Here is a 72089-nt window from a genome sequence, read left to right as displayed (position 1 = left end):
CTTTTTTAAAACAACAACAACAACAACACCCTGAATGCGTGTGTTAAGCTAAGAATGATTTTTTATTATTTAGTTTCACTAGTTTTTACTTATTTTTCATCACATTACTTGACTCATGGCTGCTTTATATGACAATTGTGCAATCCAATTTTAATAATAATAATAATAATAATAATAATAATAATAATAATAATACTGCTCACTGGAAGGACAGATCGTGAAGCTGAGGCTCCAATACTTTGACCACCTCATGAGAAGAGAAGATTCCCTGGAAAAGACCCTGATGTTGGGAAAGATTGAGGGCACTAGGAGAAGGGGACGGCAGAGGATGAGATGGTTGGACAGTGTTCTTGAAGCTACGAACATGAGTTTGACCAAACTGCGGGAGGCAGTGCAAGACAGGAGTGCCTGGCGTGCTATGGTCCATGGGGTCACGAAGAGTCAGACATGACTAAACGACTAAACAACAACAACAACAACAATAATAATTTGGAAGCTTTTAAAGGACATTGTTGTTGTTGTTTTTGAAATAAAAAAACACCTAAATATCTTGTTTATTTTGGTCACTGCAATCTAAATGTCACTGGTGTGCTCCTGCCATGCAGCTGGAAATAATAACTGTCTTCAATTACCTCATCTTCGATGCTTGCCAAAAAGTGCATGCAATAGCATGTTTAATTCATCGTGTTTTTGTTTGCACATTAATAAACTGAAATTGCAAAGGCAGGAATGGCAATGTGCTGCAGTAATGACTGTGCAGCGATGCTCTGGTTTGGAGGTTTTGCACTAATTTCCAGTGTGTACAGTTAGGGTTAGCTATCAGACCGAATATTAGCTGTGTGGTCAGATAGCAAAGGTAAAGGGACCCCTGACCATTAGGTCCAGTCATGACTGACTCTGGGGTTGAAGCGCTCATCTCGCGTTATTGGCCAAGGGATCCGGCGTACAGCTTCCAGGTCATGTGGCCAGCATGACAAAGCCACTTCTGGCGAACCAGAGCAGCACACGGAAATGCCGTTTACCTTCCCGCTGTAGCGGTACCTATTTATCTTATTGCACTTTGACGTACTTTTGAACTAGGTTGGCAGGAGCTGGGACCGAGCAATGGGAGCTCACCCCGTCATGGGGATTCGAACCGCCGACCTTCTGATCGGCAAGCCCTAGGCTCTGTGCCTAGGCCCACAGCGCCACCCGCGTCCCTGACCGTGTGGTCAGATAGTACTATGTGGTATATCTTGTTGATTGACTCTGAATTATATAGACTTGATCATAAGCATAAAGATTACTCAAGGCAGAACATATGATCAAGTCGTTGCATATATTGAGTCCTTAGCAATTATCCCTCACAAAATAAGCACTTTATATTTTCTAAGCTGCTTAGGGAAAAGCAGTAATAATTGCCTCCTCCTTCTTCAACCAGCGGAAGCACCACATCAGTGGAACTCCTCTCATGGGAAATCTGGATCCAACCCATAGTACTGTTATGCGTTTGGGAGGGGAGGAAGTAGGCTGTATGCAGGAACCCTCCTAACCCATGGATCCAACAAGTGTTAAAATGTAAGCCAGGCTAGCTTCCTGTTGAAGTGATAGCCTGGGAGATGGGCCATTAAAGAAACAAAGGAAGTGGATCTGTGTGAGATTGAAAATGGGTGTGATCCCCTTCCCCCAACTTGTAGGTAGTTAGAAAGACAATGACAGAGTTGAGAGCAGAGAGTTTGGAGTGGTGTTAGCTAGAAGTAAATCAGCAAGCTGGGAAGCAAGAGATACGGTGTAGGGGATGATGATGATGGCCATGTGAATTGAACTTCTTACTGGGCGCAACACAGAACCCGGTTGCAGCAATAAGGCTGCAACGGAGCAATGTTTGATTTATCTTTGAACCAAAGGCTGTGGCTATGGGGAAGCAAGGCTCTTTTGGGGTGTTAAGACTGTGAACTCCTCCATCGTAGGTGCAGGTTGTACATATGTGATAGACCATATATCAGTGTTTCCCAACCAGTGTGCCTCCAGATGTTTTTAGACTACAACTCCCATCATTCCTGACCACTGGTCTTGCTAGCTAGGGATGATGGGAGTTGTAGTGCCAAAACATCTGGAGGCACACTGGTTGGGAAACAGTGCCATATATCATAAAGACACCACAGTTTCTGTTGTGCTTCAGGAAACATGAACCCTGAGTAAACGGCTGGAACCCCTTTAATCTCTCACTGCTCAGAGATTGTGGTGGCATGTAGCAGTATTTTGCCAAAGGAGGCCATCGTCTGTCAAAATGTTTCAGACTGGTTCTCCCTCAGTTCCCTATCAGTGAATAGGAACAGGAAAGTTCTGGGGTTTGCATTTTTCTAGATTTTTTTGAAGGGCAGCAAAAAATCTTGGATAACAGATTCAGAGAAGTAGGAATGTACAGGATTTACCTTCTTCGTAAGATACATTCAGGTTACCTTTCCCCTCCCGAAGTAGAAGCTGAATACTGATGTTTGTGCCTTGAATTTCATGTGACGAATGTGAAGGTCATACTACTTAACCGTTGCAAATTTTGGCCTACGGAACCTTTGACATAATAAAATGAAATATAAACCCAGAACACTCTAAAATTCCTCGAGTCAATGGATTGTGTTTCATGCTATGTGCTGTTTCACATCTTGCAAGCATGTCATTCCCAAACCAATTGGGGCAGGGGGGTGGCGTTGGCAAGAGGGAAGGTAGCAGAAAATTGAATAATTGATAATGCACATGTAAACATGCTGCATGGCATGTAGATATGCATTATCTATTATTAAAGATGGCGACGGGCGTGCTCTTTTTAAAAGAAACAAAGTACATTCAAAACGAAAGGAGCCAAAATTTGTATTCGATTAAGAATATCTGGAGTTTGCTTTTTGACATGAGCAAAGTGCATTCTCTAAAAGGGAAATGGCCATTCAGATGTGGGACTGCAACTGCATGGCCAATTGTCAGGGGTGATAGTCCAGCTACATCTGAAGGGCCACGGTTCGCAATCTCTGACCTAAAATGTTACTGCAAACTACACCAAGTGCCATTTGTCATAATAATCAGAAGTACAGTATAGTGTTTGATTAGAACGGTTTGATTCTTATATATCTTGTTGAAAGAAGCAGTCTTAACCATCACTACTGAAGTCAGGTATTGGAAGTAGACAATGAGACAATGTGTTCGAATTATATATATTTATTGAAATGTAGTCAAATCATTGGGTGGCATTCAACTCAGTTTCACTCTGAGTAGACTTCTTGAAATTAACTAAGTCATTTTAATTAATTTAAATGGGTTTACTCTGAGTAAAACGTAGTTGAATATCATCCATTGTCTGCATGTCACTAGGACAGATTTTAAAATCTCTGCCCCATTCAGGGAATGAAGATGGTGCTCTTTTACAGTCGTTTACCAAAGTAAGTTTAACAATAAAAACCACACTTTTTTAAATGAAAAGTCTAAATTCCAGTTTGGGACTTGTGAGGCAGCTTTTAGGACTTTATTCAGAAGAAATGTTTGCTTCTTTTATGCTATTGTAACAGACTTCATGAATATTTTGTTAAAACTAGGGGGAAACTACATACTTCAATGCCTCAAATAATCTTGAAATACCTTTTTCATTTTTAATTCAAATTCAGCAGCAGCATTTTAATAAAGTGAAGTGGTTCCCTCCCTCCTCCTCCTCCTCCTTCTTCAAGACAAGGAACATTTGCACTATGTAGCAGAGCCAATGATAATAATGCCTGCTAAATGTTATGTGGAATAAGATCACTATAAAAGGGCAAGTGGATTAAATCACATTGATTCAGTAAAGACCTAACTAGGCATTACATGATACTTTAGGGGTGTTGTGGGAGCTCATCTGAGCCTGGCTGAGATACGAACCCTGGGGCTCAGGGTAAAGGTAAAGGTACCCCTGACCGTTAGGTCCAATCGCAGACGACTCTGGGGTGCAGCGCTCATCTCTCTCTATAGACCGAGGGAGCCAGCATTTGTCCTCAGACAGCTTCCGGGTCATGTGGCCAGCATGACTAAGCTGTGGGATGGAATACTGGGGCAGACAAGTCACAACAGTTCCTAGAGTGTCCACTAAGAGGAACTCACCTGGAGGAACACCTGACTAAGTTCAGTTTCCTGTTCCTCCAGACATGCAGATGAGATGGATTAGCTGGCAGATAGAAGCTCCCAGCCAGCAGCCATTCTCTCTCTTAGCCATCTCTTCTTCAATGGGAACACATCTCCAGAGAATCTCCAGTTAGGATGGTTCTCCCTCTCGGCCTGCTGCCAAGAGAGAGACCAGATGGAGCCTTACTTTACTAAGTAGTCTCCACGGTATATATTTGTAACTTTTCTACGTAAACCTGCCTTTCTGAGATCATGCTGTTAACTCAGGATGTCATGTGAGTAAACTCTTATCTTATTTTCATACTATTGTGTTGTGTATTTCTTTTAAGAGGGACAAAGGGGATTTGCCAGGAAGTATAATATTGTTGTAGAGGTTCTAACAAACCTAAAACACACTTTTGCTGCGCACAAAAGGGGAATGTCACTCTGCTGATATTGGAAGCTTGATAACACAAGCTTGGATAGGATCTATCTAATAATATATCCTAATCCACATCCCTAACATTCCCACATAAGCCGCTTCTGACAAACCAGAGCAGCACACGGAAATGCCATTTACCTTCCCGCCAGAGCGGTACCTATTTATCTACGTGCTTTTGAACTGCTAGGTGGGCAGGAGCTGGGACCAAACAACAGGAGCTCACCCCGTCACGGGGATTCGAACTGCCGACTTTCTGATTGGCAGGCCCTAGGCTCAGTGGTTTAGACTACAGCGCCACCCGCATCAGAATGCCTACTGCAAAATGAGAACATGAAGACCTAGGAAACTGCCTTATACTGAGTCATAGAATCATAGAGTTGGAAGACACCCCAAGGATCATCTAGTCCAACCCCCTTCAGTGCAGGAATCTCAACAAAAGCATCCACGATACACGGCCATCCAACATCTGCTTAAAAAATTCCAACGAAGAGCTCAGGATTGTTTACACTGATTAGGCTTGCCATAGGTCAGGAAAATTCCTGAAATGTCCTGGTTTTGGGGTGTAAAAATTGTATTGGGTGGGAATTTTGCCGAATACATTTTGGGGTCTTCCTAAAACAATGTTGCAGGTGTCAGGAATTTTACTTTTTGAAATATGGCACCCCTAACCCTGATTGGCAGCAGCCCTCCAGCATTTTAGACAGAGGACGTTTCCAGCCCTGCTTAAAGATGTTGGAGATTGAACCTAGGTAAAGCTCTACCACTGTCCTACAATCTTTCCCATTATTTTCCAGCTCCCAAACTCTAAGCATCCTAGAAAGCAAGGCACAGGCCCTTCTGCCTGTCTCCACTACCAGCACCAAGTTGACAAGCCATAGCTACTCTCTTCAGCATCTCCCTGTAATCCTAAACATTTTACCCACTGAATTCAATAGGATTTACACTCTGGTATGTTCCTGATTATTCTCTGATGATGATGATGATGATGATGATGATGATTCCCACCTCTTTCCTGGCAGGGACTCAAGGCAGCAACACAGCTAACATTTTATTTCATTCCATTTGTCTGTGGAAGGTGTTGCATGTGATCCCTTCCCTTGCACATTTTTTTTCTTTACAACAATCCTGCGAGGTAGATTTGGCAGAGAGTTGTAATTGGCTCAAGGTGACCCAGGGTAGAGGTGCAAATGATGTCTACATCAGGAGAAGCTTCCTGGCGTAGACTAGGATGCCCCTGTTTTCACTGGAGAAACGTTGGAGGGTATGGGATCTGCCTGTCACTGGCTGTAGATCCACTTACTGCTGGCCTTCTGCTCTAACATTCCCAGTGGGCACCAGCCACCACTGAAACCATTAAAAACATCCATCTAAAATAAACACAAAGCATCTGTCATGGGTGCTTTAGCTGAGATTCCTGCATTGCAAGGGCTTCGACTAGAATTAGATGAAGCTTGGGGTCTCTTCCAACTCTATGATTCTACAAGCATCATCTGTGTTCCAAACACAACCGTTATGCCAGCAGGCTCCTTTGCTCCCAGATTCTCTCTGCCATACCTGTACACAGTCCAGAATCCATCCATCACTTTCCTTCTCGTGTGACTCCAGTGGTGCACCTGTCTCCACCTGCCCCTAAGCCCCATTGACTTTGGTGAGACTTAAACATGTGTATCTGGGTGCCAGATTGCTACCTAAATGAATTATTTACTGTTTAATTATTGTCTTGACCAGATTCATTGCAAGGTGGATTGGCCGCCTGAAACAGGATGCGTAGGGGGCGCTCAATTATTAATATGCACTTTGGGACAAGAGAAACAAAACCAAAGAACAACAACAACAAAAGCCCTGCGGATTTGAATAAGTTAGAAACAGCCTAACAGCAGAAGGGAACATCTGAATAATGTTCTTAACAAACCGAGCACATTCTATGGCTCTTCACAGGAGCCTGTGACCCAAGCTTGCTCATTATCACCTCATCTCTGCTATGCGGCTCCCAACCCATTCATTTGAAGTGACCATTATCTGCAATGTGCTAACTACTCATTGTGTGAACTCCAGTCCCTGGCACCTCTAGGCCTTGTCTCTAACAATCCTATTCATGTCAAGTAGCTACTCCCATCGGCTCTTATCAGCTTGCCCCTGCCTTTATCGAGCCTATCAGCTTGGCCTAGCATCCTAAGCTGACTGGCCAGGATGAACAGGGTGATCCTGCTCCACACAGCAGGCAGCTCAGCAGATGAAGCATCCCAACATTACAACTCTTTGCAGTCTGATGTCAGAAGAGAAGACCTCCTTGGATGTCTGGGCTTGTAAACTATTTTCATCCATGTTAGGGGAAATTCACCTGAGATATAGGCTGCAATCCTCCTGTTCACTTACCTGACAGTAAGTGCTGTGGAAAACTTCCACATTTGTTTGTTTTAAAGCAAGTATTTCTGTAATTATGAGGGAAGGTAGAGCAACCTTGCTGGATGACACCAAAGACCCATCTAGTCGAGGGTTCTGTTTTCACCGTGGCCAACCACATGACTATAGGGAGCCTGAAAACAAGATCTGGAGGCAATGTCACTCTTCTCGCTTGTGCCTCCCAGCACCTGGCATTCGGAAGAAATAGTTCAAAACTGAAATTTCTCACATTTGGCGCAATGGCTAAGGGATTAAGCTACAAGTGAGAAAATCTCTGGTTCAAATCTTGTCTCTGTCATGGGCTTAGCAAGTGGCCTTAATCAAGGCTCTTTCGGCACACAATATAACCTACCTGGCATTGTTCCATAAACTTAAAAATACCCCTCTCTCTCTCTCTCTCTCTCCACCGTCTCTCTCCCCCTCAGCCCCCTCCCCATGCACTATGGGGAGGATAACAGTGACCTACCTTACAAGGTTGTTGTATGGATCACAACCAGGTTTATGTGTGAGGAGTGCTCCAAACATTCACCAGTGTGACATTAATGTCAAGGATTATTATTGTTTGAAATATTGTCCTTGTGTTGCTTTTGTTCTATATAAAACTGAGCAGGTTAGAATGCATGCAAGTGAATAGCGGCTCCTGAATGAGACAGGAGGGGCAGAAGAGTGAGAAAGGAGATATTGTCATCAGCTTGTTGTTGCCTTGCCAACAATGAATCTCCACAATTTTCCACCACCTTAAAGTTACTGTAGTCTACCTTTTGTCTGTGAACATAATGATGGGGGTTTTTTCTTCTTCTTTTTGAAAAAGAAGTCTCTTTGTAAAAGCCTGTAATTAATCAGTTAAGGAACTGATTAACTACACTGATGTAATTTGCTAACAGTTACATACAGTACTTTGAAACTGAAGCATTAATTACACTGTACAATGAAGCAGGGAGTGATATGCATATCAGCTGGATTGTATATTAAAATGAATCCGTCTTATTCTTTTACTCATCGTTCATTACAGTCAGTCAGATTTATTTTCAGCCCTACAGGTGCAGGGTAATTCTAACCATGCTCCTTCAGAATTAAGAGTCCCTGAAGGCAATGGGGTTTACTTTCAGGTAAATGTTCATTGGGCTACCTGACCATCATCCAAGCTGGCTGAGGCTGATGGAAGTCCACACCCACAAACATGGTCACCACTTTCCCTAAATTACAGCCCTAAAAACCAATAATAATAATAATAATAATAATAATGTATTATTTATACCCCGCCCATCTGGCTGGGTTTCTCCAGCCACTCTGGGCGGCTCCCAACAGAATATTAAACAGATTAAAACTTCAAACATTAAAAACTTCCCTAAACAGGGCTGCCTTCAGATGTCTTCTAAAAGTCAGATAGTTGTTTATTTCCTTGACATCTGGAGGGAGTGCATTCCTCAGGGCGGGCGCCACCACCAAGAAGGCCCTCTGCCTTCATAATCCAGCTGAGCTGAAATACTGAAATACTTGGATTTTGAAATATTCCTGCAACTAAAAATTACTTCAATAAGTCGCCTATTTTTTCCCCAAGTGGCAAAACCAGCTGATAAGTTGAAGCTCCTGTATTTCACCCAATTAGACAAATCTTCTCATTGTTGGTTTGAGCCTTACTCAATCATTTTAGCTGGCAACTTTAGGGCATTCCTGGACTGAAACTCCATATGAAAGTCTAGTTATTGAGGATGGTCTCTTTTCACTCTGGGTGCTTCTGGAAGAGGGATTAATTTACAAACGGGTTTTTGAGATACCACAAACAGCTCACTGGCAAAAGGTTTGTGTTGTTGTTTAGTCATCAGTTTTCTCCCCAAAGGGTAACTCTGCATTTTTGTTGTTTAGTGATCTATAGACCATTTCTATTCTGATATATATATATATATATATATATATATATAGAGAGAGAGAGAGAGAGAGAGAGAGAGAGAGAGAGAGAGAGAGAGAGAGAGAGAGAGAGCAAAGATATACATTAAAACCATCAACTCAAACCACTAAGAACAGCAATAAAATGTACTGAAATGCAATAAAACAGAAGACAGAGTCCCGCTTCAACAATCAGAGAAAGCCTGGAGAACAAGGTGTGTTTTCAAAAGATAACTGAAGCAGGTAACTGGTAGCAACAATAGAGACAGCATCATGCTATGCATTGTTTTGGGTTTTTTAAAGAACAGTTTATTAGTATTTTCCATATCAAAGAAAAACAAAGACACAATAAAAAATCAGAGCACAGGCAGCTATAAATTTAATTACAGCACACTTACCGGTAAGAGTAGTCAACAGAAAATCTCCCACAAATATGCAATCCATAGTGTTGATTCATTTGTGTGCTAAGTGTTAACCAGCAGCAGCTGCTTAGTTGATCAGATACAGAGGACAATGATCTCAACCTTTAGCAATGAAGAAAAGGAAAATGGTTCCTGAAGCTGTGGACCATCCTGTTTCTTCCCAAAAATTGAAACATGAGGATTGACTATGGCTGGTTAAGTAGAGTGGCAAGGTGAAAAAATGGAAACAAATGGAAAAGTAATATATTTTGTTTGGTATTTTGTTTTGCAGAAAGGCTAGATGATTAAGGGATTAAGACCACAGAGCTATGTTCCTAGACCACGCCCCCTCCTGTCCATGAGGGAGAAGTGAAGCTGATTCTCTTCACTCCTTTTCTGTCATTTTCTTTGCGCCATGTAATCGACCAAGACAGATGTGTCTGAATTTGCTTCAAGTTTAGATTGCATGTTTGAAGCTATATGCTGTATTTTGCACCCAAGCGTAATCTGTCTGTGTTCTCCTTGCTGCTGCATGGAATAACACATGAACCAGACCTTTGGATTTGGTAAGTAAATCACTTTAAACTTACTTAACAGTGTGTGGTCTGTACTTATCAATGTGTGGTCTGCTCATTGCTAGAGGTGTAGGTGGGCAAGTATTTTTAGGTAGACTAAACAGGATATGCAAAAGGATTTAACAACCCATATTTCATTTTATGCTGTTGGTTAACTCAGAGTGTTTTAAACTGTGCTGAGTGCCCTTTTCCACTAGAGAGAGTGCAAAGTCCTGTGATTTGAATCTACATGCCCAGCCAATTCTTTGGTTAATACCCCACACATTCATCAGGTCTATTTTCCAACTCCCACACCTATGTTCCTGTGACATCACAGCAACTCAGCCAGTAGGTACAGATGACTTCCAGCATAAAAGGCAGCATAGGAGTCTAGAACACTTACATGTCTCTAATTAGCCACATGCCAGTCCTTCTTAATCAAAGCAAATCTCTCCCATACACAGCTTCATTGTCTTAATATAAAAATTATTTCCATTCTGTATCTTCTAATTGTTGCTGCTCTTTTATCTCATTTTTAGCTGTAACAGAATGAATGGAGCTGTCATTACAAAGAACTGTAATTAACATTTATGAAATATTTTCAAGTTTGTAGATTTTCATTTTATTAAAGAATATTGACCTGGATTTCCTGACCCTCTCTTAAATGGAATTTATGTCCTTAACTTGATCAGTTTTGGCTGATCAAGTTGAAAGTATGTACCAGTGATGGCATAATGCTCTGCAATGTGGAAAATTCATTTTAAAATGTGTGGTGCTTTACCTTTCCTAAGGTAAATTCACACATGCATGTACATTACTAGATGTGACTTCACTACATTAAGTCATGGCTTGTGAAACACACATTGCAGATCAAGTGCTTCTCAAAGTTTAACAGCCAATGCGTTGTCAGACAGGATAAACCGAGGTTCAAATACCTACTCAGCGATGAAGGACGCTGGTTGACCTTGAGCAAATTACTCTCTATCAACATACCTTTTTTATATTCATTGTTAACAAAGGTGCATTTTGCATAATGCCAAGGTTGACTCGAGCCAAAGAGTAAACAACTAAAAGCCTGCAATCCCTGTTTATATTTTTATGTGTATTAGATCCCATATCAGTTCAGGAATGGCTAGTGATATGCTGAAACCAGTCCTCCAATTTCTCAAAAGATTCCCTGCCTTGGAAAGAAAATGAGGCTTATATTTTTGTCCCTTAAGCTTAGGAGTGAAGACTTGCTTCAGAATTTTGGTTAGAGCACCTGCTGTGGCTGTAGAGGAGAGAGATGTTTTGTTGCAGCTGGGGGAGATGAAGGTGTCTAGTTGTGAGCTGTGGCTGGTGCACCAAGGCATTTCTTCTCTCTGTGCTCCTCCCAGAGGTCATTTCTCCTCTTGTCTCCTCTGGGAGAGCTCTGAAACACTCAGCTCCTGCTTGTGGGCTACCCATGTGCTTCTGGTTGGCCTTTGTGAGAACAAGATGCGAGCCTTTGGTTTGATCCAATGAGGCTTTTTTATGTAGGATAACAATCAATCAATGCTGTTGCCTTTGACACTTTTTTCTATCTCTAAAACCAACAATGCAATCCTGTGCAAGTTTAATCAGAACTAAATCCCATTGTGTTCAATGGCTTTTGCTCTCCTGAAAGTGTGCTTAGGGCTGCAGGCTACAACTGTGTACAGCTATGTTAGAATGGCACCCTCTTGTATTTGACTGAATTTACATCGATTTCTGTTTAAATTTAATAAATGCATAACCTGTTGGTTTTTTATTTTAAAAATCTACATGAAACAGCATGCAGATCAAATCAATAAAATACAAGGCAAATGCAATTTAAAATATCTTTAAAAAAACATGCAGGTTCATAATACTTAGAAGAAAGAAAGCCCCCAGAAAAAAAACCAGAATAAACTAATTGTATTGTATGCAAGTTGGAGCCGAGGCAGCCCTGTTTTTTCTCTTGGTCGTCTTAGAACGTGACGAAATGCTGGGAACAGAAATAAAGTTTATTTCTATCACCCTTTGGGGGAGGGGATGCAAAGTATTTCATATAATTATATGATGGAATGTATGCCCCATTTTCCCCCATAACATTATTGTATTCCATGTTCAAGAACAAACTTGATTTCACCCCACCCATCCCCAGACGTCCAGCTGAATTCTCAGGGTAGACCAATTGAAGTTAATGGACCTAAATCAGGTATATCCATTAATTTTAATGACTTTGCTCTGATGAGAATTTAGTTGGATACAGCCATATGTCTTTACTTGCCTTCTCCATCCTGGTGCCTTCTGACCGTTTTGGACTACAACTCCCATCACCCCCTGGGACTTGTAGCCACAACCATACCCTCCAACTCCCGGATTGAAAAATCTGGGATCAGCGGCGGCACGACACTGGAAGTCGCTTCTACACATGTCCAGACATGCGTAGAAGCGACTTCCGGTCCTGGCACCACCCGATTTCCAGTGCCCAGACATGGGCAGAGCGGCACCAGCAGTCACTTCTACGCAGGTCCAAACATGCACAGGCAGCCGGGAGCTTTACAGGATATTTACGGGATATAGTCAATTCGGGATAACAGCGGGAAATGGTAACAAAATACGGGGGTTTCCTGCGAAAAACAGGAGACTTGGCAGCTATGGTCACAACAACTGCAGGGCACCTGGTTGGGGAATACTGATCTAGACAGTCATTTGTCTCCATGCAGCCTGTACCATCATCTTCATTAGTGGTCAATAGCAGGTGCCAAGCTAGATGGTACTGGCAGTCGTGTCTCTTTTCATGGATCTACCACAGTCACATATAAACAAAGGGCAAGCGTACTTTAAGAGTACCAGAAGCAGATCAGCAAGGCTCATCAGCACTGACTCTCTGTCTCCCTTCCCATATTCTACTTTCTCACAGTGTATTCCTCCAAATATTTAGCTCTGTTCCTGAGAATTGTAATGGAGAAGAAGGAGATGAAGCAGAGAACTTGAGGGAGGTGCTACAAGTTCAGGGGTTGGGAAGCATTTGGTGCTCTTATGGCAGCAAACACACTTTACATTTAAAGCACATGGTCTGTTCTAAAAGAACCCAGATAACTGCAGTTTGCCCCTTGCAGAACTACAATTCCCAGTGCCATTAGCAAACTACAGTTCCCAGGGTTCCATTGGGGGTGCTATAAATGTATAGTGTGTACACAGTCTATAAAAATAAGCCCAACGCTCAACCCACCCCCTACACATACACACTTTACTTGTTCTTTGATGAAGCATAACAGTTAATAGCTACTTTGTGGGACCCGCTTCTTTTGTTAAATGTGTCCTGTTGTATTTGAAATGGTTTTACTTGTTTTATTGCTGTAACAGTTTTATCTCTTTTTATAAGTGCATATTATAGCATTGCAACTATGGTGAAGGGCAAGTAAGAAATCTTATAAATAAATAAAATTTGTCCTTTATGAATTTGTCTAATTGTTCTTTAAAATCATCAAGGCTGATAGCAATCAGTACATCATGTATCAGCAACTTCTATAAACCAAAAGCAACTTATTTTTGTCCGCCCATCTCAGTGGGTTTCACTGAATGGTCCATTATGATAAAGGGGGTGGAGGAAGTCTCTCTTTTCTTTCTCTGCTCCACCTGTCTCCAACTGGTGGGTTGGGATCTGCTAGTGATCTGCCTGATCAAAAGTAGGTCACAACGGTGGCACTACATCCATGCAAACATATGGCAAAAGATTAAGAAATGAGTCCCCAAATGCAGGTTTGGATTAAATGTAGGTTCTGGGTCTGAAAAAGCTGGACACTACTGGTCCAGACCATGCCATTCACACCTAAGGTATTAGGCACAATCAAATCCTGTTTGGCCCTCTGCTACCTGCCTTGCCGAAGGAAGAAGTTCATTGTTTTGATATTAGTTTGACTGTTGTTTACCTACCCAGATATGGATAAAGTGGTGGCAGTCAGCACACAGCAAGCAGCAATGTGAATTCATGGAGTGTGTCTAAACATACACAATTTTAGTAGTGACCAAGCTCCAAAAGTGCTTTCATCAAATTTTTAGCTGATGCACAAGCTTCTCCTCCAAATTCACTTCCAATTCTTCTGATTTACAGCGAAAGGGACTGCAAATCCCTTTACACCTGGCATCTTACATCAGCTAATTCTCACATTAACACTCTCCTATCAAGTGCAAGCTTCCTGCCATTTAAATTAAACACAAGACCCACAAGTTAGTGCTGCTCCAAGCATTGTGGGAAATTTAAATGGCTCCCAGAGCAGCCTTCCAGTGCGGATCACAAGTGCTGCAGTGCAGCCGCCACCAGGGATGTACCTAGGGGTTGCTGAGGTTTGGTCCCTGCCAAGGGTGCAAGCTCAGAGGAGCACTAAAATTGCACCTCTCCACTCTAACTCAGAGTGGCTAGGAGCCCATCTGCCCACTCTTTCACTGCTCCAGGTGACTGGGCAAGATGCACAGGCTTTTCTGTGCATGAGTGGATCATCCAGTGGGGCTCCAAGAGTACAAAGACAGGGCATGCCAATACAGCTCCTTGCCAAGGGCGCCTATGGTAAGTACACCTCTGGCCACCACTGCCAGCAAGTCAAGGGGAGTGCAGCAATTTAGAAGGCTGTTTGCTAGGGACCCACATCAACCCTTAGAGCCATCACTACTTGGAGCTGTTCAGTGTAAGCAGAGTGGGGCCAGACCTAGCCATAAGAAATGCGTGCACAGGAGATCTTAACGGAGCGTGAGAGTGGGCTGGATAGTGGTCTCGTAGATTAGGTGCATTACTAAGCAATGGAGGCTGGTCCTTTGGGCAAATGGAACAACTGGCCCTGCTGCCTGCCTTATTATTCATTCATTCATTCATTACAAGGAGCTCAAGGTGGCATACATGGTTTTCCCCTCCCCATTTTTATCACCACAACAACCCTGTGAGGCAGGCTAGGTTGAAAGACAGTGACTGTGCCCAAGGTCACCCAGTGTGCTTCATGCCTGAACAGGGATTTGAACACTGGTCTCCCAGGCCCTCGTCCAGCACTCTAACCACTACACTACCCTGGTTCTTACTTCTGGCCAGTCCAGAGCAGGTGCACTGCCTATCGACTTCGGCCTGCTTAAGTCTCAGAGTTGCCTTTGTAGAGCTCCTCAGCAGAGAAAAAGAGGGGGCGGGGGAGGGATTGGACTCTGCTTGCCATCGGTTCTGACTTCCCCCACTGTTGGTTTCCCTGCTTTACGCCCTGCCAGTCCCGAGGGGCACCGGCTAGTGTTGGCGATCAGGGAAGCACACCAGGAGATGAGTGTGGAAAAGCTGGTCTGCCGCCCTTTCTCCCCCAGGGTTCTCCCTCAACCCAAAGAAATCAAGGTTCCTCCTAGCAAGGGCACGTGCCGGCTGAGTTTGCGCTTTGCAGAAGTTTCTGCCGCCCTGAAGCAGCAAAACGATTCACGCCAAGGGGGGGTGGTATTGTCGCATGCCGCAAGCGTAGGGCACTTCGGCAGCGGTCCAGAGATCTGGCGCCGATCCTGCTCGCTTCTGAACATTCAAACATCCCCCAGAGTGCGAAGATTAGAGGGAACGCGCATCTCCGGAGCATCAGAGCGCGACCTAAGGTATTTCCTGATTGATTTCTACCTTGAAATTATAGAAAATTTCAAGCAGGCAAAGTCAGCAGCTTTCCTCCTTCCTTTCCATTTCTGCACTTTTGTTCTCGTGGTCGGAGCATCATCAGCATGCAGACAGATCCGCGACGCGACGCTGCAAAAGAGAACTGAGGAGGATCTTTTCGAACCTTGGAGCGAGAAGTTCGGATGCGCCCGCCAGCCAGAACGGTTCTGCGGCAGCTCGTCAGTCCAAAGGCATTTAAAATGTCAGACTCGATCCGATATTGTATAATGTATACTGACCGTTGTCTAAATCAGTCTGAAGAGGGTAGGGTGGATCTCTGCGTCCAGTTGGGAATTTGTTCTATAAAGAATGACAAGTAAAGAAAGCACTTGTTGTGCCCAAAAGTTGTATATAGATAAATCCAACAAAAATAAAAGCATAATAATTTCTCTCCCCCCCCATCTCTCTCTATATATTCACACACACACACACACACACCTTTCCCTACCATTTTTTTCACCCCGAGCCGAAACACAGTTACCAGAAAGGAAGTCCAAGTGAGGCTGCAATCCTCCCTTACCTGGGAGTAAGTCCTACCGAATTCAATGGGACCTACCGGTACTTCTACGTAGTCGTGCATAGGATTGCAGTGTAAATTGCTTAGGATGCCAGCTTCGATTTAAAGGCAATCCTGCTTCAGATTCAACACCGTTTGGTCCGCGACGAATATAAATCTAATAATCTGAAATAAATATATTTTAAGGAGGAGGAGGAGGAGGAGGAGGAGGAGGAGGAGGAGGAGGAGGAGGAGGAGGAGGAGGAGGAATGACCCAGGAGGCAAAACAAATCTCTGGACAATTGTTGCCTGCAAAGCCCCTTTGAGAATTGTTTCCCTTTCTTTGTTTGGTTCCTGTCCCAGACGCGCTGTTTACTCTTCCTTGAGTTCAGAATGAAATAGTTCGCTTTTAAAAAAAAATTAAAAAACTGTTTTCAAGCACAAGGTTCCTTCCCTCGTCATCAGAGACTCGCCTACAAGTTGCAGACCTCTCGACGTGGAGAGAAAGAGAGGCTCTGGGGAAGGGAGAGGGTTAACCTGGCTTCTCCCCCCCTCCCAAAAAAATGCGGAGACTCACACCAGGCGTGCGCACCGCGCACACACACATACTCCAACCGCACACATACAGAGCACGCACGATTTAAAGAGAAAGCCGGAGAATCTATATTGGCCGGTTGCCCCCCGCCGCTATAGGTATAAATGTTGCACTCTTCCCTTTACTCCGTAGTAGCCTATCGGGCTTCGGTGGGACTACTTCTAAGTAAAGGACTTCTGGCTGTTCCCTCCCTCCGAGTCTCCCCTCCGCCATCCAGGAAGAAAGGCAGATGGGTTTTTCCAGCCGAGTCTCCGCGTTGCGCGTCGCTCAATTTTCTCCTGAATCTCCTCTGTCATAAACAAGAAATCTTTTCATTTGCTCTAAATGTAATTCACTCCCCCCCTCTTTTACCTTAACACTGACAGCGGCTGTGTTTTCCATTCTGTTCCTTTTTTAAAATAAATAAATAAATAGAAACCTCCTTTCCACTGCGCCTTTTGGCAAACAGACAGATCGGTAGCAGAGGAAAAGGGCAGGTTTGAGGAAAATCCCTGCCTAGATGCCAAAAAAAGAAAGACCTCCTTTTTCCTTCCTCGCCCCAGTTTGGTGGGGCGGAGACAGGTCCTTGCACATCACTGAAGAAGAAGCCACCCACCCTCTCCAGTATTTAAACATACAGAAATAAAAAAAGGAGGGAGGGGGGGCAGAGAGGGAAAATAAAGCAGACAGGGTAATTTTCTAACAACGGGGATAGGCTGGAAAAGTCAGCAATAGTCTCCTGGCTGTATAATTCCCATCGAGGTTGGTTAAGCCAGAAAGAATGCAGACATTTCGGGTCAAAGAAGGGGGGGTCACAAGGGATTTGCAGAGAAATAGCCCATCTATTCAAATCTTTTAACCCCCGTCGATTTTTATATTATGATCGGGCGTCTTATAAAAGTTATACGAGTTTCCCCCTTTCTTTGCTGCACATAAAAGCCTTCCATTCATGTGGCCCACGAGGGAACCTCATTAGTCTAGAGCGCTTAATTATGTTTGGAGAAACGGGAAATAAAAGGCCACCAGGATTAGGCTGGGGAGCTCTGACATGACACCGGGCGGAGCGTTCCGCGTTCGGGCACGAGGGGTCGCTGTTGCGATCGCGTCGAGCGACCAAACGACGAGCAACCCCGCCGTCTCTCCGCTCGCTTCATCAGCATCGAATGCGCTCCGAGTGGATACATATTGCTGATGTGCCTACACACACTGCAAATGTCTAGAATGGTGATGGGAAAGGAGCAATCCAGAGCCATTTAAACCAGGGGGTGTTCTGCAACTGATTAAAGGACATGCGGACTGGAACCTTGAAAAACATCCATGTAGAACCAATATGTGAGGTGTATGTAGATATAGATACTATTTATTTATTTATTTTTATCATCATCATCATTTACTACAAAGAATGGAATGAAAGAAAGAGTCGGTCACATGTCTAGAAACCAGTATTTAATGCACGGACAGTTTTATTAAAGGAGGAAAATTTGTTAGTCACAACATGGAAATTCGTGTCCAGATTAAGATTCCTTTTAGGAAACCATGCAAAATTTAAATCCTACGCCTTGCCCCAATTATATATTGTAAATGGGGTGACAGGGCGGGGGTGGGAGCATTTATTCCATTTTCCTGCATGTCTGGGAATCTCTAGCCAGCTTCCACCGACCCGGATCTGTGCTTACAGAATTTCGCCTTCTGCATTCTGCCGGTCAGGGGCGACGAGAAATCGAGGCTCTCTTCCTCTCCGCGTGCTCTGACCGAGACAGGTCTTTGGGTGGGATCTCTTCTTCTAGTCAAATTATCTACTGGGAGAGAGAAGCCCTCCTTTCCCGGTGGCATGCCAGCCTGCTCGATTTGGCACCTCTCTCCAGAGCAATTATACCTGGTAATTGTTTATTGGTGTACAAAGCTAAACACTGTAGATGGAGAGAGGAGGGTTGTCTCTCTCTCTCTCTCTCTCTCTCTCTCTCTCTCTCTCTCTCTCTCTCTCTCTCTCTCTCTCTCTCGGATTCCACCAAATTTCAAATGATTCCATCCATCCATCTGCTCCAGTGAAACGTGAAGTATATCAGTCCTGTCTGTTTACAAACCCAAGTCTGCCTTCTGACCTTATCAGGAGATATTTTTCGAGACATCCAACTGAGTTATCTCCTCTGGAACGTTAATTTTAAAAAAAGCGATGTACAGTATTTATTTACTTACTGTAAACTGAAACGTGTATACGTATTTGCCCCTGCTCCTTGCACATCCCAAATACTACTTCTTCATAACAACAATAACTTTCTGTTTCGTCCCTCGACGCTCCCGGTTTGTTTTTGTTTGCTTTCTAGTGTGTTTAGAAATCTGTGTGCATTTTCCTCTTAATTCAGGGGCGTCGGTAGCCAACCGTTGAATTTCAAAGTCATTAAGGCTTATTATTTACCGTGCTCATGGTGACTCCGCTGAAGGGCTTTGAATGGGCAGGGGGGGGGGTCTTCTAAATACACTTCGGATCTTTTTATTTCCAAATGTTAGGCGTGAAAGAGAAGCGTCCTGCCTCCCGTCAATCAGGCTGAGATCCTGGCACATCGTTTGGGGAAGGAAATACCGCTTCCTATCTAAAGGCACAGCCCTCCTCTCCCCCCCCCCCACAGCAACAATCTCCAATCTCTGCTGAAGTGAATGGGCGAGGGGAGGGGTGGCAGAGTGAGCTGGTGTAGCAGACCACAACCCTTGTGCCTGGGCGCTACAGGAAGCTTGAAACTGCAAACACGGACTAGGTGATTCTTCCGTGCCATAATAGGCTACGGACACCAGTGAACTGCTATACAAGAGGATGTTGCCCCGTTGAGGTCAATAGATGCGTGGTCCCTTTATATTTTTGGAAGAGATGCCGTATTATATGGGGGTTTCTTTGACTCTGAGGAAGCAAAGCTAACTTTGGCGCAATCAAGAATCAGACGAATGCTCTATTAGCTTCCTTACTAGAGCTGCCTATCGCCTGATCCGCAACTCAAGTTATCTTCGCTTTACTGCTGCTTGAGGCTCTGTGCGAACTCCGAAGAAATCACGACAGGCGTCTTTTCCATCAATGGAGTTTACTCCCGAGTGAATGTCCCGAGGAGGTGACAGCCATGTAAAATCTGAGGGCAAAGTCAAGGATTCCGGGCTCCCACTAGTTTTGTAGGCACCCAGAGGCCTTGCAATGCCTTTCCGTCTGTCCGGAATGAAAAAAAGTAGCAGAAACTTTCACGGGAACTGGCAGCTTGAAAGTGCTGTTCAGTTTCTAGTGGTAGCAGTTAGAGGAAATGTTATTACTACTACGAGTGGTGCGGTGGTAGTAATTAAATTTTCGTTACTCTTTCTCTAGCGATTTCACAGCAGAGTGATAGTGGTGATTAGATCCCCCCCCCCCGCAACTCTTTCTCCAATAAAGTAATGGCAGCATCATAAAAAAGCAGCTATCAGTTTTATTTTCCATATACCACAGACAGAGGAACACTTTCTCCGGTTACTAGCAATTTCAAAACTCCTTAGCTACTACGGCTTACATAGAAACTCCACTGAGCCGTAACTTTGGAGTAAAGCGCTTGCAGCGTCCTCCTACCCCGCCTGGTGAGAACTACATCCCCTTGAATTCAGTGTGGCTTACTCCCAGGTAACTGAGCGTAGTACTGAAGCCCTAAGATCGCAATGGCCCTCTATTGCTAAACTCCTGTATCCCGAATTTGTCGGGGGGTGGCGCGGGAGAAGAGGGGACCATAGCTGCCAAGTTATCCCTTTTTTAAAGGGATTTTCCATTATGCTGAATAGGCTTCCTCGCGAGAAAAGGGAAAACTTGGCAGCTATGGAGGGGACACAAACAATTCTTTTCGAAGAGCGGGGTGGGTGGGAGAGTGCAGAAGCCTTTATAGACAGCTCCTACCCGAGGTCAACGCCTCCATCAACAGAAGCCTCGCTGGCGCTTCGATTCCCCGTCTGAGAGAATAATTAAAAAAAAAAGTACAGCTTGCGAAATCTATCAGCAGCTAAGCCTTTATTGCCCCCCTTTTGGCGGCATAACACAGATTTGCATGGTTTTTAATCCATCCCTCCTCTCCCCACTCCCCCAATATTTGACCGCACGCCTGGTCAATTTCCTTTTTCCGTGGGGGCGGGGGGGATAGTTAAGAGAAATAAACGTTTCAGCTCTTCCTCTTTCTTTCTTTTAAAAAAGGGAGGTTAAAAATCACTAAAACCAGAGAGCGCTGAAAGACAGCTGCCTGCCTTAGGGTACCAAAAGAAGGGGCGGAGTGTGGAACCAAAAATGCAAAGGGAGAGTTATAAGGTAGGGGGGAATCAAATGAGGAGTGTAAAAGTTGCCTCTGATTCTCTCTCCCAAGTCCAGCTTTTTTTTTCTTTTTTCTTTTTAAAAAAAGATTCTGGCTCTGCCCAGGTTTTCTCCAAGCACCCCCCTCCCTCTCCTCCCAGCAAAGGCTACAGCAGCCACTGAAATATGATAATCAGAACAGCTGCTTCTGTGTTCCCTGCGTCCAATCAGAGGCGAGCTGGTTTGACGTCCCCGAGGCCTACGTCGACCAATGGCGATGGAGCTGAGTTGGAGCAGAGAAGTTTGAGTAAGAGATAAGGAAGAGGCTGGCGGCCGCTGCGCGCTGAGTCCCGCACACTGCAGCGCCTCTGCCACTCGCTTCCCGATCCGGAGTTGGCCTGCGCGGGTGCACGGAGCGTTTTCTGCTCTCTCTTTTTTTCCCTTCTCTCTCTCTCTCTTACTCCCCGACCCGACTTCTTTCTTTTAAAAGGCTCCTCATCAACATCACCCTAGTAATAAAGGAACCAATTTGATCCCAGCTCCTTGGACTGATCCTCAGAGCGACAGATCAAGCAGCCTCTCTCTTCCTTTCCATTTGACAGCATCTCCCGCTTTCCAAGAAGGGACAGCTTGTCTGCTTTTTGTTTTGTTTTTGTGTGTGTGTGTTTGTGGTTTTTTTTTACCTCTTGGAAGCTCCATCGCAACCGTGCACCATTTCACTGTGGACATTATACCCTCTTACAGATATGGGAGATATGGGAGACCCACCGAAAAGTAAGGAAGACGTTATTCGTTATTCTTGAGCACTGGTCATATGGCAAGCGGGAGGACAAGTTCTTTCTTCCCACGGTGGCAGGCGGGAGCGGTGGAGGACGCAGCCTCTGGCGGGCTGCCGCTTCGCCTGATAGGGTGTCGGAGCCTCCGGAGCGATCTCGGTGGCTTGGGAGAAGAGCCTCTGGCTTAAAAGTCGTGAAGGAAGAGGCGAGAGTGTGGAAAAGGAGGATTGGGGGGGGGGGTCGGGCGTCAGAGGCAGCGGTAGATGGATCCCGTTCAGGGCGACCGCTCCGGTGCTAAAATCCTGGAGACAGTTGCTGGAAGTCTGTTTTCCTTAAAATAAAAAACAAGCACCCAAACAATAGGATTGGATTTCCTTTAAATGTATTGAGGAATCGCAGTGTTGGGATGTGGGGGGGCTGCGGCGGCGGGGCTGGGGGCCAGGAGTGCAACTGGATCCATTCATACTCCCGTAGCAGATGATTTAAAGCGTGGGAAGTGTGGGTTGCTACCCTTAAAAGAAGCGCGCTACTTTGGAAAGGAATGGGTTTCTGAGCTCGGCGGGGTTCCCTCCCAAGCAAATAATGCTTCCGATGGAGCTAAGCATCCAGCGCTCCAGGTCGGTCTTTAGGACCTCCGCCCTACAGAAGTGAACCAACATTTTAGCGAAAAAGGGATTGAAATTGACAAAAGGAATGGAATTGACAAACCAAAGCCTGCCGGTTGCATCAAACTCTTAAGAGCAGAGAGAGAGAGAAAGCGTCACCGGCGCGTTCTGTTTCCCAGCCCACCAACTTCCCTCTTTTTCTCCTATTCAGAATCTAGAGGTACAAAATTAATAACACCACACACACGCCTTCATTCCACCACCACCAGCACCACCACCCTCCAAAAGAACAAATTGTCAAAAGGGGATGTTTTGATTGCGTTGGAAGGTGCGTAAAATGTGCGCGTTCTAGAATTCTGCCAGCCTTCATTTGAATGTGCGTTCCGCCTCCTCTCTAAATGAGGGAAGCCTTTGATGGCACACACTCCAATTACCATCCTAAAATGCTACTCACTCTCTCTCTTTCGCACACTCTCTGCGATCATTCTCTTCCTCCCTGCCCCCCTCCCCATATAACGCCACAACAGCAGCAGCAGCAGCAGCAACGCGCTCCCAAAGAGTAGCAGCCCTACGCGGGTGATCGACACTAATAAAGTGTGTTTATCGCCGTAGGAGAGCAAACGGTCAGTCAATCATGTCTTTTATTATTTGCCTTTCAGAAAAACGGCTGATTTCCCTATGCGTCGGTTGCGGCAATCAAATCCACGATCAGTATATTCTGCGAGTTTCCCCGGATTTGGAATGGCACGCGGCCTGCTTGAAGTGCGCAGAATGCAACCAATATTTGGACGAGACTTGTACGTGCTTTGTTAGGGATGGGAAAACCTACTGTAAGAGAGACTATATCAGGTACGAAGCTTGCCTTTTCCTATCACCCGCCTCTTTGGTCGCGTTGCAGTTAGAGACGGTTCCAGTTGAGCCTTGTTTATTTTCTATCTGTAATAAGGTTTGGGAGAGTAAAAACAAAAACAAAACAAAAAACCCAATTCTTTAAATTCCTCTTCCCCGTTTAAAAGAAATGAAACCGCGATCTCCTACGTAAACACGCTTACTTGGATGTAAATGGTTTTTTCCCCCTTATAAGTGCCAAGGAAATGCGTTCAGGGGTCAGATTATTTAGGCGTGTGTACAAGCGCCTCGTTCCGTTCCTATCGAGTGTCAAACCATACTGAGTTCAGTGGGAAATTAACTAGGATTGCAGTGCAAACTCACTGGGGGGGGGTGGAAAATGAGAATTGCGTCTTATCACTGAGTATATACAGTTGAGAGGTAATTTTTTCTCCCCCTCCAGGAAAAAACCCCACACAATTTCAACTCTTTTTTTCCCCCTAAGTAAGTTTGGGTTGACACTTGTGAGCAAATGTGTAAAATAAATAGGCTGCGAGGGTGCAAATCTAAAGTAATTTGAAAAACGGATTTCCTCGTCAGGTAGACTCGCTTTAAAGGAAATGTATACAGGATCGTGGGACTTTTCAGATCCATGCTGGCAAATTACTTGCAAGATTTCGCAGTAATCCGCTGATTATGGTAAAGATCCACCAGGTAAAGATCTGGTGCTCCTCGGCGGTAAGGGCTATTGAAATTAGTGGTCGTTATTTCTGAGGAGATGCGTGTGAGATCTAGGTTGTTCTTCGATTGTTGGAAACGTGGTAATGTGTGTAATTATTTTGGGGGAGGGGAGCGGCAGCGACAATACGTTGCCATTTAAGATGGCTCAAACTGCCTTTCTCTAAACTAAGCGCCCCCAAAGCTTCCTCCATTCAACTCTAACTAATATCAGTATAATTGAAATTAAGTGGTGGCGTTGAGGCCTGCTTGCTTCCCAGCTGCATGACTGCGTGTATGATTTACATATAGATTTACATTTACATAAAAATATATATTTTTAAATATATATATTTTAAAAAAACTGTTACAACAGGGAAATAGCAACACGGGCTCAGTTAAAAAACACCATTCCTACTCCCCGTCTCCTGCCAGCCCATGGCTCCTTAAAGCATGGTAAACAAATGTGATGATGATTATTAGTGGTAATAATAATTAATAGTCCCCTTCTGTTTCCTGAATGCAGCGCGGTTTCTTCGACTGGGGGGCTTTGCAAAAAAAAAAAACCCCTAAACATGACATTTAATCTTTTAAAATATTAACCCTTTGGGCGCGCTCGAACTGACTCTCTTTTCTTATCTTATCTGCCTTGATGAATTGGACAGAGGAGATCAAATTGCCCCTCATCTGTGGGCGAACAATCGGTACATTTAGATAATGGAACGGCTTCCTACCTGGCATGAAAATCTGAGAGCTGATTACATACACACACACACACACGTGTGGGGGGGGGCACAATTGGCCACTGCTGACATTATAAGGAAACCTTTATTTCTTTTTAAAGAGGGGGGAGCAAAGGGGAGGGGCTCCTTTTTTGAACAGCCTTTTTTTTTTAGGGAGTCTGACTTAGACGGCGCTATGCTACTGTGTCCTTTTGCTGCATTTGATCTTTGCAGAGGGGGCAAAGGTTGGGCAACCCTAAGCTTGGGTGAAGGGCTAAGGGGAGAGATGATCCACCTGGAAATTCTCCTGCGTAAGGTCCCTTGGCAAGGAAATGGCAAGAGAAGTTCCTACGCGGCTTTAGGCGAACAGCAGCATTTTCTCGGGCAGTCTCTTTTCACTGAGCCAGAAGGATCCTTGTGAAGTCCTTCGAGGTTCTCAAAGTGCAGCTTCCTAATCGGAGGCTCGTCCTCCTGAAATCCGTGGGGCTTCCTTGCTGAGGAGACAGAGTTGCCCGGCTGCAATCCTGAGAGCCCTCCCCCGCCCCACTTCCCCACTCCCGGGAAAGACTGGCAACGAGGCGAGACCGAGTTCCTTGCTGCTTTGAGTTCGCCTTTGTCCAGAAGACCCGGCTGTTCAGCTGGCTTCGGTCTAGAGGAGGGATTCCTTGGCAAAGCTGATTCCCAGCTCCCCGAGAATCAGGTGCTCGGAAGTGAAAGCATGGTGAAAGATCACTCTGATCCCATGCTTAATATATATATAGAATTTCTTCAATATATATATATTGAAGAAAACGCTAGGACCGACACAATACTAATACTAATAAAAAGAATTTATATTATATATTATTTGTTCACGCGGCGATCCCTGCACCCCGACTGTAAACCACTGCGTTACTCAGAAGTAACCGCCATTGTCTCCTCACCAGGGCTTTAGTTTCCCAGAACATATGTTTAGGATGGCAACTTTAGATAGTCTTGCCCGTGACAGAGTGACTTGGAAAGCAAATCCCATTGATGGGCAACAGGGCTTCCTTTCATGCAAGTCCGTGTGCTAAGTTAGGATCTCAGCCTTTTGCTGCTCGCCTTCTTTCAAACAGGATTTACTTGCCTTGGCTCAGAAGGAACGCTTTCCCGACTGGCGCCTGAGCTGGCTCTTTTGCCCTTCGTGTCCTTGTCTAGCTGGGGCAGAAGCGAGTTGGGGGGGGCTTTGATTCTTTAGCCTGAAATTGAGATACTAATAGAGAAGCGTGTAGAATTATGGAATCATAGAATCAGGGTAGCTGAGCTTTTAAAATTAAGCATTTTCCTCCTGCTATTTCCGCGCCACCACCTCTATATTCTTCTTTTAAGAGGAGGGACTTACACATCAACAACATATGCAGATTATCTGTATGTGTACATATGGGTCCAATGTGAAGCCATATCAAAGCCTAGCCGAAGACTCTGTCTTCATAAATTCTGAATTCTACAGAAAAGCGACCTCCTATGTCTTCATTCGTGGTCTACGGGAGCTTTTCAGCGCCACTGAGAGTTCTCTGTTGATTTGTTGTTGGAGATTCTGGAACAGAAGGCGAACGTCGCCCTTAGGCTGCAATCCTGCACACATTTCCCGGAAGTAAGTCCCACTGAACTCGATAGGACTTGCTTCTGGGTAGACGTGCATACATAGGCTCGCTCTGCCCCAGTCTTACTTTGGGAAACTTACTATTCTGAAGAAATTTCTCACTGATTTCAAGAGGGCTCTTTCAAAGACCACCAGGAGTTGCTGGCAGCTAAGATTTTTTTTGGGGGGGGTTATATGGGGGAAAATGGGGAAGGGGCGGATAAAACAGCTGCTCAAGCGGTCCAAAGAAAACCATTTTAGAGCTGCGGGTTTATTCGCGGCCACGCGCCTGTTTCTCCCCGGAGAAATTTCCTCTCTGGGAAAAGCCTTTGCAGTGCCTGGTAGCGATCTGGGAGAGCGTCCCCTTGAACTTGACTTACACCCAAGTAAACAGGCAGAGCCGGGAGCGTAAAGGTGCGGAAGCAAAGGCAGGCCGAAGGTTTTGCCTCTCAGTATTGCCAGGATATTGGTGGCCGCGATTCACTGACTCCAGATCCACTCTTTTACTCCTGAGTTTTGTATTTGATTGTTTATATTTTAAGAGTCGAGTTTAGCCTTTTCCTTCCTTTTTGATGAGCGGTTTTTGGAGGGCAGGGTTGGTTCTAGGATTGCATTTTAGCCTCCCAATAAAATAGGACGCCCCCGTAATAAGTTTCCCCAAGTGTCACGATTCCTCCTCTTTTCATTGTATAAAAGGGTAAGCTGCCATTTTCTCTTTGGCAATATTTGTTTCTAATTTTGGTGTGACGAGACACAGAAGCGGCTTTAAAAAAACTGCAATCTTTTAAAAGGAAGGGAGTCCCATTGGACTCAGTCGGATTTGCTCCAAAGTCACCCTGTCCAGGACCGGGATGGGTTGCATTATTATTTACCTCAGAAGTATACAGTATATAAAAAAGTGACTCCAATCTTGGAGGCGTTTCCTCGGAAGTAAGCACCGTTGCACTCCACAGGGCGAACTCGCGGGATTGCAGCCCCCGTTGTTCATTGGCCCCCCAACATCTTGCTATTCTAGTTAGACTTTCCCCTTTTCTAACCTGGTTTTTAAAGGTTGCTGGGAAGTTTCTAACAACCTCGTTTCTTCCATTCTGTGCATAAGGGCAGATTTTTCTCCCATTCCCCTCCAAGAGAGACCGCGAAAGAGAACAAACAGAAAAAACCACACCCCTCCAATAATAATAATAATAATAATAATAATAATAATAATAATAATAATAATAATAAGTATAATAAACCAATCAACACCCAAATGCATGTACGGTTATTTATTTTTAAAAAACACCCCCCCCCTTCGCTGCAGCAAGGGCCGAGCGCATACACGGTACAATTTCAGAAGCCACTCGCATTGGAAAGTCGGTAGGAACCGAATTCGCTGTGATTTCCATTTTCGCGAGCTTCTGGTTTGCCAGTGGTAGACGGGGCGACCTGGAAGGCGTGCTGGGCTTGCTGTCTAACGTGGGAGGCTGGAACGTGAATGAAAGAATGACTGGCTTGATTCGACGGGGCGGCCGGAGTGAAATATTTCTCTCTCTCTTTTTCTCTCTCTTTCTCTTCCTTCCCCACCCCACCCCACCTCCGTATTCTTTTCTTTTCCTTTCTTTTCCACTTTATCCCCAATCCCACCCCGCACCACTCCTTTTCTCGACGGGGCCTGGGCTCAGGCTATACGGCATCAAGTGCGCCAAGTGCAACATCGGCTTCAGCAAGAACGACTTCGTGATGCGCGCCCGCTCCAAAGTGTACCACATCGAGTGCTTCCGCTGCGTGGCCTGCAGCCGGCAGCTCATCCCCGGGGACGAGTTCGCGCTGCGGGAGGACGGCCTCTTCTGCCGGGCGGACCACGACGTGGTGGAAAGGGCCAGCCTCGGAGCTGGGGACCCCCTCAGCCCCCTGCACCCCGCCAGGCCGCTGCAGATGGCAGGTACTTCCCGGTCCCCCCTCCTAGAGACTTCGGGGAGGGCAGGGGAGGGAGGAGGGCAAGGGAGGGAGGGTCCCTCCGGGCCTTTGTTCCATATATGTGTTTTCTCTCCCACTCCAAGCTCTTCTGCCGTTGCCTCCCCACCCGCGGTTCCCGGCCATCAGTGGCTAATAATACCTCCTAGATGTGCCCAGCCCCGTATTCATTTTGATACCAGCTTCGCAGAGGTTAGTTTTGTTTTTTGCAGAGGTGAGAGAGTTTTGGAGAAAAGGCACACGAGATCCCCGTGTTTCCGATGGCAAAATGACACCAAGAAGCAGAACGACACACACACACACACACACACGTGTTCAAAATCTGCAAACCTCTGAACACTTTACTCCCGAGTAAACATATAAGAGGTTGCCGCTTGCGGGGTATCTTACACCCACTTACCTAGGGGTAAACGTAAGCGCCATTGAACTCGGGGGAGAACTTACTTCTGAGTAGACGTGTAAAGGATTGCACTCTTCCTGGCTATCTCCACCAAGCTCAGCTCAGCAACAGAGATGGGCCCTTCGTTGAAATAAAAGGAAAGAAGTTTGCTTAACTTTGCTGGGAGATGATGCCCAAACCGGTAGCGAGCTTGTCGGAAGTACACTCCCCTTAGCGCAGTGAGACTTCCTGCCAGGATCCTAAGAATGTTTGCTCAGGGCTTAAGTCCCTCTGAGTCCAATGGAACTTTTTTCTCTAGCAAGCACACTTATGATTGCAGCTTTCCACCTCTTAAACTTCCCTTTGATTGCAACCATTAACTCTCATGGTCCAAAAGGGTTTCAGTGAAACTCACTTGCTTAGAATCTCCGTTGAAATAACCCCAAAACTCTACTCTTGCAAACATCCGTTGGTAAAACAACTTTGCACCCTGATCCCTAAACCTTGGCATGCAGCTCAGATTTATCCATGTTCATTCAAAAGGGTTCCACTAATTTTAATGGAACAGATTGCAATCTCAGTAGGAACTTCCATTGATATCGATGGAGCTTGTGTATTTAGGTCCAAGACATGAGCATTGTCAAGAGCAGAAGCAGATCAGTGAATCAGATCAAGGCTGTTGCCCTAAACCCCTTCCTTGAAATGCATAGAGCAAACCTCTGCATTTCTATTCTAAACCAAGTCCCACTGAATTCCATAGGATTGACTTCTGAGTAGACATGTTCGGCACCTTTAGGCTGCAATACTACACACTTGAAGTGTGCATAGAATTGCATCTTTAGGGAACAATCCTATAGTGGGATCCTCTGGGATGGGTGGGGTTAGGATCCAGGGGTTCCCCAGCTGTGCCAGTATAAGGCCTTAAAAGGGGGCATTTCAGAAGGGGGTGGGAGTGGGTGGGACCAGAAAGAGGGGATTTAGAATGGATCCTATACCCATCAAGCTCAGTCACATGACCTGGCAGCCTGGTGTAAATTAAACCAGCAGAAAGAGTGGTTTAACCCATATTATTGTTTTCCCTCTGCCAGCTTTAGGCCATCTCAGCCAGCCCCACTCCTGAATGAAGTTTGGATTTGGTGTACTTTATCCTAGCTTAATTTACACTGGCTGGCTTTATGCCAGTTTCTTGTGTATAGGATTGCTCCTTTAGTACCATTAAACTGCGTGGGGTTTTTGTTTACTTCTAAGTAAACATGCTTGGGATTATATTGTTAGGCCGTCCTCCTATGCCCACTTATTGGAGAGCGAACCTTGTTATAATCAGTGGAAGTAAGCTGGTGTATGGGACCATGTTGTTTTATGGGAGATCAATCCTCCTTTCCTTTGATCTGAAAAAGATATGAAGTCTGCCATAGTACAGAGGGCAAGAAGAGTAATACCTATGCTCTACTACGACTGAATTGCCAGAGAAGTAATACACTTTCAATCAATATAATAGAAATCGAAATATTTATGTATATGTTGTGTACGTAGCTTTTGCTGTCAAGTATGTGTGCTGGGTAATCACAGCAATCTATCTTTCCAAAGCAAGAGGAAGGAGCAGACAGAGAAGTACACAAATATCACAACAGTAGGGGTGGGAGGGAAAGAGAAGATAAGAACAGTGTACCTTGCATTGCAAGGAACTTTTACAGAGGGCACAATTGATTCAGATGTTGTGTACTTTTGTCGCACTTAACGTTGGTCTTAGTCACTGAGGCTTTATTCTAAGTAAAGATGCTTATGATCCTGCTACCCCATTAGAAATGTCCTGAGAAAATATGGAAAGCAAGGGGGGTGGGAAACAGGAAATAAAAAATAGGGCAGGGGAGAGCAGAGAAGCAGCAATGGGTCCCCCTATCCAGATGATTCATTGAGCTTAGGCTCTTCCCAGCCAGGCATATTCTGAATGAAACATTGGGGGGGGGGTATGCAGTGTGCAGGGGGAGCCAGCTTCCAAAAAGAGAGACTAATAACTACAGGCACCACTTCAAGCTGTAATTTAAAACTGTCAACAAGCTAATCTTCAGTAATTGGCCTTCTAAGGGATTCGGCCTTCTCCTCCTGAAGCTTTCTGTGGTTTGGGTGAGAATTTCAAGCTGAAAACTTTAGAGTCAACCCATGAGCTGGCCTTACTTTTTCATTAGGATTACTTTTGACTTGAAACATTTCAGGACCACTGCCTGTCCTGTCTAGGCTTCAGGGAATGGGCCTTATTTATTTTTCCACCCTATCAGGGCAAACAAAACAAGACAGGCTTGGAGAATTCCCAGTCAAGAGCTTGTAACTTTTAAGTCTTTCTGTTGGTCTCTCCTTCCCTCCTGCCCTACCATGGGGGGGCAGCAAGAACACTATTTACAGTGCCAATCTTTAGCAACTTAATCCAGGGTAGTCTTTCCTTGGTTTTTAATAAGAGGTTTAAGCATCATTGTTGGACTCCTAATTCAGAATCCATTGTTGCACTTTACTTGGAAGCAAGTCCCATAGTCTTAACTAGATTTCAAAAGCATTTCCTTCCAAATAATATATGAGAATGAGCAGTAAGGGTTTAACAAGTTGATGTCTTGCGTGTCTCCAAATATGAAATCCCACTTCTTCCTTGTTATACCAAATACAAAACAGTGACTAATTTGAAAGGGGAGTAAGTATTATGGAAAAAGCAAGTAAAAATGTGGTGCACAAAGAAATAATCAGATTACCTCTGCCCCCCCGTAACTCTGCATTTTTAGATACAAACACATAGAATTCATTATAAAAATATTAGCTCAAGTATTTTGTTTGATACGTGGTTGCCTTTTTGTATTTTGAATTGTGTCTTTTTATATCTGTTGTCTGATATTGAGGCAAAAAAGAGAGATGGGGGTGTAGACATTATTGCAACATATAAATGTTCAGAAGGAAGTTCTACTAATTTCAGTGGCACCTGCTTCCAAGAAAGCAAAAACTTCAGAATGCTGCATTAGAGTATGTTTGTCTCAACACATTTACTTGGACTTTTCTGCTAAGGAAGTAGCCCAGGTTGCAATCTACTGTGTACTTACCTGAGAGTAAGCTCCATTCACCAATGGAGGACTTACTGTCAAGTAACCAGCACTGCAACCTTCCGTCCAATGAGAGAGTGTTTTATAGAGCAATCTCTTTGGCTGTTTACTTGGAAGCAGGTTTGAGTGTCTTCAATGATGTTCAATCTCTGTTCATAGCATTGCAGCCTTAAGAGTGTCACCTGCATTTTTTAAAAACGAGAAACTGTTAGAACATTTATTTTGCTCTGGATTTTCTAGCAGTGTGTTCTTTTGACAGCGTTGACAGACTCACCCACTTTAAAACTATACAATTTAGCTAACTCACTTTCGCCGTCACTGCTTCCTACACACAAGTCTATTAGTTCTCATTTTAAAATTCGATATAAACCCCACCGTTTCATATTTTTAGGCTGTAGTTTTGTGTCCATTTAGATCTGGATAAGCAAGCCCCATTGGCTCTACTGAGGTTTCTTTCCTTCCACCTAAACATGCCTAGAATCGGGCTATTAAAAGCAAGCTTTTATGCAGCTAAACTTGGGGGGGGGGAGGCGTTGAAAGTCGGGAGCTGTAGAAAGAAAGCCTGTGTAATGGTGCATTGGACAGGAGGAGAATCCATGAGGTGCTAATAGCAATAGATAAACAGGACCTGGGGGAGAGTTTTCGACGGAGGCAATTGGGTTGTTTGCTGTGGCTTGCATTGTTGTGTCCATTAACCCGGAAGTGGCAGATGGTTCAGGGTAGGTGAGGGACTAGGTGGCCAATTGATCCATTTGAGCTTTAAGACTCTAGTATGAGTGGCGCCAGGGAGGGAGGGAGAGAGGGAGGTCTTGGTGGTAGCCGTCTCCGCGCTCCTTCCAAAGCCCTGGTGATTCTTCCTCGAGAACTGTGAAATGGCGCCCCCAGATTATATGACTATCTGCTTCCTTCCACAATCCAAAAATATATTGAAGTGGAAAAATCGACGCCACTGATTTTTTTCCCCCAGCTGAATTTCCTCCCCCCCGCGCACGTTTGAGAGCTCAGCCATCCTTTGCGCGCTGAGGCTTTCAAAAACCTTTGGAAGCAGTGTGGGGAACGCGGGGTGGACAGGGAGAGAAACTACCGGGTTGCGCAGGTGTTCCCGGTGAGGTGGGCCGGCAAGACGTCCGACCGAAACTGGATGACTGGCAATTTCCTCCAGTCAGCAAAATAGAATGAGTATTGCTCCCCCACCTCCGAGATCCGAAGGCTTGAGGGTCCCAATCGTCGTCGCTCATTAGAGAGCGCCATATATGGTACCTTGGACAGCAGCTCCTCCGCTGACAGTCCCCTGTCCGCGAGGAGCTACCAATCGAAACAATGGGGGAAACAGAGAGGCACTTGTGAGAATGTGGAGGATTAAGGTGATCCACAAAAAGCTGAGGGGCTTGATAGAGAGGAATTGCATGGAATTCCCATTGTTTGCATTAGCGTTGGTTCCTGAAGAAAGGTGGATGGATGGGCGTCCAGGTAGTGATTATCCCCGCGAGGTTGGCCCCCCAGGAAGTTGCGTGTCAGCATCTTCTCGCCCTCCCCCGCCACTTACGGGATTCCTGTTCCTTCCTCCTTTTCCTTCCCCCACCCACCCTCCACAGCAGAACCTATCTCTGCCAGGCAACCGGCTCTGAGGCCACATGTCCATAAGCAGCCGGAGAAGACCACCCGCGTCCGGACCGTCCTCAACGAGAAGCAGCTCCACACCTTGCGGACCTGCTACGCCGCCAACCCCAGGCCCGACGCCCTCATGAAGGAGCAACTGGTGGAAATGACGGGACTCAGCCCCAGGGTCATCCGGGTCTGGTTTCAAAACAAGCGCTGCAAGGACAAAAAGAGGAGCATTATGATGAAGCAGCTCCAGCAGCAGCAACCCAACGACAAGACGGTGAGTGGCTGCCGAGGTCTTTCCTCCTGGCCTCTAGGGGGCACCAGTTCCCGAACGAGGAACTTTCTTGGTTAGTGGGCGTGGCTGTTCTCTTGCCTTGGTGCTTTTGATTTGCTTTGGGTGGGTGGGGAATAGGTTCGTGCGCATGTGTGCATTACTTTCCAATGAGTGTGTCTGTCAAGAACGCCAATTAGCGGGGCTCCCTGTAGCCAGCAGAAAAAAGAGAGAGAAGGTCCCCATCCTTCTGTGCCTTTCACAGCAATCGAACAGAGAGATAAGGGGACGCTTCACCTGTTGAATCCTGGCCTGTGGAAAGTAGCACGCCTCTAGAAAGGGTCTGGGTTTTATTGGGGCGGGGCTTCAATAGCTTGCTGGGTTTAGGAAACTGGTCCGTGAACTCTTGCTTGTGCGCATTTATTTACTTCTTGCAGCAAAATAAATGGTCTAATTGTAGGGAGAAACCCCACAACAACATCCTGATATTCCACAGCACCCCCGGTTTTAATTTTTTTAAAGTACATGTTACAGTGACTTTACAAACTGCCTTACTCTAGAGTAGTTCTACTGAAGGCGCTGGGACTGTTCCAGAGACAGATACCAGTCTTTGGGTAATTCCTACATTCTTGTGGTCTAAGATACATAACAGCAATGTGGGGGTGGTAGGTAAAGGTCGCAGGAGGGAAGGGATAGATCCCCTTTTTAAAAGGCTCTCAATTGACTTGCCGAATGAAAGACGATTCGAATAGGTGTACTGAAATCAATAGAGTGGGCTTCTATGAACGGATGCCAGTCCTACCTAGTTATTGTCGAGTTCTGGCAAGCAGATTTCAAAGCGAAATGCGATGAAGACCTATTGAATTCAACAGAAATTCGCAGTAGACTCCTGCGGATATTATTTACTCGAAAGTAAATCCCTCCGACGTTCAATTATTACCTAGTAAGTGTGTGCCTGTCAAAATGCCATAGTGGTGCACTCGACTTAAAGCTTGCTCGGGAGTAGGTCCAACTGGAACCCCCTGAGGCTTACAGCATAATCCTAACTATGACTACTTAGAAGAAACCCCTGTTGAATTCAATGTGGCTTACTCTTACTCTCAATATTAAGGTTAATATTAAGGTTAATATTACAGCCATACTCCGGGTAACTGTGTGTAGGATTGACCTATTTTGTTGCCACACCTTTTGGTTCTAGACATGAAAGTCGCGCAGACCAATCCTATACATGGTTTACTCGTAAGAAAGAAAGAAAATTCTGGTTCTAGTTGCCTACGCAGTTATGTGTCCTTCCCAACTACCGGATTTAGGCCAAATACTCACGTAATGCTCTAATCCTATGCATGCTCACAGCACTGCCCCAATACATGTCTACTCGGAAGCAAGTCTTACGGCATTCAGTAGGGCATACTCCTAGGTAAGTGGATCTAGGATGAAGTCTAGTTGGGCGGAACGAGAGTTACTTGCGAGTAAACAGACTTAAGGTCTGGTTTTTAAAATCCAATGAGATCGAACTTTAGCACCAGCGAAACAACAGAGTTTCGGCAGATGAGAATAACGAGCGAGCATATATTCCAAAACAACCGCTTTCGCCCCATCCATTGCCCTTTAGGCCTTGGTGATGCCGAGGCCATTGTTGTGTTGCTTAAAGGAACCGCTATTAGTGTTTGTTAAGACTGCTTATCTGGTTAAGTGGAAGTTTAAAGCGTTGCGTTACTTGCGTATTGCCGCGGTGGAATGTAATAAACCCCAGTTTGAAGTGTTTTAAGTTGCTCCGATTTAGGAAGTTATTTTGGACACAAAGCCTTTAAAATACCTGCAGAGTTTATTTCTCCACACCCGATTCGTTGCCACAAAGTATAGTGGTGGTTAGCCAGGAAACTGTGAGCTCATTCCAACCTAAATAAGCAGGGATCCTTGGAAATGATCCTCGTTGCGGATCACGTTTTCCTGGAAAGTTCAATCTCACTCGAAGACCATTTCAATGTCTTATCGATGCCGGGGTGAGAAGTGAGGCGAATCTCCCGAAAGGCTGCAGTTCTGTGAAATGGTTGGACTGGGACCTAAACCGGTTGCGTCCTAAAAAAGCGAGTGGAACTGAATCGGCTTCAGTCCCAATTCTTCTGCTCAACTGGCCTAGAGATCCCGCTGTAAGATTGCAGTCCCATCTAAACTTAGAGGATCAATGATGCCTAGGCATGATGTTTACTTGAAAGTAAATGCCCACTCCGGATCATGGGGCTTAACTCCGAAGTGAGGTCCGGTTGAAATCAGCGGTGTTGTAGAGCAACTCGGCTTGACTCTTGTCAACCTCCAGGAGTTACTTCCCTTAACCACGAGGAAAATACCCGGAGTGTGTATCGCCACTACGAACTATTCACAGAAAAGGGTTCAGTCCTAACCCCACTTACCTGGGAGTAAGCTCGATGGCGCTCAAAGGGACCCGAGTAACCCTCGGTGGCATTTTCTCACGCGTTAAGGGTGCTCCAGGCTTCGACGCACGTGTGTGTGTAAGTAACTCCTTTCAGTCAATGAGACTTACCCCTGGGTAAATATGAGTGGTGTGTATGTATCCCCACCCACACTGTGATCCTGAAGGCCGTCAAGCTGCTGGCTCTAGAGTTGTCCCATGCTCTAGTCTAGGGGCTCCTATCTCGTGCTCGGATCTCCAGCTTTTACGCTCTGGACGTGAATTTCAGCGCTTAAGCAATCGGGGGAAGAAGTGTGTTATTCAGTGTGGCGGCATTAAGAGGGATCAATAAATAGATGTGGAATAAGTCGGAGATGCGGTACCAGTAATGTAATTAGCAGTTGGGGGAAGCGTGCTATTTGTCCGAGGTTGTTCGCCTCCTGTCCTTCTCTGTGGCTTTCCCATTGAGTTACCCGCCTCTTCCTTATTGGAAACCTTCAAGATAACCAGGACAATCCAAAAATAAACCCCACTAAGATCGCTGGGCTTTACTGCCTGAGAGAGAAGCAACCTAACATGGAGTGCTAGTATGCACCTTTCCTACTTGGAAACAGACATGTTTCCACTGCGTGCGGGGGATGTACACACACACACACACACACACACACACACACACACACACACACACACACATATCAGGACTGGAAACGGATCCTAATCTACTTTGCCTAATCGACTCGGCAAAGAGAGGTGTGGGTGGTTTTGTTTTGTTTTTGTTTTTTTAAGAATAATAACACACGAAATTCCGCGAAAGGCAGATTAACAAAGTCAATAGAGTCGAGCGTTTGATAAGCCCGAGAAGGAGTTTATTGACTCTCTGCGCCGCGAGACAATCGCGGTTTGTGCGGCGCGGCCCCTCACCGCCTCTGCCTGCCTTGTTTACAGAACATCCAAGGGATGACGGGCACTCCCATGGTGGCGGCCAGCCCGGAGAGACACGACGGGGGCTTGCAGGCGAACCCGGTGGAGGTGCAGAGTTACCAGCCGCCCTGGAAAGTCCTCAGCGACTTCGCCTTGCAGAGTGACATAGATCAACCGGCTTTTCAGCAACTCGTAAGTGTCAGTTCCCGGCTGCGATGAATGGGCCACTGTGCGCGCAAAGGCAAGCGCGACTCTCCTCTAGATTATTCCTGCAAAGTTTTTGTACGTCTGCTTAAGACCCCCCGCGCGCCCCTTTCCCTCCCAGCCCCAGAGTTTAAAACACCTGGAGGTCAACTCACGTCCCCACCAGAGATCCTTCCACTTCGATGCTTTTAGGCTGCAAACCCTAAAAGCACGTCTACTCGGGAGTTAAATCCTGCTGGATTCAGTCGGGGTTTACTCCCGGGTAACTGGGGTTCGGGTTGCAGCTTGAGGGTTTGTATGAGATAGCAGTGCCCATAGATTACTCCTATCTGAAGCCCCTAGACCTGTGCCCAGATGCTGGAAGGAGGGAGGAGGGAGCCACTGATGGCGATTGTATAGGTTACCCCACCTGCCCATCTTCATGCCAGCCTCACAGTTATCTTTAAGCGCAGAGCTGCTTGCTCTGTGGACATTTGCTAAGCAGCACACATACTGACGATTTTGGTGCTATTACCAGTAGCAGTGGTATTAGCAGCAGTAGCTGTATTGGACAATACAAAAAAAAACCAAGGTAAAAGCAGTTTTTGATACTGCAAGGTATACCCAATTATTTGGGAGGGGAAATGTCCCCTTGGCTCATTTCAAAGCAGGTTGCAGGCATCCCTGCAAAGAGGCTTCCTCTCTTCTGCCACACATGAAATGCCTATTTTAAGATGGCCTATCCTGTGACAGAAGCATACATTATCTAAAAAATAAAAATGGAAGTATGCTTTCCGCCCCTTCAAAAAAAGCAGTACTTTATTCACAGCCATATTTGCAGGATTTATGTTATTTATTTAGTAAGAAATCATAGGATGAATTTGTCCTAAAGGCTCCTAGTAATTTGAATAGGTTTTCCAGAAGGCTTTAGAAGCCTTAGCTGCCATCCTACTCACAGTTAGGAGACTTGTATTCCACTGATGCCAGTGGCATTTAAGCAGGCTAGCTGTGGGGTGGTTTGCAACCTCTTTTCCACAATACACAAAGTGCTTTCTAATATTCATCTAATTTTTAGTCTGCGTTAGAGTGAGAAAGCTCATGAAAGCCTTCCTCTCTCCCGCTTTTGACCTTTATGACCAGCTAGGCTTCCTTTATGGCCTGGGTTTCCCATAACCAAATTCAGCCATTTAACCACAATGTCAAACGCCAAGCTTATGCCCACGATCCTTAAAATGCTTAAGTTTATTGGCATTTAAACCAGCACCTGCAAGTTGTCACCAAATAATTATTATTATTATTATTATTATTATTATTATTATTATTATTATTATTATTATCCTAATAATAGGATGCTGGTACCGGTAGTGGGTGTGTGGCTTCCACTGGGTTGTACAGTGGGGCTGAAATATGGTGGTGAGAGTCTAATAAATCTAAAAAGTTATTTGAAGTATTGTCTGGAAGGTAACAGTGTTTAAAATGAACACGCCTTTCTAAATATGTACACTTCTATAAAATATTACGAAGGTTCGCCCCTGTTTTTTCCTGTGAAATGCATATTTCCTATTTACATAAATTACTTTTGCAAATTGTAATGTTAGCCTTTGGCACAGTTTGTGCAAATGTATATATTAGCCTGATTGTCTGCATTTTCTTTTTCATTTTACATGCCATGGCTAGTATATATTTCTGAACTTCCATGGATCGATCGATGCTTTTGTCTTGTTTTCATGATTTTTTTTTTAAATGTGGTTATATAATAACGTGCAACAGTTGCATAGTATTAATGGGCTGGCTTTCACCAAAAAGCCAACAGGAATTTACCAATCAATTCTGTTCTTAACTCACTTCCTTATGCCTACATCATTTGGCAGCTCATATGGGACCATATCATCTGCAATACTTAAGCCCAACCAGGTGATTTAAGGACAGAAGTTCAACCTTAACTCAATTTCCTGGCCTAAGTGTGTTAAAACCAGATCTTAAAAATAATAAGGTATGTTATGAATGGTTTTTCAGTGATTAAACTTCGTAGTACCAATGATAGAACATCAAATGATTGGGTGCACAAAGTGTCTCCCCAAAATATAACAGTATAAAGATTTGTTTTGGAAAATATATGTTGCAAAGTCCTTCTTCTTCTTCTTCTTTTTATAAAAATGACAGTTTTAACTCTTCTAGAGAACAATGCCCAAAACAATTCCACTAAGAATCATTGTGTCACAATTTATGCCATAACTCATTTGGTAGGATTGCAGTCTAAGTATCACTGAACTTGGGGAAGTTTACTTCTGAGTAAATGCCTTTAGAGATCTCCAGACTTTCTTGTTATTGAAAGAGAAAATACAAATGATGGTAAAAATAGAATAAACTCAATAGTGATCAATGTGCTGTGACTATGCCACCTTGGATGGGCTACTTGATTCTGATTTAGGGTAGTAGAGGCTGTTTTCTTTCCCTGCTTTGTTCTGGGTGTCTCCTGGTACTCAGGCAGAATTTTCCTGCTTTAAACCATTCAGTGCAGCTTTTAACAATAGAGGAGATGGATAGACTTTGTGGGAGGAAATGAGTCTAGGGAGATACAATGGAAGATTCTAGGACATGATACGGTGTGAAAAAAAAATTACGTCAGTATGACAAAGATGGGTAAAAGCGTAGGGTGGGGAGAAAATTGCATTTGGAATGATTTTTATCAGGCATCTGCTAAAGGAACTGAAATGAAGTCAGGAGGCATTTCATGTCCCCATGCAGGGCCTCAATACAGAGTCTAAAATCTTCTTATTACCAATATTGAGCTTTACAGATAGACACACCTAACTGGGCTACACAAGCAATTGCTTGGGGTAACATTATTAGGGGTGCTAAGCAAGCAGTCTGTGATCAGAGAGGTGACCCACACACACACCCAGAATCCCTTGCAGTACTGCAGAGGATTCTGGGACATGACTCTCAGAATGCGAGCAGCTGCGGTGTTGCAAGGGATTGTGGGACATTCCTTTTGGATTGCATGGTGCGGCTGCTTGGAAGATGAAAATGTATTAGGCTGGCCCTGATCCTCACACCCGATAGAAACCATCAGTTCTTCTTAATTCCCACTGCGGGGTGTTGGCTTGCTGAAGTTTGATAGGAGGTAGATTGCAGTCTGTTTTTAAGAGAATAGAAAGCAATTTGAAACTGTAATTCTCATAAGCAGGCTTTTGTAGTGTTTAAACCAGAGGTGAAAATGGGACAAAAGAAATACTTGTACATAGCACCCCATTGAAAGCCATGCTTCTTGTTCATTCTTTTTCTCAGATTCAGTGATTACTCACAGGCAAAGGATTAGTTCCATCCATAATAATATTCCAGTTTCACTGAGCCGAGAGGACGTCTATCCATGTGCAAAGAGCCTCCTCATTCACTTCAGTGCATAGGGAAGCCCACTCTCACAGGAGCCCTGTGTGATTAGTGGAGCACACATAAACAGAGGACTCCGAGTCTGAACACTGTGCAGAAATGAATTCCATTCAGTTCAATAGGATTTACTTCTAAACCATGTGTTTACCACTGGGGTGCAAAGTAGAAATCCACTGCAACATACCTTAAATAATCAGTAACACACTGGGAAGAATTAGCCAGCATCTAGGATGAAAATCTATGGAAGAACTCATATTGAATTTAATGGGTTTGGACTCCAGCCAATATATGGAAAATCTTACCCAAAAGAAGATAGCAGTTTTATCATTAGGAACCTAACTAGGCCTCAATCCACAGCTGAGTTTAAACCAAAGGGTCACTTGGATTTAAACTATTATGCACATTTTCTTGGAAGTTAGCTCTATAGAATCTAATGGGGCTTATTCCTTGGAAAATAGGGATTGCAATCCCTACAATTATCTGTAGTGCTCAAGCATTTAAGGGCGTAGTTCAGTGGTGGAACATCTGCTTTGCAGAAGGTTCCTGGCACCTCCAGATAGGAATGTCCTATGTCTGACTGGCAGCGGTTCTTCAGAGGTTCAGTGTGGACAGCACTGAACTTGATGGGCCAATGGTTTGACTCATTATAAAGGCACTTTCCTTCTGTTCCTATATTACTTAGCACTAAATTCTACGGGCATCAAGGAGATTCAATTTCAGTTTGGATCAGGGCATTGAACTGGAAGCATTGACATTGACTGGGATTCTTACTTTTTGCCTTATGAAGGGAAGGGGCTGCTTCCTCATGGAAAGACAGTTCTGGGCATTGAAGGCCACGGGCAAAAAGTGTGGCTCCAGTCCATTGATTTTAATGGCATTTCCAATCTGCATGCCTCTTTTAAATCATAGGACGAAGTGTCCAGACTTTTCCTAGTTGTATTTGAGCATTTTTACTATTTTTTTGTGGCTGCGGCAACGCAGTCAGATGGGCAGCATATACCGTATTTATTTATTTATTTATTTGAAATCTGAGTCCTTCAGAAGTGGTGTTTTGCAGTTGGGAACTTGTACCCAACTGCAGAACATTTCACCACTGGCTGCATGGAGGGTTTGCTTCACATGCTACAATTTTCATTCACAAAATAACATTTTTTTGGGGGGGGGGAAATCATGTGATGCTTGTAATAGCATTTATATAAGTGTGACCAAAACATTGATCTGAAATCCTTACAGCAACCCTCTGAGGTAGGTCAGTATGTCACCATATTATTTTTGAGGGACTCAGGCGGAGAAATATTGGCTTATCGCTCCCCTCCTCCCCACTGCCCTTAGAGAATTTTGTGACTGAGGCCTTATTTGAATTGGGATTTTCTTGTTTACAACTCAAGCGCCTTACACCACAATGTTAGGTATGTTTACTCAGAAGTAAATTCTGCTATGTCCAGTGATGCTTACCAGCAGGTAGGATTGCAGCCTTATCCATTACTTGACTAACTCTCCTTTGTGTAATTATTAATATTGAACAATCCTGTTTGCTGTGCATTTATTTGCTGCAGCTTCCCTTCCCAAAGGTTGCATACTGGGTGTACATAGGAAAACACACACTCTACACTTATATACAGTATGTAGGTCCACAATTGCTTGATGTATATGTTATGTTTGTATTCTGCCTCTCCTTCACTGGGCTCAGGAAAAGCTATTTAGAAAAGGTGCACATTGATTTTACTAGAATTGTTTAAAGCTGCCGTCTAGTTTACCATATTTTCTTGTGAAAATACCCAAGCGGTGCTAACCTAGTTGTGTTTACTCAGAAGCCAGTCCTATTCATGTCAAAAGGGACTTGCTCATAGGTAAGTATGTATAGGATTGCATCCTTAGAATAGTCTTCATTGACCCTGATCCAGAGAACTGTGGATTGCAGAAGACCTGTTCCAAGATCTAATCAGCACTAGAGAGTAAAAACCTCCCAGAGCTCTGATCAGCTCTTACTGGTACCTAGAGAAAGAGCAGATAAGAACATGTGTTTGGGCCTAATGTGGAGGCTCCCTTCTGAGCTGAGCCATCATAAAACTCACCTGTTGGCTCATTGTTAAGGGATGACTGAGGTGACCTGAGTCAACAGGTCTTCTGCACCAGGATCTGTTGGCGCTTTCTCCCTTCTGAACTGAAATATAATATTTTAGATACAACTTTGCTTAGCAGCTTTCCCTCTAAAATTTAGCTAAATTTGCACTTATCCGTATATACTAGCATATGGAAATTTTGTGCAGAATTGTTTTGTGGGTTTGTGCCCCAGAAAACATCTATCTACCGTAAGTTGAGCAGCAAACATTTCAGACAGAACTGATACAACTGTACACCGCAAATTCTTGGGGGTGGGGGAGCAGAGACACCCCGTTTAAGTATCCACATCCCAAATTTTGCCACTGCAAACAATGATGATAATTCTGTGATCTTTTCACCCCAAATCAGACTGCTTGCTCAATGCTCCAAACATATGAGTATTATGAGCTCTAATACTATATAAAATACAGTTTTCTGTAGTATAGTGATAAAAAGTGGTAGCTAGAATCAAAAAGATAAATAAACCCGACTTCCAATTCAACCTCAGACCTGAACTGTGCTAGGGCTGTGAGCATTGAGTATACACTTAGTTGGGAGGAAATGTGAGTGAAGTCAATGGGTTTACTTCTTGGTAAGGTTGTATAGGATTGTGCTGCATGTGTCCTAATCTGGTACTCTGCAGCTGTTGTTGGGCATCATCTCCGACCATTCACTTTGCTGTCTGGGGCTGATGAGAGCTGGAGTCCAACAACATCTGGATGGCACCAGAAGGTTGGTGAAGACTCTTCTATTCCGTTCTTTGTTCTTCCTCAGTCTCTCTTTGAAGGGCGGGCATAATACTGACCTTACATGATTGCTGTGGGCAAAGTACACTGAACACTAAAACTCACTCTCTCTCTCCTGCTGATATAAAATGCTGGCGGTGATTATAAATAGCTCCAGTAGCCCAACATTTTACAAAACCCAAAGCTGTTCCAAAATCTCACTGATAAATTCCTTGCTTTTCATTCATGTGGGATTTGTTCAACTTTAAATTTTCCATCCATTTTTTTTTTAATTTCAGAACTAATTGCCTAACTGTGTGTCATTTCCTGAATGATAAACATTCCATTTGGAATGTTCGCAAATCTACTCTGAGGTAATGATGTACTATCAGGGTGACACCAGAGTCGATCCTCACATGAATTCCTGCAAATATGTCGTATCCCACTGTTCCCGCACTGTGGTTGCAAAAAGTAGAAATGGTAGGCTGCTATAAAAATTGGTAGAACATAAAATAATGTTACTATTTGAGTTACTAGTTACAGGTAGGTAGCCTTGTTGGTCTGCTGTAGTCGAAACAAAAAAACAAAACAAAAAATCCTTCCAGTAGCATGTTAGAGAGCAACTAAGTTTGTCATTGGTATGAGCTTTCGTGTGCATGCAGGTATCTGAAGAAGTGTGCATGCACATGAAAACTCATACCAATGACAAACTTAGTTGGTCTCTAAGGTGCTACTGGAAGGAATTTATTATTATTATTATTATTTATTTATTATATTTTATTTGAGTTACTGTTGTTAGTGATGGTATTTATGTATATAATGCTGTCACAAATGTACAACATAAGGTCTCTGCCCTGAGCAGTTTACAAGAAATGCAATGATATTTTGAAAGCCAGAGAAATAGGCGTTTTCTTTTCTTTTTGTAAACTGTTTATTCTCTCTCTTTCTCAGGTTAATTTTTCAGAAGGAGGCCCAGGTTCCAATTCCACCGGAAGTGAGGTAGCATCCATGTCCTCTCAACTCCCGGATACACCTAACAGCATGGTAGCCAGCCCTATTGAGGCATGAGGAACATTCCTTGCGGTGCTGAGGTCCTCAAATCTTTTCGCCCCCTGCTGGAGAGAGTGGGAAAGCTATCACGTTTGGGGACTTTGAGAGAAGGAGAAAGAGAAATTAGAAAATTAAAAGAAGAAGAAAAGTATTTAAACACAACCGTGTTCATGAACCTAAAGAAAAGAAAAACTCCATGAACTGTCTGGGGAGTCTTTGTTCGTTCGTTTTTGTTTCGTTTTGCAATGATAAGGTAGCAACACTGTGAAGACAATCATCGGGATCTTACTAGAATAATACTCTTAACAAAGCAAATGAAAATGCTTTCGTTCTTTTTTAAAAAATAATAACAGTCCACCCCCCCACAGAAGGATCGTAGGGAGATCAAGAAGGATTTTGTTTTTGTTTTAAAGACGTTTGTGAAACGCAAGAGGATACGGACCCAGGGATAGCCAACTTTTCTCAAATGGCATCGTTGAGTGACTGCACACAAACAAACATCGCCCAGAAAACGCCTCGTCTGACCGTCCAAACTCGAATGGTGTTCTTCCTAGACCTGCCTCGCCCCTTGCCAAAAAACAAACAAACAAAACCAACCTTTAAAATTATATACATATATATATACATACACATATATATCTTTAAAAGGAGCTCTGATAAATTGCTTATCCCAAGATCAAGGAAGGACACTCTCCCAACCATCTCACGACAGAACAAGCTCTTCAGGTGGTTGGAGCTGCGAGCGGTTTGGAATTTCTCTGTTTCCTTTCCCCCCAAGAAGGGTCTTGGAGCGCCTGGGTCTCGTCCCTCCAATAGCATGTACTGTAGCTTTGCCCTCTCCTCCTCCTCCTCCTCCTCTTTCTTTCTCCCTTTTCCCGAGTGGGTCGGTGGGTTTCTGTCGAGATCCATCCTTTTCTCCTGAAGTCTCCACTTCTCCAGTGACTCTTTTTGTTTTGTTTTTGTTTTTAATTTAAAGGAGGGAGTCGGGTTTTTTTTATTAAAAATATATATAAATATAAATATAAATATATATCTATCCCAATTTAAACCTTCATTCGCAACAAGGTATACCTCTTTTTGGCCACACATGAAAAAAGAAAAGAAAAAAAAGAATCGTCTTTCGGGGTTCTGTTTTTGACTGGCGTCCGTTCAGTAACATTCCCCTTTCCCCAAAGATGTGTATAGTTCTTGGGTTTTTTTAAAATGTTTTTTAAAAAAATGTGTGCTTTTTTTTAATGGACTGGGGTTTTTTGCCCACCCCTCTCTCTCACTCTTTCTCTTTCTATGGAAATAAAGAGGGGGGAGGAGGAAATACTTTTTGTTTGTTTGTTTGCTCTCGCATTGCAAAAATTATAAAAGTAATTTATTATTTATTATCCAAAGACTTGCCACTTTTTCATGTCCTGATTTGTTTTTGCTGTTGCTGTCGTTTTTTGGGGTGTGTGTGTGTGTGTGTGTGTGTGTGTCTTGCTTTTATTTTGCTTAAAGTTTTGTTGTTTTGTTTTTTGCGGGGGATGATCCACGCTGGTCAGTTCTTCTCTGCAAGTCATCTATGAATGAATGGATGGATGGATGAATAAGTGGGGGAATACAGTTCTTGCGCAGGAGAATGTACATTGGATAGATCCCCAAAAAAGAACGAAGTGGGGAAATAGGTTTTTTTGGGGGGGTATGTCTCTTTTTCTTTAGTGTGGTCTTTGAAATTTCATGTCCACATCTATGTGGGGCTCCTCCCCCCCTCACTTTTTGGCATTTTTATTTCCACCGCCTTTCCTTAAGTATGTGAAATAAAAGCGCAGTATGTAGAATGATTCTCTCTTCAGGACTATTTCGCTAAATAAACAGTTTGGTATAGAGAAACAGTAAAATAAGGAAGGTAACTGATCAACGTGCCCCTTTTAAGATATATACGTATATATAATACATATATAAAAGCAGAGAGAAATAATATTATATATTAAAAATTCCGGACGCATTTACAAGCTAGCCGCTAAATACTTGAAGGAAAATATTACACGACGCGCAGGTGCAAGGAGGAGATGTGATATTGTGTCACACGTATTATAAATGTCATTTTCTGAGGCTTTACTGCGACAATAAACCAATAAATACACCTTTCCCCTCCTCTCCAACCTCCAGTAGGAATCCCAGGGCTCTGGGGCAAGATGGAAACATTTTCTTAGGGTTCACCCCCGAACTACTTTCTTTCGAGTAAATGTCCTGAAGCTTTTTCAAAGTGGCACGTTCAATCGGCTTCAAAACTCTGGGTTGCTCTGGAAAGAGTAGTTCTAGCCAGTCAAGTGCAACATTAGGAATGTCTTACTCAAGCAGAAAGTCCCAGCGAATTCAGTGGGACTTACTTCCGGGTAAAGGGGGTTTAGAACTGCAGTTAATTCCCTTCTTTCTATCCATCCAATACTGTATCTGCACGGCTTCACTGTCCCAAACGTGGCAAACACGTGTTTGCGTACACGGAATACCAAGCCTGGGATTCCTGCCTCTCTTATATGTGAATGTCTCTTTCCCACCAAGGGGTGGGAGGGAGCATGGAGGACCCGTGTCGACTTGCTCCGCCCCAAATTAACAGCAACGTATAGTGCTCCCTCTCTCTCACAAACGCACATTCACACGTGCATAATTTCCCTTAAGTAATGCTGCTGTATAGTATACCAACGTCGTCTCTGTATGATTGAGCGATCTCTGTTTTGTTTTTACTTGTGGGAGAAAGAGGAAGATAAGGAGGGCTGCATTTTGCTTAGCAAGTGAAGGATGACTGTTATTCATCAGGGTTTGCTGTCAAGAGCATTTGAGAAATGCTGCAGGGGGATTCTGGCTCGAGGGGGCTTTGGGGCGATCCGTGTTTGTTGTTTTTCTTTCGACTTCCGTTTTCGGCTTTGGAAAGGAGGGGGATGCTAAGCGCTGGTGAAAGCTGGGAAAGGGGGGAAGTGAGGGGGAGAGACTAATAGCCATATTATCAGAACAAAGGTGCGATCCACAGGCCCTTTAAACAGAGAAACCTCCTAAACTTGGCGAGTTTCCGAAGCTACCGTACGTCCATTTGCTTGGAAGCCTGTTCCGATCCAAGCGGGACGCCTCTTTTCCAGCGATCCTCGTGGCTACAGGATCGGGCTGCGCCAGAGACGCTTGTGAGTTTCACTTCCCAACCCTGGAAGTGAACCCGATTCACGCTTGTGTTTAAAAAACGCAGTTCTGGCCGTAGCCCCGATGTAGAACTGTATTAATAGGAAGTGGTTAAAATAAACACCCCCCCAATTAAAGGATCAGAGATCTCTTGGGAGATTGATATGGGGGGGGCCCTCTATTGATGGGATTGGCCCAGCACTGGCGTCCTGCAGGCTGTTAAGCCGCAACTTCTCCATCCTCCTGCTGGCATGGTAGGGAATATTTGAGGTGGGGGTACTTAGGATCGCTTCGTTACTCAAAGCATAGTTAAAAAAACAAGCACACACACAATCGCCATTCAGATTTCGCTGGCATAGCTGCCAAGTTCTCCCTTTTTTAAAGGGAAATTCCATTATGCTGAATAGGCTTCCTCGCGAGAAAAGGGAAAACTTGGCAGCTATGCGGTAGTCGGTTTCTTAAGGATTTTGAGGAAAAAACACGCAACTTCTTTATTGCTAATGATTGTATTTATATGGCGACTTCCAATATAGGGGTTGTTCCCCCCCCCTCTAGTGCGCTGCAATGCTGTATAGCCGCTTACCTGGGAGTAAGTCAAGGGAGGTGTGAGTTTTGAGTAGGCAGTGCCTAGTCTGCGTTCTTCCAAACAGCCAAGTCCTCTGGTTCCGAGAGGTTCACAGTCTCAAAGTCATAATGCAGGAGAAGGGAACCAGAACAGAGAAATTTCACGGAAAGGGAATCGGTTGGTTTAAGCTCAAGCTTCATTCATCTCAATCTGTGGGTATATTTTCATCTTCCATTTTTAAGTAACAACAGGATATAGGAGCCATTATATCACACAGGAAGAAAGCGAAGATGAAATTGGTTTTGGCAGGCTATCTCCTTCTCCTTTCCACTTCCTGAGCGGAATAGGGATCGGGGCCGCCGGTGGTTGTGCCACCTTTCTTTTTCGGGGAGTCTTGTAAGCCCCCTCCTTTTCCGGGAGGGGCAAGTGGTGTGAAAAACAATTTTGTTAGCAGTGTTTGCTGCTGCTCCTTTTCTGGGGAGTGAAGTTTCTGAAGGAGGTGGACTTTCCAGATTGTCATAAGGCTTTGTTTGTTTCTCAGAGACGGGCGTTTGAAAACATCGGTGCTATTTGCTAACTCGCTAGGTAGTAGCTTGCCGGATATGGAAGGGGCAATACGATTTCATAACACACACACACGCATTAAGTGCAGATGACCCCCCCCCCCTAAGTGGCTTGGATCGCTTGTAAAGGCTCACTTCTGGGGAAGGGGGTAGGTTTTTTTAGAAATGGTGTCTTTTAAACATAACAACTGTTGCCTTAATATCCCCTCTTTTTGCTTCCCTCCGGAGCAAATTAGACGTAGAAAACCCGGTTGGGATTTTCGGACTGGACTCTTTAGGCGCAACTTGGGGGGGGATGTAAGTCTCATTGAGGGCTACGCTCTTGTTTCAAGTTCAGATGCAGGCAATTGGGCTGTTGGGCCGCACACGGGGGGGGGGACACCGGATATGATTTCCCACCTCTAGGAATAAGCCCCATGATGAACACAATTCGTATTTACTTATGAGTAACCAGGAATGGGCTTATGTTGCAAGCAAGGTTGCAAGTCCCACTGCCTATAAACGCGTTTATTGGCTTCCGCCCAGCCCCACGACCTTCCCCGTCATTTAAAAAAGAAACACAGAACTCTTTTTGATTATTTAAATATTCATTATGAAAATCTGCATTCGAAAGAAATAAGTGTCTCAAACCTCACACTGATATTTCTACATAATGAGGCCGATTCCATGGTTTGGGGAGAGACATGTTTAAGGGCTGTCTATTATGAAGATTGTTTTCCCAATCAGATTAATTCCTTTCATCGCACCAATCAGAGATGTTTGTTTCGTTTGCGGCTTCTGTTTCCTGCTAAAACCTCTTCTCAGTGTTCCTTCCGAGAGCAAACTAGCCATGGACAAGATCCGGCCAAAGTCAAGCCCTTTCTAAGGCTGCAGAACTATCCCCACTCACTTGGGGGTAAGTCCTGTGTGAACTAATGGTACTTACTTCCGAGTAAGCATGGCAAGGTGTCCCGAAGGTTTCAATAGGAGAGAGAAGCACTGTGGAAACCCTTCTCGGATCCTGTGCGTGCTTCCGTGGCGGTAAATCTGACCAAGTTCAGCAGGGACTTGTTTCTCAGGAACTATGCATAGGATTGCGGCGCCAAAACGCTTCCTTTTGACTGGATCGCTGCCCCCAGTTGTGGAGCATGGCTGCGATCCTGCGCGCGGTGTCTTGGAACTGGACTTACTTCTAGGTAGACATGCTTAGGCTGCCGCTCTCATTAGTCCCAGGAAAACGTAACTGCCAGTTCAGCTTGTCTGAACATAGTATTTCAGGGTAAAAGCCTCTATGTCGAGACGACAACTGTGTCTTAAGGAGAGGATCTTGTTGAGCAACATCTAAGGCGTCACGCTGAATTGTGACTTTAGTTGCGACAACTTTGTTACTTTGGGAGGAAAGTTGGAAATTACAAATAAATGGTCCGGCGCTAATCACCATTCGACAGCAGACAATTAAAAACGTCAACTTTCTTCTACTCTTTAGGGGCAACTAGAGCACCAGAAAGTGAGGACTTTGAGCTGTCCCCTCTTTGCATTATCTTTCCTCCTTTTACGCTGGAGTAGCCTGAGGAGGTTCCTTATGAAGGCAAGGGAGTAAAAGTTAATGTAATTCGGCGTAATAGTCATTGAGGTCAGGAGTTACCTCTGCAGTGAGCCGCTGTTTCAGTGGCTCGGGATTTGGACTCTGCACAACGCGATCCTCGAACTATTTAGGCTGGAACACGCGGACTGAAGCGAGTTCCGGGATCCCAGCCTTACACGGACTCGCCTCGAAATCATGGGACTCGCATTCAGTCTTATTGTTTTCCGGGGGGGGGAGTAGTCCTGTGCCACCGCCCCAGGGAGCACAGCGGCACATAAACATGGGTGGGATGAGGCTACAAAGCTGTAAACCTATGGAATCACAGCACGAGCTAACCACGTCTACTCGGAAGTAAGCTCTATTGACTCCAACGGGGCTAACTCTTAGGTAGAAGGGGCTCAGACTGTAGTTTGGTGAGAAAACATGCTTAGGATCGCGCTGTCTCTGAACAGAGACTTCTCAACAACCTGTTCCGATACTGAAGCCCTCGAGGTCCCTAAATGGTTTGCTGCCACTCCTGTTTGAAAACAGCTACTGTACTGTAGTTTGCATCGCTGCCCTGTCTCTGAGTACATTGTTGCCGGCGCAACTGCAATAGTGTTCGGAGACCATTTGAGTTCCATCCTGCTGCGTAAAACGTAACTTTAAAAAACAAAACAAAACTTTGGTATTTGTTTGCTAAGGATTTCCTTTGTTAACAGGTTTTGCCTTGAGAAGTTGAAATAATCTCGGCGGGTGCTGAAAGCAACTGGAGAGACAATGCCGAACACACCCAGATTACGCAATGGCCCTTTGGGGTGCCGTGGGAGCCCCATGCGTAAAGACGAGGGCAGCTTGGCTTGGCTGCAAGGCAGGGCCTAGGAAGCTGGTCACCTTTCCTTTTCCGTCTGCAGACCCTTTGCTGACCTCCTGGACTGGGACTCTTTCATTTCCGCTTCCTCCTCCTCCTTTTCTGTTTTTTCTTTTTAGGTAGCTGATAAAATGCCTAGTTTTAAAAACAAAAACAAGGATCACTCAGCCCACTTGAGGAATGGTAGTCTTCATATTAATTTTAAAAATGAGATAATTATGCTGGGTTGGAGCGCTCAGCCTGAAGTTGAGCAGTTGCTAGTTCTCTGGGACTCGATACACAGATGTCAGGAGATTATTTGTTTAGCCTAGAAACTGAGAATGAATCAATTTATTAAAGCAAAAGAAAAAGGGGGGGAGGAAAAGGGGTAAAGGAAAACTTTATAGCCTACTTATTTCACTCTTCCTAATTCGCTTAGGGGTCCATTACTCCCCCTTCTTGTTACATCAGCTAAAATGGTTTGGTTTGGAGAAACCAGACTATCTAACAGGGCTCCTGGTCGCTTGCTGCCTGATTCTGTTTACTTATAAGTAAGCCTTACATTCAAGGCAGTGCATATAGAATCGCTGTTAAGGTTTCAGCCGGGAATGTACTCAGTGGGTAGAAAGTTCTTTTAAATGTAGTAAGTAACACTTATACCGGTAGGTCTGTGGTGCTATTATGAATTAGTTACTCCTTAACTCATTTTAAGCACTAGCTTATATACGCTTATATACAGAATCAGCATTGTTCAAGAGTGGCTCGGCATCTCCCCCCACCTATATTCTTCAGGGATTCGTGTGTGTGTGTGTGTGTGTGTGTCGTCTATTTATTCATTTAGCATCAGAAGAGCTTACAATAGTACTTCACCATTACAAATAAAAATCAGCCATGTGCAGGTTTATCACACACAGGACTGCAACACAATACCTGAAAATAACATTAAAACAAAACAAAACTGACCTATAAAAATAGCCCAAGTAAAGCATATCAAGTTTTCACTAGGAAAATCTATCTCTTCAGAAAATTCCAAAACTGGGCACAAAAGACACCCGCTTCAGAATTTTGGTGCAGGCCAAATGTAATTATTCTAGATTACTTAACCAGAATTAAGTTATGCTACTTTATATACATTGCCCCGGTTCCTTCCAATTGTTCATGCATTTCTCCACTCCACCCCCTGTGTTATTACCTGTTTTATTTCAAGGAATCTCTCTTCAATTATTCAAGGCTGCTGTTAACTATAATAAGTATGGTTCATCATGGGCTACATTAATTTCCAGGAAGACACATGAAACTCAAGGGGTATCAGTCTTGCTCTGTGCATGTGTATTCAGCTGAATTTACTTCCAAGAAAGTGGGCCCCAAACTACAGCTTGACTTGGGAGTAAACACAATTGAACTTGAGGAGTTTTGCTTCCAAACTCTTGGTTTCAAGATCTGGATAAAATTAACCGGATCTCTGAAAAGCAACAAGTCCTGTGGCGGTGTAAATTCAGTAACATCTTTTTCGTTGTAGCAGAGTAAGCGTGGCCAAATAAATAGTAATCCAATTGTGTTGACGTTTGGTCTCTCAGCTCCGCAATTGTTTGACTTGGTTGTTTAAGATTCTCTCCCCCACCCCCAACTCCGGAAGCAGTAGCATTAGAATTCGGGACTCTGCTCTGCAAATAAGGGGGAAAGGTGGTGTTTGTATTTGCAAATCACATTCCAATTCCAAGCTAGAGAGAGAGAGAGAGAGAGAGAGAGAGAGAGAGAGAGAGAGAGAGAGAGAGAGAGAGAGAGAGAGAGAGAGAGAGAGGAGAGCCGGAAAGACAGTGACAGAATTCCAGTTTTGCATGCGCAAGGTCTTTCCAGTTGAATGAAATATTTGCTTTATCCAGTTAAAGGGTCTTAGGTGCAGAACTGGGAAATGCTTCTTCTTTCTGTAATTCGGGTAAAACTGCCTCTGTTTCCTACCGTGGAGCTAGCGCACTAGGCAGTCCGGTTTCCAAAGGAGCTGTCATCCTACTAAACCCAGTGTTTGGGATTTAATTAAAAGGGGTTTAGATTTCACACTTTATGTTCCCATTCGACTTCAGTGGGTCCACCGTCTGCAGACTGCTCCACTCCCAATTCTCAACCGATTTACTTTTGAGTGAATCCCAATGATATGGTGTTTGTGTTATTTTTTTAGGCGCGTGTGTTTCGGATCTCACGCACCTACGGTAGGATTAAAAACCAAAGTACTTTTGCTTAACAAGGATCCTGCTGAGAAATGGCTCCATTTTTTGTTCAGGCTCCTCCTACCTATTTGTATTTTGGGCTAGTTTGAATTCCTGTGGTCACTCAACTCTTCGGTAAACTTAGCGAACAATTCAGTCAAAATGAAGTCTTTTTTTATTTTCATTGGTTTCAGTAGGTGATAATAAAGTAAATATTGGGGACTCTCATTGAAATTAATGGGACTTTGGTTGGATTGCTTTTTCTTGGTTGTAACCTGTGGCATTGTCAATACATACTGTCCCTTACTTGAGTAAATTACACCCAGTCTCCTTTCTCATTTAACGATAGCATTCCGTATGTAACAACCTCAGCTGCTTTTGGGGCGCTGGCTATAACGTTAAGATCAGTGCCTCAAAATAAGCATTCGATCTGATACATTTTTTGTGATTTTTGGTTTGGGGAATATAAATAATTCTATTGGATTTAGTTTAAAAGAATGCTACTTTCAATCTTAACTAGACTCTCCACATGCGGAAAACATGTTGTGGGAACGCCACCCGTGTCTGGATGCTATATCAAAACGTGTGATAAACATCGCTTTGCCCAGTCGAACTGCCAACTGCCCTGAAGCCGCAATCTGATAGCTACCGACATGGGAGTAAACTGCGGGGAACTCGGTGAGGTTTACTCCAGAGTAGTTGTGCACAGGATAGCGCTATAAATAGATCATTGCGGATAAATCCCCTAATGGCAGCATAATATTGTGCGAGTCCCGTTGAATTCAATAAGCTTACTCCAAAGAAAGTGTGTAGGGGATTGCTGTATAAGCCTGGTAAGCATTCTCGGGTGCAAACGTGTATGGTGTTGGGCAGTGGACAAGGGGTGCTCTGGAACAGATCCGGTCCGGTCGATTTGTGTTTTCTGTCTTGTTGTTTTCTTGATAACAAAGCGAGCCACTGAATGGGTGTTTGAGTTCAGGCGCCACAAACATCAACCTAACCCTGAACAATGTCCCAGCCGCTGATGGAGGAGAATCTCTCTTCACCTCCCGGGGCCCTGGAGAGGAGGGGGGCGGGCGTGGAGACAGAAGGTGGCTTACAGGAGGGAGCGGGGATGGGAGAGAGGAAGAAGGCGATCCAAAGGCGAGAGGGGAGCGAGATCAGGATGAGACCCGCTTTGTGCGGCGAATTTCGCACTCCTGGGCCATCTGCACCTAGGCAGGGTTTTGAGCTTGGTGGATTTCACCGCCGGTGACCTTCGCGTACAACGCAACCAGATAAACAGAGTGCTGTGTTTGCACAACGCTTGGTCAAGGAGATTTCTAAAGGAGCCCTTCCGAAAGGTGGACACACACACACACACACACACACACACACACGTTGCTTATTGTTGTGGTTCCCACTATCTTACTTTACTAGGGGCTGGGGCAGTGGTGTGCGTGTGTGTGTATGTCACCTTAAATTTAAAGCTAAATGAGGATTTAAAATCCAAGAGGTCTGGAGCAAGTGACACTTTGCTCCAGTTAGGTGGCTTTAGACCCTGGACTTCATAACTTTGGGCCGGGTGGTGGGGCGGAGTCCCCCCCCCCTTCCTCAGAAAGCAAATGTGTAGCATTTAACTTGTCAAGGAGATGAGTAACTATATAACCTTTAGAAGACATCTGAAGGCAGCCCTGTACAGTATAGGGAAGCTTTTTAATGTGCAATGTTTTATTATGTTTTTTATATATGTTGGAAGCCGCCCAGAGTGGCTGGGGCAACCCAGTCAGATGGGCGGGGTGCTGCTACCAATACACTTCAAAATGTGGCAATGCAGCCCTGCTGGGCTTGGGATCCCGCCGTGCTTTATGGATCCCCACCCAGGTAGCCTTTTTGACTGGAAATCAGCGAAGGAAAACACATTACAAACTTTGGTATGGCAGTATTTCTGCGTTTGAATGGGGGAGCGCTAAAGGGACACCCGTGCATGTGTCCCCAGAGTCCCGCCTGTCAGTCCCTCTGCTCTCTTTGGAAGGACCTCCGGGCTCCTACCTACGAGGCGAAAAAGGAGCGGCTGCGTTCGCCTGGCTATATATCTGGGTTTTTTTTTTTAGCACGTCGTCAGTTTCGTGGCAGAGGTGCCTCGCTGCTGGCCCAGGGCGAAGAAGCAGCAGGAAGGAAACGGGGGAGGGCGAGAGACCCGACGGGCGGGGAGAGCTCAGCTCTGCCAGACCCTGCGCGATCCTCGCCTCCCTGCCAGGGCCCACACAGCCCCGGGAGGCAATAGGAAGCGAGCAATCCGAGGGGCTTGCTCAGGTTGGTCGAGGCTGGCGAGGCTAATCCAAACAGCCCCGGTTGGGCTCGTTGTGAGGTCCGCAGTCTAGACAGAGCCGGTGACTCCGGCGGCTTCTTATCTCTCCTCGGGATCGGCGCTCGGGGAGACTTTCTTCCCAAGTCCCCGGCAGATCTGGCAAGGCCGGGGGTGGGGTGGGGGAGCCGCCACACCTCACAGACAGCAGGACAACAAACGCACCACCTGGAGGCTTTAAGGGCCGTCTTTATGGCTTTCCAGGGGGATGCGCAACGGGGGCATGTTTCCAAACAGGTCCTACTGCCTGGCTTGGCTGCTTTGCTTTCCTCCCCCTGGATTGTCCTCCTCTCCAGGCGAAAGGGGGGGGAGGGGATGGATAGATTCATTTAAGAGATTCGTCCTTAAGGGGATTCTAAAAACGACGCTGCTAATTCGGTGCAAAGTCACACCCGAAAGGACAGATCCTTAGCAGGCCTCCCCCCAAAAAAATATCTGAAGGGGCTGTTCCCCCCAAGTTGATGGGAATTGCCATTCAAATGATGTGCGTGCACCACGTCTTGTGATCAATTATGCAGGACGGGACTTACCTGTCCCCCAATATTTTATTCAAGTTGACACCCTTGCCCCCCCCCAACAGTGCATAGCTGTAAAGTTCTCCCTTTTTTAAAGGGAAATTCCCTCATGCTGAATAGGCTTCCTCGCGAGAAAAGGGAAAAATTGACACGTATGCAACAGTGCGATCCACGGTCTGCTTTAGGCAAGCGGCTTTAACCCCTCTTGGATTTAACCTCTGCTAAGGGGTCGGGGAAGTGTCACCATAGCTCAGTGGTTGGGCAATTGCTCTGCACGCAGAAGGTCCCCATTTTCAATCCCAGGCTTCTCCAGGTAGGACTGGGAATATCCCCAGCCCGAAACCCCGGAGAGTTGCTGCCAGTCAGTGTGGACAATATTGAGCCTGATGGAGCAAGGCTTCCAACGGTCCTGTGTTAAGCTGCGCTTCCTGGAGCTGCGCGCATTTGAGGCGTTGCGTCTATTCAATCCTACACACCCGGGGCGGCGACTCCCCATTGGAGGCCCTCCAGATGTCCATAATCTCGGACTACTGGCCATGCTGGCTGTTGCTGATGGGAGTTGGGAGCCCAACCACACCCGGAAGGCCACAGGGTCCCCATCCCCGCCAGTGCACAATTTACCGGGGAGTAAGAACAACTGCACTCAATGCAGCTGAGTTCATATATGTAGGTTTGCAGCTGGAGTCTTAAAAAGCAGGTAGATTTCCTCCTAAATTCATGGATCGGGCCACGAGGCCGAATTGTCGCTTAGGGCAGCACCGATTTAAGGACTAATAAATAGATGGGAGGGAAAAGATCTGGGGGGAAAGAAGACCGACCAGAGCGCCTACCCCCCCCCACTTCCTTCAAGCACACATTCAGGATCTCCTCCCTCCCCCCCTCACCTCTTTATTTTCCTTTCTTGGTTTCCTTATTTGCTTTCAAGTTTTGCTGAGGGAAAGAAACGTCAGCTCCTCCATTTACATCATTTAAGTGGCGATCGAAACAATTCAATTAAGGGAGAGAGGACGTCCGGTTAGAGAGAGAGCTCTTCTCTGGTAACTGGAAATTGCGTTTCTCTGGATGAGCCTCTTTTATTCTGAGGCTGAGGATATTGCAAGCTGCTGAGTGCGTTGGAAGCAGATGAGATCAATAATAACATATTTGGTTTGTCTTGTCTTCCTTTTTTTCTTTTCTTTCTGATTCCAGTAGCAGCATCGCCTTTGACCAAAATAATAAAAAAGAGATTTTTTAAAAATAAAATAAAAGGACTGTTGGGGTGATTTGATGGAGGAGTAGCACAAGGTGCTAAGATTTGCCTCTCTGCCTTCATAGACTCATAGAACTGTAGAGTTGGAAGGGACCATGAACCCACAACCCTTGGGCTTGAACCCACAATCCTTAGATCAAAAGGTGTATGCTCTACTGATTGAACCATTCTGGTCAGGCTATGTTTCAGTAGCATCTGGCAATGCCACTGTGCCAGATTTTGGGTGTCAATGAAGGGTGGCAAATGCTTCTGAAAATTGGTAATGATAAGTTCTATCCAGACTAACAGTGTGATCCTAACAACGTCTCCTCAGAAGTAAGTCCTATTCGATTCTCAGGTAAGGACCATGGCATGCATTGGTGATGTCACAGTGAAAACAATGGGACAAGTTAGGAATGGCTAATTTTAAGTCCCATTCTTCATTTCAATGGGATTGAACTATAACTGACATGGTGTACACCAAACTCTCATGGAGAATCACTTTGATTTTCTATTTTAGACACCAGTGTATATGGTGGACACCAAATAGGCACCCCCTTGTGGGGAAGAGAATGGTAGTGTTTGCTGGAAAACCCCCAGAGAGACTGTAGAGGAGGGGAGAAGGTCAGTACCAAAGCAGAAGTCGTGGCCCAAGGTGGTTTTACATGCACATAAGACCCAGGTGGCACTGTGGTTAAACCACAGAGCCTAGGGCTTGCTGACCACAAGGTCGGCGGTTCGAATCCCTGTGACGGGGTGAGCTCCCGTTGCTTGGTCCCAGCTCCTGCCAACCTAGCAGTTCGAAAGCATGTCAAAATGCAAGTAGATAAATAGGAACCGCTACAGCGGGAAGGTAAACGGCGTTTCCATGTGCTGCTCTGGTTTGCCAGAAGCGGCTTTGTCATGCTGGCCACATGACCTGGAAGCTATACGCCGGCTCCCTCGGCCAATAATGCAAGTTGAGCGTGCAACCCCAGAGTCGGTCACGACTGGACCTAATGGTCAGGGGTCCCTTTACCTTTACCTTTAACACAAGACTGGGCAGCCTTTGATTCTATTGAAGGCTGCATTTGCTTGGGGTCAATTAACTGGAGGCTTTATGCTGGTAATGGAAAAGCTGAGGATGGATAAAGGCTGAGACAAAAAATGTTCCAAATTAATTAATTCGGAACAAAGATATTCACCATGGTGGCCACAAGCTTGAATTCCCAACCCTATGCAGGCCATCTCAGAATTATTATTATTATTATTATTAGGTTGTATTCAAGTACCTTCTACTCAGAGTAGACCCACTGAAGTTAATGTACAATTGTAAAAATAGTAGTAATGCAAATAATAATTATTCAATTTATTAATTGCTTGCAACAAAAGCAATCTCCAAGTGACATACAAATTTTTAAGAGCATAACATGACATACAAAAGAGGAATACAGTACAATAAAAGCCAAACAGTAACCCATAAAACAAACCCCACTAAACAGCAGCAAGAATTTAGCAACAAAAACATATGAACTGTTGACAGCAAAGTCAGGTTTGATGGAGTTAGACCCAAATGGGCATTCAGACTGTTGTTATTACAACAGTATTGGTACAACAGGCCCATACTAAGACTTTTCTGGAAAGGTAATATAATTCCTTTCTGATTTTTGTGTGCTATGTGCGTGCGTGCGTGCGCGCGCACACACACACACGCTATGTTTGATGCCTGCCAATTTGTTCTCAAACAACTGGGGCTCAGAGTCTTATAACCAAGTTGTACAATCAGGGAAAAAGTAAAGCAAACAATCATTTACCAACATGACACTAACCTAGTTTCATTCACTAAAGGCAATAAAATAGAGTAACAGAAAATCAAATTGATGGCAGAGACATAAAAAAATGAACTATACAAAGAAAAATGTGGTTTGAGGGCACATGATCAGGCCAGCTTGCTAGAGCTAAGCAGGCCTGGGTTTAGTCAGTGCCTGGATGGGAGATGGCTTTCAGCTATCATGCATGCTGCCATATGTTTGAGAAAAATTAAGGTCCGCCATAGATTATATTCAAATTATTGGGCTGCAACTCTTCACACTTACCTGGAAGTAAGCCCTATTAAACACAGTGAGACTGACTTGTGAGAAGACAAGAATAGGACTGTGCTGTTTCTTTATCTTGTACTTTTAAATCCCGCTATGAGTTCCATGGTGGAATAAAGTTAGTTGGCATGGTAAAATCCTGCCTAAGGCTGCAATCTTATACCCATTTACCTGGAAGGATTGAGCTCAATGGTTCAGCTGAGTATCACCCATCAAAGGACAACAGTAGGGGATGGCTATTGCCTTCATGTCTTTTAAAACATATTTATATTTTATTGAAAATGTTCAGTGGACAAATAAAGTGAAAGATATGAAAAAACAGAAACGAAAAGTTGCAATATGATATATACATAATGCAATATGATATATAAGTAAAGTTATTATTCCATTGAGTATACCATCATTAACAAGTCACTATATTGTTTATAAATGCATTCCAGATATCATTTTATTTATCCATACACAATCTGCATCCAAAAGCAATTCAGTCATATGGTACAAGAGTTGGCATATCTTCTATCCCTTGATCAAAGGCGGCCATAGTATTATCCTTCTAATGAATCAATATCAGTCTTTTGGCAGAAGTAAGGGCATGAAGTCTCTGTTTATGTTGACCAGCTGTCAAACCTCATATAATTGGTATGTGGTTTAGGATAATATCATCTGACAAATTTACACCCCCCCAATAGTATTGATACATCCTAATAATTTTCTTCATAAATTCATAAGCTTTTATGTCTTGATGGTGGGCTTCCCAGAAACATTTGACTGGGCATTGTGAGAAACAGGGAGCTGTATTAGATGAACCTCTGTTCTGTTCCAACAGTGTTCTTCTAACAGTCTCAAGCATTCTTCAGGAGTGCATATATTTTTGGCCAGCTACCCAGTTTTACATATTGCATGACCGGGAATCTGGGACGGGTTGAAGAACCAGGGATATTTCCTCTGAACTGCATAAAACCTGATTCTTCTTCCCTGCATCCTGTGAAAGATAGCCCAAATTCTTCAGCACTAGAACAGGAGCGAGGGATCATTTTGCCTCCACAGGCCACATCCGGATCTACCTTGCAAGTCAAATTGCATAGGTTGGTGGGGTTATGCACTGATGTCACATATGACGGCAGGTGATTTGGAGCTCTGAAGTCTGGAAGCTGGGATGTCAAAGCACCTTGCAGACAGCAAGGTGCCACTAAATGGAAGTTGTCCCCGCTTGGTTCAGGAGAAATGAAGTTTGTTTGCTTCTACCTTCCTGAGACCTGATGTGGGGCGGTTGGACATTGTTTGCTCAAAATGGCCCTTGTGGACCAAATGGGGGAGCCTTGTGAGGCAAGTTTGGCCTTTGGGTTGGTGGGTTTTTTTTTGGGTCCTCACCCTTGTACTAGAGGATACTAGGTTTTACATCTGTCTCAATGGGGGTATGAATGAGCCCTGGACCCCTGTGCTAGGTTTGCACACCAAAGGCACTTATCATAATCAATGAAATGAGGAAGGAAGTTTTGCAATGTTACTCCAGTTATTATGAGATGTAAAAAGCAAGCAAATGTACGATTACAAAATTATTATTATTTTTGCAATTTGAATATATCCAGAGCAGACCCCTGAACCTTTGTCCACCTGAAAAGTTAGCCTCTCCCCTGAAATCTGAAATGGTGTCTCTGCTCTCAGTTTAATGAGGTTGTGAATATAGCTGTCAGGTTTTGATAGCATTCTAGTCATAGAAAGCAGAGCTAGTACATTACAGCAGAGCTAGTACATTACAGCAGAGCTGAGTAAGGGCAGCTTGGCAGAGACCAATTGCATTTGCCTTCAGAATTTTATGTACTCCTTAACTGCCTTGTTAAACACACACAAAGTCACAGAGCCAACTCTTTGAAGAGAGAAGCATTAATTTTCCCTAAGGAGAGCGCATATAGCAGAATCTCAGGCATTTTTGCTCAGAAGAAAGTTTCCCTATGTTCAAGCGACAAGTGTGCTTGGGATCACACAGTTACAAAACCATTTATTTATTTTTGCTATGCCACAGCCCATTCCTGGAAGGGGTTGCCTTTGATAAGAATATAACATTTCTGAGAGCATGCACAGTGTCTTTCCTTTCTCAAGTATTGAATGACCACAGCCAAGCCCTCTCCTCACATGATTGATAAAAAGTGTGGGATTCCATGGCAAATGCGCAGTTTGCTGTGGCTGCTAAATAAGCGAATATTATCTTAAGGTGCATTAACAGAAGCATGGTTTTCAATAGAGGTTTGGAGACTGGTCTGGACTTCAGTTTAGTATCAGCCCTGGCTGATCTGGTGGTCAACCTAACCCAGATCTGGGCCCTAAATCAATTTGGAAGGTGAGCTGGTGAGCAGAGAGTGCAAGCCTGCTGGGTGCTGCTTTGCTAGCACCTTCCCATGTCACTTGTAGAGGCTCATTGTCTCTCCTTCTCCTTCTCCCCCTGCTACCTGACGGCTCCACTTTCTGAAAGCCCCAGATTGCTCTGGGTAGCATGACCTGGTGTGATCTGCACTGCCTCATTTGGACTCAGCCAAAGCCCAGTTCTGTCTGAATCAGCTTGATTTGGTTTAGGCTTGAGCAGTGCTCCACCCCCCTAAAAATGTTTAGGGGTACTCTCATTTTGACTCAATGAAACCACCATTTTATAGTTCAAATTGGGGAAAATAAATACAGTAAATGGACAAAAGCACAAAGAACATGCATTAAACCGGGAAAGGAAAGGAAGCTGCCATTGGAGGTGGTAACAACAAAACTGACCCATCACTGTGCTAGATTCCAGATCCTACTTAACATATTAAACACCCAGGAAGCACAGTGACAGGAAATGAGGGGGTAGCAATGGAACTGATGATTCACTGTGCTAGAGAAGAAACTAATTTTTTTTTAAAAAAATTAGTTTCTTCTCCCGTTAGATTCACAAAATGTTTAGCGGTACATGGAGCCCTGCGTCCCCCCCAGAAAAAAAGCACTGGACTTGAGCTAAATCTGGTGCACACACCTGCTTTTCAGTTCACGAGAAGCAATTGTTGTTCCACTCTGTTGGGTTGGGTGAGATGACTTCTAAGGCTGAAATCCTAACCCCTAATTTCTGAGCAGACATGGTTAGAATTGCACAGTAAGGTCCATTCCTTCTAACTGAACCAACATTCTATTATTTTCAATCTGGAACATCTAGGCAAATAAGAGGCATAGTCCAGTGAGAAATGAAAGATTGTTGTGCTAGACCAGAGGGGTGGTTGTGTTCTTGCTTCTAGTACTTCTTTTTAAAAAAGAAATTTTAAGAATTAAGCTAATTTTGAAATGAAGGAAAATGACTCTCTACATATGATCTGAACTCAACAACTTTGAGAGGAATATACTGGAGTGCAGGGGGTGGGGGTGGGGAGACCAAATGCCATGAAACCTTTTGAACAAACAAGAATCCAGACCACAATCTAACCAGAGTTATGCACTTTTAGACTGAAATTCTACATGCACTTACCTGGTAGTAAGTCCCTTTGAACCCAATGGGATTGATCGCTAAGCAGAATCATAGAATCATAACATTGTAGAATTGGAAGGTAACACCAGGGTCATCTGGCGTAACCCCTGCAATGCAAGAATCTCAACCAGATCATATATAACACATGACTATCCAATCTTTGCTGAAAAACCTCCAAGGAAGGAGACATGTTGAGAGTTCCAATGGGAGTTACCTACATCTTTATATCATTCCCTTTGGGACCAAACGGACTGAAAAGTCTTCAATTTTGTCTGAGAGAGGGCTCGGTTTGTGGGTGATCTCCTCCCTTGCATAACATTTAGATGTACAACAAAATCAGGGCTTGAACCTTCAAGAGTTCAGTCCTAGTGTGTCTGTTCAAGATCCCCTACCAACACCAAGCATTTATTCTCACCAATATGAAATCAAGAATCCAGCGTAGTGTGAGGTCCTGGTTTTGCTATGCTGTTTCGTGAATTCCTGGTGTTTCCATTTTCTTTTCTTTTAAGATATACAGTATTTTATATCCACTCAAGTTCCATTTCAGAGCTTTCCTGAATAGCCACTGTAAAATGAAATACTTCTAAAATTGACCTTTACCTTTGAAGTTGTGAGGATATTTAAGGAGATGGTGTAAATACAGTCTTGTTTCTTTTTCCCAAAGAAAGTTTCTTTCACGGTCCCTCTAGCCCCAGTTTCCCCCTCCTTTTTCTCATGGGTAGAACTTGCTGTTTATTTTGATTTGTCACAAATACTAGGTGTTGTTTGAAAAGTGTTAAACGTAGCAGGCCTGTACAGATAATGTGAGACAGGTCACTGGGCATGATAAACAGTAAGATATGGTGGGAATTAACCTGAAACGTTTAGGGAGCTTCCACCCCCCGCCCTGCCCCCATCCTTGTCTGCAGCCCAGCAGTTAAGGACACTGTAAATATAGGGCACAGTTTATAATTAAGACGATGCTTTAAAAATAAACCCCAGTTTGGAAGCCAAACATGCATTTGAAATGTTTCGTACCGAAAGCCCAAACAGGACTATCCATTCTTACAAGGAGCTGAGGTTACTCTGCACATAATTTCATGGCATTCACTGACCTACATGTGTGAATTGGAGACTGACCTGACCATAGAGGGTCAGCACTGATTTGGGGTCAGCGCCATTCCAGAAGTGACCTACAAGTCCATTCTCCCATACTGCTTTCAGTATGGCTGGCTTTCTTTGGTGAACTTTCTGAGCAATTTCACTGCTCCAAAAGTTGAAATCCATCATGTGACAAGAGGATGCAATTTATCATTAAATATACATATGGATGTAAATTTGAAAATAATAATAATAATAATAATAATAATAATAATAATAATAATAATAATATAATTCAAATAGAAATGGAATGCATCTTATTATCATGGAGAAGACTATGACCTCTGTGTCTGTTCAGCCTGTTGCCTAGGTGCTGACGGCTGATAGACAATGTGAGGGCCCCTGAGAAGAAGAAGAGTTTAGATTTGATATCCCGCTTTATCACTATGCTAAGGAGTCTCAAAGCGGCTAACATTCTGCTTTCCCCTCCTCCCCCACATGTGAGGTGAGTGGGGCTGAGAGACTTCAGAGAAGTGTGACTAGCCCAAGGTCACCCAGCAGCTGCATGTGGAGGTGCGGAGACGCGAACCCGGTTCCCCAGATTACGAGTCTACCGCTCTTAACCACTACACCACACTGGCTCTCTCTTCTTGTATGTATGTTTCTTTATCTTTAAACCAGCCCAGTTCAGACTAAGGCTGCCTACACACACACCAGTTCGTAGCACAAAAATGTAGTTTCCCTCAGTCTGGAGTTGCTGGTGCTTCTCATTGACACATTACTTTCAACCTAAATCTAGTCCAGTTCCTGAAGTCTACAAGGGTAGACATGGTTACCTGATACACATTTGGAAACCCTTCCCTTGACAAGCTTATCCATATGTGTTCCTCCGTGCACAAACCCCAGGTGAATCAAGGAGGAAGCAGTGAGTGTGATCTTGATATATGCCCACCCACACTGCAATTCTGCCATTGCGCAGGTCCAGATGCCATTGCTGTGAGACCACCTACACCAGTTTCTGAAGAAGCGATTTTCAGGGGCTGGTTATTATTATTATTATTATTATTATTATTATTATTATTATTATTACAGCAGATCTAGATTGTGGAAGGACTGCAAAGTAAAAAAAAAGGATTGCTCAGTGTATGTGTGTTTTTAGTCTCAGGTGACATTGAGATGTGGGGAATATTGTGTTAGTTTTCCTGATCACAGTGCTAGTGCTTCTGTCCCCGTTTTAAATACTCCTTTCACACTGCAGTACCTGTTGCATTATGAAACCATGGCTTTTTGACCAATAAAGCAGCATGTCATGCAAAATTTCATTCGCACCATTGGTTGTGGTGTTATACTGGGGAGGGCGGGGTATAAATAAAAATTTATTATTATTATTATTATTATTATTATTAAACAACTTTTATTTATATCCCACCCTCCCTGGCCGAAGTCGGACTCAGGGCGGCTATCATCAAATACATTAGTATAAAATCAAGCAATAATTAAATTACCTCCTAAAAACAGGTCAAAATCAAATTAAAGTCTAATTAGATGGCTTTCCACAGGGTTAGGGTTGGGAACAGTAAGTGCTCATTGGACCAACTGTTTGCACTGATCTTATATGGACCTGAGGTCTTATACAAAAAGAAAAGGGGAGTCAGGCTGAGCCCTGACCAAAGGCCTGGTGGAACAACTCCATCTTGTAGGCCCTGCGGAAAGATGTCAAATCCCGCAGGGCCCTGATCTCTTGTGGCAGAGCGTTCCACCAGGCCGGGGCCAAGGCTGAAAAGGCCCTGACCCTGGTTGAGGCCAGCCTAATCTCTCTGAGGCCCAAGATCTCCAAGGTGTTATTATTTATAGGCTGTAAGGTCTTCCATGGGGCATACACGGAGAGGCAGTCCCGTAGATCCGAGGCCGTATAGGGCTTTAAAGGTTAAAAACAGCACCTTAAACCTGATCCTATACTCCACCGGGAGCCAGTGCAGCTGGTATAGCACTAGATGAATGTGATCCCGCAGCGAAGACCCCGTAAGGAGTCTCGCTGCGGCATTCTGCACCCTCTGGAGTTTCTGGGTCAGTTTCAAGGGCAGCCGCATGTAGGGTGAGTTACAATAATCAAACCTTGAGGTGACTGTCGCATGGATCACAGGGGCGAGATCAGGGTGGGAGAGGTAAGGGACCAACTGCTTAGCACAGCGGAGAGGGAAAAATGCCACCTTTGTTGTAGCTGCAACCTGCGCCTCCATAGAAAGGGAGGCGCCGAGGATTGCATCCAAACTCTTGACAGAAGATGCTGTCACTAATTGCGCACCCACAAGAGATGGGAGATGGCCCCCCAACCCCATATCGTCCCGACCCAGCCAAAGGACCTCTGTCTTTGAAGGATTTAGCTTCAACTGGATCGCACTCAACCATCCAGCCGCAACTTCCAAACATCTGACCAGTGTGATTCCCATCACCTTTTACTGTGAGTACATCACACTCCCACTGCTGGAGTTTGAAGCCAAGTACACATGGCGTGAGCTGCAATCCATTTGTATCCTGTTGCTGCTGGAAAAAAATACCCTACTTTTCCGTGTATATTATTATTATTTTACTCAAAAATCATGTTCAAAATTAGGGGTTGTCTTATACATGGGTAGTGCATTGTGGGGACGTGAGATTGGTTGCTGCCGTGAGTTGGAGATTGTTATTGGTGTCTGTGGCAAGGGCTGGTGTTGATTGGCTGTTGCTGTGGCAATTGGGCGGGCAACTTGCTGCCTTTTTCAGCGATGGTACAGAGGATAGGTTGATTTGGTTTGGCGACGTATTTGAGTGGCATTGTCGGTCTGGTGGGTGAGTGATTTATGGCATTCCCCCCTAAAAAACAACTCTGACATCCCTCCCAAAAAAGCTCAACAATTCTGGGAAATTCTCCCCCCCCCTCTTAATTTTGAGTCCCCAGAAAACGGGGGCGTGTTATACATGAAAAAATACGGTACTCTTCTTTGATGCACTTTATGCAAAACCAACTTCCAATTGGTTAGAAAACAAAAGCCATGGTTATGCTCTGGTGCGAACGGTTCAGGTGGATGAATACATGTGTGCAGGTGACAGCTTTGCAGAATTGGAGTTCAGCACATGGAAACAAATTATCAGGAAAGAACATGCCTGGCCCTTCTCTAGTGTGAACAAGGGTGGAAGACTGGAGCTTGAAAAGGGCGCAAGGGGGAATGACCTTACAATGTTTCAAGCTGTTAATGTGAAATACTGTTCCCCAGTATTTTCAGCCCCAAACCACGGTCTGCTTATCCCAGTTGATATTAGAGACTTGGCATAAGTAAAGGTCATTCAGATGCTTCTAGCTAGCAGTCCATGGGCACAGGTAAGGATCCCAATGAGAAATGTAGTGGCCTCCAAGAACAGAGAAGGCATTAAGTCCCAGCCACACTTAACTTGGGACCCAGGGTTCATCCACATTTAACTTTTCTACTTCCCAGGCATTGATCCATGCTTTAAAGCTCTGTGTCCAAGTGGTTTCCTTTTCCTTTCCTTTTCTTGCTCAGTTGCTTTCGCCAGGAAAACTCACTCTTCAATGTTGAGTTTGAACAAATGAGTTTCCCTCGGATTGCTGTTTGTTTTGACTCAGCAGTAAAGAGCGTGATTGTGAGAGGAAAGAAAAAGGGAAAAAGGGAAAGGGAAAAAGAGAAAGCACGTAGCTGTGGCGCTTTAAAGCATGGGCCTGTTCTTAGAAACACAGTGTGAAAGGAAGTATGGATGAGTCCTTTTGGGACATACTGGGAGTTCCTTCTGAGCAAAGTTTCACAGGGTTGCATTGCACACCAATGTGTGTGAAGTGCTATGAACATTTAAAAGGAAGCCCTGTACATGCCAAATGAAACCATCTACCTTTTATTTCAAACCCATCATGAGTCACCCTGAGCCTTTAGGACAGGTTGGACTAGACCTCTGAGTAAACAATTGAAACAAATAATGAAGTCTGGCTTTCCTTATGCCCCTATTAGAGTTGCAAAGCAGGCTTTTTGATCCTCTTAGACAAATTTGTTCCCTTAAATTTGCATAAAAATGTATGTCAAGCTTACATCTCAAACAGATAAACATGCCATGTCATCTAACCTTGTTGGCCAATCGGTACATTACCAAAGAACAATTTGTTTGGGGGAAGTAATTAGAAACATGAGCCAATCTGCCAAAGGATTGAAATGCTGTGGAACAAAACAGGTCCTGGGCTTCTGGTTTGTAACTCTTCCAAAGAGGCAATTGGATAAATTGGTGTACCACAAGCAACATATAAATCAGTGCATTTCATGCTAGTTGCCTGCATACTGATTTAGAGGGAAGCTGAAAATCATTCTTAAGTTAAATAAGCAAAGGGAATCTGATCAAACACCAGGGATGACCGTGCTCTTTAATTTACATTGCAGGGTCAGTCCAGGGGTGGGAAATATCCCCACCAAACAGCTTGGATAAAGTCAGTTTATAGGCCTGCTGCATGCATACTTTCATGACTGATGCTATGAATTCTTCCTTGCTTTGCTTTTTAAGTGGAAGAATATGATGAACTAGCAAAATGCCTGCTTTATTATAGTACGTGGGCTGTGTCTACCGAGGCAGCAGTGCCAGCAAGAAGGAGTTGGAGCGTCACTCAGCAGAGTGACCAGCAGACTCCTCAAATGCAACAGCACCAGCCTACATCATGTTAATGTAACTGAAGTAATCCATACATTTCCATGTAACAAGCTCCCAGCTGCTCATAAGGTAAGTCCAGACTTGAAAAATTTACCTACACAGGCATATAGAAGGTGAAATGTGAAGGGGTATGGCTGTATGTGTCCTGCTAACAAGGGCTCTGTGGCGTGGGTGGAGGGGAGGAGATGTTTTGGCTTTGTCACTTTCATGACCCTGGCACCAGATTCCCCTTCCGCAGGGAATGAGGCTGGGGATTTGGACTGAGGGAAGGAATTGTCCTCATGGCTGGTCCCAGACATGAAGAACCAATCAAAAGCACCTGTACAAGGGACTGCAGACTATTTTATATGCGTTTTCTTTAATGCAGTAAAACTAAAAACTTTTGGAGCCACGTCTTAGATAATATCAAACAAATAACCAGGTAGGTAATCCCAAAGAACCCATAAAATGTACTTTTAGATTACTTAGAAGGCTATATTCAAAATATAGTCATTGAAATTATGACTGTCCTGAAAAGAGCAACTAAAATGTAAATTTCAGCGTATTGAAATCTCCACCCCCCCTGCCTTACTGAGTGGTTTTTGGGGACATAGCAACACTGTATAAACTTACTTACTTACTTATAATATTATGCATTACTTATAATGTAATCAAGATAACTGCATTATATTAAAATAAATTTATTGAAAGATGGGCGATTTATTTTATTTTTTGGAATGAGAAAGTTTGTGAGGATGTAAAACCACACTATTTGTTTTGGTTTAAAGGAAGGAGAATGTGTGTGTTTTACATATTATTTGTATCTTTTTTATTTTACTGTATTCCCTCCCTCCCTCCCTCGACTCCTAAAGCAAGATCAACTCCTTTAAATGAAGAGGCAACAACTGGGGTGGAACTACAGCTCCTATTTAAGGCTTACTCTGAGGGTGACTGCTGCTGAAACAACATGAGAGCTGCTCGCATGGAATAGCCAGCTTGATTCCTTCATGGAGCTGTCCAGGGTACTACTGAAGTCTCACCTCTTCTAAGCTCACTAATCAAAACAGAATGAGCACAACAGTGTCCAAATGTAGGGCATTATTCTTTCCCAAAAGGAATAAATGGAAACCACTCAGAGGCATGGCTCTGTCAGGCATGTGCACTGGCCCCAAGTTTTGATTATTGGCCAAAAAAGCAGGGAGAAAGTACTGCAAACAAACGTGAGCAAGAGAGGTTCTGCTGGATAAATGAGAGGGGAAAGAAGTGTGTTTCTAGGGAACCTGCAAACTTTCACCGGGCATATAGCCCCCAAATGCTCGATCCTGATCCTGTCTAAGAACAACAGAAATTAAGAGACATTCTCATGCAGAGCTGACTACTAGGAGCAGAGGAAACTGCCTGTACTGAAGTAGTCCACATGTCAATGTAGCTCAGTATTGTCTGCAGCAACTGGCAGTGGCACTCCATGGTTTCAGATAGGGACATTCCTAGCATCTCTACCTGGAGATGCCAGGGACTGAACCCAGTACCTTCAGCATGCAGAACAGATGCTCTACCACTCAACCCAGCAGTAGCAACTGGTAGGCCAATCCCTACTCCCTACCTTATTTACATTCTGGAAAATTCTGAGCAGACAATAACAAAATAAGACAGAATTGTAGCAAAGTCAGCTGAGATCAGAAAAGTGAGCCTAGGACTGGCAATTGGCCACCCAGTCAGCTGTCTTTATGGGCAGCTTTCCATACCTATTTCTGCCATTTTGTGGGCATCTTTTTACAGATGGACAAGTTATGAAAAATGGATGGAAGCCAACGGGTCGTGCCCAACTAGATGACTCAGTGTTGCAATATAAGGTTGCTTGTGTGTGAGACACATCTCTGAATTGTCAGCATCACTTGGGAGAAGTAAGACACATATTTGTATTTAGCCCAGCTCATTGACTTCAGTTCTTCAGTTTGTTTTTTAAAAAGTGCCCCAAACAAGAACCTTTCTTAGAGCTATTAAGTTACACATTTCTGATTTCTTTTCCATTTTTTAAAAATGCAGAGCATTAAAACCATTTCGTGATATTAGGGACTGAGGAATTTGTCATTTAAAATTCCACTTGATGCAACCATGTCATGCAAGGTCGTAGAATCAGCAGCTTTTATCCTTTTAAAAGATGGGTTACGTCATTCTGAAATGGATGAGTTTTGCTCTTTTCTGCTTTTCTTAAACATTTACTCAACAACATTTGAGTAAGGCAAGGAAGGGCACAGCAGTGAGAGACTGCTGACATTTTCCTTAAACCAGTCCTTGCTTGGTAACTGTCAAATGCTAATAAGTGTTCCTTTTCTCTCTCTTTTTCTAAAAATACAAACTGCACTGTAGAGAAGAATTTTCTGACTACAGTGATTCAGAGAATGCTTTCCCTTTAAACCACCAGCCCATGTACAGAGTACCAATCATATTCACTGGATTGATTTCCATTCTGCACATGGGAACCAGCTGCACTGGCCCTCTGGTAGTTCCTTCTAGAACCCTTGAAAATTACCCTCTCTGGGAGAACAGGGCTGTCATTGACTTTTAACCATCCTGCTGCCTTCAAGTCAAGTGCTGTTGCCCAGTGCTGTTGTAAGTTTCAAATGCCAATCCAGTTGGCTTCTGTATGACTACCAGGATGGTGGGCTCCATCTTGGCTTCACATAGCAAAATGTCTTGGGGCAGCCCTGGAATTTAGAGGTATACTAGGCGCTGTGGGTTAAACCACAGAGCCTAGGACTTGCTGATCAGAAGGTCGGCGGTTCGAATCCCCGCAATGGGGTGAGCTCCTGTTGCTCGGTCCCAGCTGCTGCCAACCTAGCAGTTCAAAAGCATGTCAAAGTGCAAGTAGATAAATAGGTACCACTACAGTGGGAAGGTAAACGGCATTTCCATGTGCTGCTCTGGTTCGCCAGAAGCGGCTTTGTCATGCTGGCCACATGACCTGGAAGCTGTACGCCGGCTCCCTCAGCCAATAACACGAGATGAGCGCTGCAACCCCTGAGTCAGTCACAACTGGAACTAATGGTCAGGGGTCCCTTTACCTTTACCTCTGTACAAGGAGTTTGTAAGCACTGCTAGGAAAACAGCCATCTCCCAACTATTGTGCACAACTTCAGCACCTCCTTTTCAGAGCCTCTTCGCCGTTGTGAATTGTGTCTCTAGCAAATTAAGAATTAAAACACATCCACACAGCTTATTTGTGACAAGTGTTAAGCAATCTTTAATCTTTCATATAAACATGCCAGGATTAATTGCTAGTTTCACTCAGGAGCTGTCAAATGTTTTGTAAGATTCCCCCCCCCTAATTTATCAAATTCAAGAATTAGTTCAGATACACTTTTGTGGGGCAAAACATCTGCTTCGATGCACACATCACAATCACTAATGTGTGTAATGATGGGGTTGTGCTGCATTTATCTCACTAAGAAAATTAAACTCCAAAGCAACCAAGTTGGTGGCTGACTAAATGACAGTTCTTTCCCCCTCCTCCCTGCTTTTTTAAAAAACAAAAAAAACCTTACCATTTCTCCATCAGAAAACAAACCTAAGCTTGTTGTACCAGCAGCGAAATATCACACCAACGGTTCATGGATAGTAAGTTTCAGCCTGTTAGCTCACTCAAAATGTTTGAAGTCAAAATAACTATAGAGGCAATGAGTGTAGAATTCTTCTCCATCAGTTTTACTTTCTTTGAGTAGCC

General features: G+C 44.4%; 1 protein-coding gene across 1 annotated transcript; it reads left to right on the top strand.

Moving 5' to 3' along the window:
- Window positions 1-21082: 21082 nt before the first annotated feature.
- On the top strand, window positions 21083-45820 carry ISL1 (ISL LIM homeobox 1). The gene is made up of 6 exons (XM_035100864.3): window positions 21083-21561; window positions 22828-23017; window positions 27700-27959; window positions 33046-33332; window positions 36682-36849; window positions 44013-45820. Exons 1-6 carry the CDS (start codon window positions 21534-21536, stop codon window positions 44127-44129), a joined length of 1050 nt encoding a protein of 349 aa, XP_034956755.1. The 5' UTR covers window positions 21083-21533; the 3' UTR covers window positions 44130-45820.
- Window positions 45821-72089: the final 26269 nt, after the last annotated feature.

Source organism: Zootoca vivipara, chromosome 10 (genome assembly GCF_965207765.1).
Source record: "Zootoca vivipara chromosome 10, rZooViv2.hap1.1, whole genome shotgun sequence".
Classification (NCBI taxonomy): domain Eukaryota; kingdom Metazoa; phylum Chordata; class Lepidosauria; order Squamata; family Lacertidae; genus Zootoca; species Zootoca vivipara.
The sequence above is the reverse complement of the archived record's forward strand: the minus strand, read 5'-3'. Positions and strand labels throughout refer to the sequence as shown.

Coding starts and splice junctions, on each gene's coding strand:
- ISL1 (XM_035100864.3), top strand. CDS start 21,534: ATGGGAGATATGGGAGACCCACCGAAAA. Junction 23,018..27,699: donor TGTAAGAGAGACTATATCAG/GTACGAAGCTTG, acceptor GCCTGGGCTCAG/GCTATACGGCATCAAGTGCG. Junction 33,333..36,681: donor AGCAACCCAACGACAAGACG/GTGAGTGGCTGC, acceptor CCTTGTTTACAG/AACATCCAAGGGATGACGGG.